Source organism: Mobula hypostoma, unplaced genomic scaffold (assembly GCF_963921235.1).
Source record: "Mobula hypostoma unplaced genomic scaffold, sMobHyp1.1 scaffold_104, whole genome shotgun sequence".
Lineage (NCBI taxonomy): Eukaryota > Metazoa > Chordata > Chondrichthyes > Myliobatiformes > Myliobatidae > Mobula > Mobula hypostoma.
Genome location: NW_026948216.1, coordinates 139,358 through 207,982, shown reverse-complemented (window position 1 = coordinate 207,982; position 68,625 = coordinate 139,358). Strand labels below are relative to the sequence as shown.

The window sequence follows — 68,625 nt, the reverse complement described above, 5'->3', positions numbered from 1 at the left end:
GACTGGGGAGAGAGAGAGACTGGGGGTGAGAGAGACTGGGGGAGAGAGAGAGACTGGGGGAGAGAGACTAGGGTGAGAGAGATGGGGGAGAGAGAGACTGGGGAGAGAGAGAGAGATTGGGGAGACAGACTGGGGGAGAGAGAGAGACTGGGGGAGAGAGACTAGGGTGAGAGAGACTGGGGAGAGAGAGACTGGGGGAGAGAGAGAGACTGGGGAGAGAGACTAGGGTGAGAGAGACTGGGGAGAGAGAGAGACTGGGGACAGAGAGAGACTGGGGAGAGAGACGGGAGAGAGAGAGACTGGGGAGAGAGAGAGACTGGGGAGAGAGACTGGGGAGAGAGAGACTGGGGAGAGAGAGACTGGGGAGAGAGAGAGACTGGGGGTGAGAGAGACTGGGGGAGAGAGAGAGACTGGGGGAGAGAGACTAGGGTGAGAGAGATGGGGGAGAGAGAGACTGGGGAGAGAGAGAGAGATTGGGGAGACAGACTGGGGGAGAGAGAGAGACTGGGGGAGAGAGACTAGGGTGAGAGAGACTGGGGAGAGAGAGACTGGGGGAGAGAGAGAGACTGGGGAGAGAGACTAGGGTGAGAGAGACTGGGGAGAGAGAGACTGGGGACAGAGAGAGACTGGGGAGAGAGACGGGAGAGAGAGAGACTGGGGAGAGAGACTGGGGAGAGAGACTGAGGGAGAGAGAGAGAGACTGGGGAGAGAGAGAGACTGGGGGAGAGAGACTAGGGTGAGAGAGATGGGGGAGAGAGAGACTGGGGGAGAGAGAGACTGGGGAGAGAGAGAGAGATTGGGGAGACAGACTGGGGGAGAGAGAGAGACTGGGGAGAGAGACTGAGGGAGAGAGAGAGACTGGGGGAGAGAGACTAGGGTGAGAGAGACTGGGGAGAGAGAGAGACTGGGGAGAGAGATGGGAGAGAGAGAGACTGGGGGAGAGAGAGAGAGATTGGGGAGACAGACTGGGGGAGAGAGAGAGACTGGGGAGAGAGACTGAGGGAGAGAGAGAGACTGGGGGAGAGAGACTAGGGTGAGAGAGACTGGGGAGAGAGAGAGACTGGGGAGAGAGACGGGAGAGAGAGAGACTGGGGAGAGAGAGAGACTGGGGACAGAGACTGAGGGAGAGAGAGAGACTGGGGAAAGAGAGACTGGGGGAGAGAGAGAGACTGGGGAGAGAGAGACTGGGGGAGAGAGAGAGACTGGGGAGAGAGAGACTGGGGGGACAGAGACTGGGGGAGAGAGACACTGGGGGAGAGAGACACTGGGGGAGAGAGAGACTGGGGGAGAGAGATACGGGGAGAGAGATACGGGGGAGACAGAGAGAGACGGGGAGAGGGGGAGAGAGATGGCAGAGAGACTGGGGAGAAAAAGACTGGGGGAGAGGCAGACTGGAGGGGAGGGAGAGAGAGAGAGACAGAGGAGAGGGGGCAGAAAGGGGGAGGGAGAAAAAGTGGGGAAGAGAGGAAGAGAGAGAACTAGCGGAGAGGGAGACTGGGAGAGAGGGAGACTGGAGGGGGAGCGAGAAACTAAGACTGGGAGAGACAGTGAGAGAGAGCGAGACACTGGGGAGAGAGAGAGACGGGAGAGAGAGTGAGTGGGAGAGACTGGAGGGAGAGGGAAAGAGACCGGAGGGAGAGAGATAGGGACTGGACGGAGAGAGAGAGACTGGGGGAGGGAGAGAGAGTGAGTGAGTGAGAGAGAGACTGGAGAGAAGGGAAGGGTTGTCACTCACGAGGCTCGTGTTGGAGGTGTTAATGATGTCAACCACCAGGGACCCTGACACGATGTACTGCAGGGAGGAAACAGGCGGTTATTAAAATGCAACTGGATCCATTATCCCTCCCTCCCTCCTTCGCCTCCTCCTCGCTCCACCTTTCCCGCTCTCACCTCCTCCTTCACTAACTCCCCCTCTGCCATCTCTCCCCTACCCTGCCTCACCTCACACCCTCTCCCCCAACCTCCTCCTCCCCCCATCTCCCCACACCCTGCCCTCCCACAGAATTAGGCCACTCAGCCCATCCAGTCTGGTCCCGCCATTCCATCGCGGCTGATTTACTATCCTTCTCAACCCCACTCTCCTGCCCTCTCCCCGTCACCTTTAACCCCCATGACCAGTCAAGAACCTGCCAGCCTCTGCCTTAAATAGACCCAACGACTTGGCCGTCTGTGGCAATGAATTCCACAGGTTCACCGCCCTCTGGCGAAATTCAAAGATTCAAAAAACTTTACTGTCATTCTAACCGTACGTCAGCTCTACAGGACAGAATGAGACAGTGTTTCCCAGGGGCAGTGCAATCATAACATAACCAACACAATGCTAAATAATAAACACAACAATAAATAGTAAAACACAACAGCCACGTGTCAGTTAAAATCAAGTTTTCAGTGTCCAGTGCAAGTTAAATGTGTCCAAAAGCAGAGTCGGGTAGAGCAGCTATTTAGCAGTCTGACTGTCTGTGGGAGGAACCTGTTTAGTCGCCTTGTGGTTTTAGTTTCGTTTGCCTGATGGCAGAAGAACAAACAGTTCATGGAGAGGGTGTGAGGGGTCTTTAACGATGTACCGTGTCTTCTGGAGGCATCGACTCTGAAAGAGGTCTTGGACAGAAGGTAGGGAGACCCCAATAACCTTCTCTGCTCCCCTAACCACCCTCTGCAAGGCTTTTTTGCCGACAGAACTGCAGCTGGAGTACCAGGTTGTGATGCAAAAGGTCAGCACACTCGCAACCACGCCTCTGTAGACTGTAGTTAAGATGTTAGTGGGGAGTGATGCTTGTTTAAGCTTCCTCAGAGAGTGCAATCTCTGCTGGGCCCGTTTCACCATCCCAGTGGTGTTCCTGGACCAGGTGAGATTATCTGAGATCTGCACCCCAAGGAACTTGATGTTTTCCGCTCTCTCCACTGTGGAGCCACTGATGCTGAGGGGTGTGTGCTCACGCTGAGACCGTCTGAAATCGACGATCATCTCCTTGGTTTTGGCGACATTAAACATCAAGTTTTTATCCCTGCACCAGCTCTCTGGGTGTTTGACCTCCTCCCTGTACATAGTTTCATCATTTTTGCTGACGAGCCCCACCACTGCGGTATCGTCTGCAGATTTAATGATCAGGTTCTCCTGGAATCTGGCTGTACAGTCGTGCGTTAGCAGTGTAAACAGCAATGGGCTAAGCACACAGCCTTGTGGGGATCCAGTGCTCAGTGTGATGGAGTCAGAGACGTTCCTGCCAACACGGACCGACGAACGTTTAAACAAAGGACTCTTCCGCAACCTTTTCAGCAAAGCCATCACTTCCAGCATCCGAGCCATTGACATATAATGTAAAAGGAATGGATCCAACATAAGACCCTGATGGAACACCACTAGTCACTGGGAGCCAGCCAGAAAAGGCTGCCTTCATGCCTACCAATCGGCCAAACTTCTACCCGTGCCAGAATCTTTCCCGTAATACCGTGGGCTCTTAACTTGTCGAAGGCCTTCTGAAAATCAGAGTACACAGCATCAATCTATTCTCCATTAACTAGGCTAGGTTGGGTAGCTTAACTTCATATTTTATCTCGTGGCTCTCCGCTGGCTTTTAAAAGTTTTCCAACCCTCTAACGTTGGAATTACTTTTGCGCTATTTTATGTCTTCTTTTTTACTTCTTCATCTTTGGGATGTATCTATAATATACCTTCCAACCCGCATCAGAAACCTGCCATCATCCCTGCTAGTGTCCCCTTGCAGTCAACTTTGGCCACCTCCTCTCTCACACCTCTGCAATTCCCTTTACTCCGCGGTAAAACCAATACACCTGACTTTAGCTTCTCCCTCTCAAAGTGCAGGGTGAATTCGATCACAGTATGATGACAGTCTCCTGAGAGTTCCTTTACCTTAAGCTCCTGAATCAAATTTGGTGAATCAGACAGCATCCATTCCTGGGTTACCGTTCCTTAGTGGGCTCAACCAGCGACCTGCTCTATAAAGCCACCTCGTAGGCATTTCTCATGGGAACCAGCACCCAACCTCACTCGTACATTGAAATCACCCAATGACAATTGTAACATTGCCCTCCATTCCCCCCTCTCTCAGTCCCCCCTCTCTTTCCGTCCCCTCACTCCCTCACGACTCTCTCTGCCACCGTGCCCCCTCTCCCTCTCACTGTCCCCTCCCTCCATACCACTCTCTCTGCCCCCTCTCGTGCCCGGAGGCCGAGGCCGAGAGTCGGGACACACACCCAGATACCACTCCACCAGGGGACGCCGATGAGGATAACGAAGATGTGAGTCTGATCGAAGTTGAGTGGAAGGCCCAGGGTGATCTGCACGATGCCCAGCAGGATCTCGGTGATCTGGGGTCGACGGAGAGAGAGAGAGAAAGTGTCAAGTGAGAGGGAGAGAGACACCCATCTCCGTCACCCCTCCCTCCCCTGCACCCCTCCCCGTCTCCGTCACCCCTCCCTCCCCTGCACCCCTCCCCGTCTCCGTCACCCCTCCCTCCCCTACACCCCTCCCCGTCTCCGTCACCCCCTCCCTCCCCTACACCCCTCCCCGTCTCCGTCCCCTCCTCCCTCCCCGTCTCCCTCACCCCCTCCCTCCCCTACACCCCTCCCCGTCCCCCTCACTCCCCTACACCCCTCCCTTCCCTACACCCCTCCCTGTCTCCGTCACCCCCTCCCTCCCCTACACCCCTCCCTGTCTCCGTCACCCCCTCCCTCCCCTACACCCCTCCCCTCTCTGTCACCCCCTCCCTCCCCTACACCCCTCCCCGTCTCCGTCAACCCCTCCCTCCCCCACACCCCTCCCCGTCTCCGTCACCCCTCCCTCCCCTGCACCCCTCCCCGTCTCCGTCACCCCCTCCCTCCCCTACACCCCTCCCCGTCTCCGTCCCCTCCTCCCTCCCCGTCTCCCTCACCCCTCCCTCCCCTACACCCCTCCCCGTCCCCCTCACTCCCCTACACCCCTCCCCGTCTCCCTCACCCCCTCCCTCCCCTACACCCCTCCCCGTCTCCGTCACCCCCTCCCTCCCCTACACCCCTCCCCGTCTCCGTCAACCCCTCCCTCCCCCACACTCCTCCCCGTCTCCATCACCCCTCCCTCCCCTGCACCCCTCCCCGTCTCCGTCAACCCCTCCCTCCCCTACACCCCTCCCCATCCCCCTCCCTCCCCTACACCCCTCCCCATCCCCCTCACTCCCCTACACCCCTCCCCGTCTCCGTCACCCCCTCCCTCCCCGTCTCCGTCACCCCCTTCCTCCCCTACATCCCTCCCCGTCTCCGTCAGCCCGTCCCTCCCCCACACTCGTCCCTGTCTCCGTCACCCCTCTGATTGCGGTGGCTGGGTAGTGAGGGAGGTGTTTCTCTGCTGCCCCTCACTCACCCCCAGCACCTTGAGCTCCCGGCGGACGCAGTAACTCAGTTTGTGCAGGCAGTTCCCCTGCTCGGCCACCGACTCGATGTACAGGGTAGACATGGCTGCTGAGAGGGAGAACAGTGGTAGTGAGGGGCGAGGGCTCTCATCTCCCTGTCCCTCCATCCTCAATCCCTCATCTCCCTGTCCTTCCATCGTTAAGCACTATATCCCCATCCCTCCATCCTCAATCCCTCATCTCCCTGTCCCTCTATTCTCAATCCCTCAAATCCCCATCCCTCCATCCTCAATCCCTCAAATTACCATCCCTCCATCCTCAATCTCTCATCCACCCATCCCTCGATCCTGAATCGTTCATCTCCCCATCCTCTACCCCTCATCCACCCATCCCTCCATCCTCAATCCCTCATTTCCCCATCCTCAATCCCTCTCCTCCTTCACTCTGAAACCCTCTCCATTCTCCACCCTCAATTCCGCTCCTCCCTCCACTCTCAATCTCTCTCCTCCCTCCACCCTCAATCCCGCTCCTCCCTCAAACCCTCTCCTCCCTCCACCCTCAATCCCTCTCCTCCCTCCATCCTCAATCCGTCTCCTCCCTCCACCCGCAAACCTTCTCCTCCCTCCATCCTCAAACCCACTCCTCCCTCCACCCACAATCCCTCTCCTCCCTCCACCCTCAATCCCTCTCCTCCCTCCACCCTCAATCCCTCTGTTCCCTCCACCTTCAATCCCTCTCCTCCCTCCACCCTCAATCCCTCTCCTCCCTCCACCCTCAATCGCTGTTCCCTCCACCTTCAATCCCTCTCCTCCCACCACCCTCAATCCCTCCCCTCCCTCCACCCTCAATAACTCCCCTCCCTCCACCCTCAATCCCTCCCCTCCCTCCTCCCTCAATCCCTCTCCTCCCTCCACCCTCAATCCCTCCCCTCCCTCCTCCCTCAATCCCTCTCCTCCCTGCTCCCTCAATCCTCCTCTTCCCTCCACCCTCAATCCCTCTCCTCTCTCCTCCCTCCACCCTCAATCCCTCCCCTCCCTCCTCCCTCAATCCCTCTCCTCCCTCCACCCTCAATCCCTCTCCTCCTACCACCCTCAATCCCTCCCCTCCCTCCTCCCTCAATCCCTCTCCTCCCTGCTCCCTCAATCCTCCTCTTCCCTCCACCCTCAATCCCTCTCCTCTCTCCTCCCTCCACCCTCAATCCCTACCCTCCCTCCTCCCTCAATCCCCCTTCTCCCTCCACCCTCAATCCCAACCCTCCCTCCACCCTCAATCCCTCTCCTCCCTCCTCCCTACACCCTCAATCCCTCCCCTCCCTCAATCCCTCTCCTCCCTGCTCCCTCAATCCCCCTCCTCCCTCCACCCTCAATCCCAACCCTTCCTCCCTCAATCCCCCTCCTCCCTCCAACCTCAATCCCCCTCCTCCCTCCACCCTCAATCCCCCTCCTCCTTCCACCCTCAATCCCACCCCTCCCTCCTCCCTCCAACCTCAATCCCCCTCCTCCCTCCACCCTCAATCCCTCTCCTCCCTCCACCCTCAATCCCTCTCCACCCACAATCCCTCCCCTCCCTCCAACCTCAATCCCCCTCCTCCCTCCACCCTCAATCCCTCTCCTCCCTCCACCCTTAATCCCTCTCCGCCCTCCTCCCTCAATCCCTCCCCTCCCACCTCCCTCAATCCTTCTCCTCCCTCCACCCTCAATCCCTCCTCCCTCCAATCCCTCAATCCCTCTCCTCCCTCCATCCCTCCCCTCCCTCCTCCCTCAATCCCTCTCCTCCCTCCTCCCTCAATCCCTCTCCTCCCTCCACCCTCAATCCCTCTGCTCCCTCCACCTTTAATCCCTCTCCTCCCTCCTCCCTCAATCCCTCCCCTCCTCCCTCAATCCTCCTCACTCCACCCTCAATTCCTCTCCTCCCTCCACCCTCAATCCCTCTCCTCCCTCAATCCCTCCCCTCCCTCCACCCTCAATCCCTCTCCTCCCTCCCCCTTCCCCTACCTCAACCCCTCTCCTCCCTCCTCCCTCAATCCCTCTCCTCCTCCCTCAATCCCTCCCCTCCCCTACCTCAATCCCTCTCCTCCCTCCCCTCCTTCAATCCCTCTCCTCCCTCCTCCATCAATCCCTCTTCTCCCTCCTCCCTCAATCTCTCCCCTCCCTCAATCCCTCTCCTCTCTCAATCCCTCTCCTCCCTCAATCCCTCCCTCTTCCCTCAATCCCTCTCCTCCCTCCTCCCTCAATCCCTCCCTCCTCCCTCAATCCCTCTCCTCCCTCCTCCCTCAATCCCTCTCCTCCCTCAATCCCTCCCCTCCCTCCTCTCCCTCAATCCCTCTCCTCCTCCCTCAATCCCTCCCTCTTCCCTCAATCCCTCCCTACTCCCTCAATCCCTCCCCTCCCACCTCCCTCAATCCTCCTCCCTCCACCCTCAATTCCTCTCCTCCCTCCACCCTCAATCCCTCTCCTCCCTCAATCCCTCTCCTCCCTCTTCCCTCAATCCCTCCCCTCCCTCCTCCCTCAATCCCTCTCCTCCCTCCACCCTCAATCCCTCTGCTCCCTCCACCTTTAATCCCCCTCCTCCCTCAATCCCTCCCCTCCTCCCTCAATCCTCCTCACTCCACCCTCAATTCCTCTCCTCCCTCCACCCTCAATCCTTCTCCTCCCTCAATCCCTCCCCTCCCTCCACCCTCAATCCCTCTCCTCCCTCCCCCTTCCCCTACCTCAATGCCTCTCCTCCCTCCCCTCCCTCAACCCCTCTCCTCCCTCCTCCCTCAATCCCTCTCCTCCTCCCTCAATCCCTCCCCTCCCCTACCTCAATCCCTCTCCTCCCTCCCCTCCCTCAATCCCTCTCCTCCCCCCTCCATCAATCCCTCTTCTCCCTCCTCCCTCAATCTCTCCCCTCCCTCAATCCCTCTCCTCTCTCAATCCCTCTCCTCCCTCAATCCCTCCCTCTTCCCTCAATCCCTCTCCTCCCTCAATCCCTCCCCTCCCTCAATCCCTCTCCTCCTCCCTCAATCCCTCCCCTTCCTCAATCCCGCCCTCTTCCCTCAATCCCTCCCTACTCCCTCAATCCCTCTCCTCCCTCCTCCCTCAATCCCTCCCCTCCCTCAATCCCTCCCTTCCCTCAATCCCTCCCCTTCCTCCTCCCTCAATCCCTCCCCTCCCTCAATCCCTCCCCTCCCTCAATCCCTCTCCTCCTCCCTCAATCCCTTTCCTCCCTCAATCCCTCCCCTTCCTCCTCCCTCAATCCCTCCCTCCTCCCTCAATCCCTCTCCTCCCTCCTCCCTCAATCCCTCTCCTCCCTCAATCCCTCCCCTCCCTCCTCCCTCAATCCCTCCCCTCTCTCCTCCCTCAATCCCTCCCTCGTCCCTCAATCCCTCCCTCCTCCCTCAATCCCTCTCCTCCCTCCCCTCCCTCAATCCCTCTCCTCCCTCCCCTCCCTCAATCCCTCCCCTCCCTCAATCCCTCCCTCCTCCCTCAATCCCTCTCCTCCCTCCCCTCCCTCAATCCCTCTCCTCCCTCAATCCCTCCCCTCCCTCAATCCCTCTCCTCCATCAATCCCTCTCCTCCCTCAATCCCTCTCCTCCCTCAATCCCTCCCCTCCCTCAATCCCTCTCCTCCCTCAATTCCTCTCCTCCCTCAATCCCTCTCCTCCCTCAATCCCTCTCCTCCCTCAATCTCTCCCCTCCCTCAATCCCTTCCCTCCCTCAATCCCTCCCCTCCCTCAATCCCTCCCTTCCCTCAATCCCTCCCCTTCCTCCTCCCTCAATCCCTCCCCTCCCTCAATCCCTCCCCTCCCTCAATCCCTCTCCTCCTCCCTCAATCCCTTTCCTCCCTCAATCCCTCCCCTTCCTCCTCCCTCAATCCCACCCTCCTCCCTCAATCCCTCTCCTCCCTCCTCCCTCAATCCCTCTCCTCCCTCAATCCCTCCCCTCCCTCCTCCCTCAATCCCTCCCCTCTCTCCTCCCTCAATCCCTCCCTCGTCCCTCAATCCCTCCCTCCTCCCTCAATCCCTCTCCTCCCTCAATCCCTCTCCTCCCTCCCCTCCCTCAATCCCTCCCCTCCCTCAATCCCTCTCCTCCCTCAATCCCTCCCTCCTACCTCAATCCCTCTCCTCCCTCCCCTCCCTCAATCCCTCTCCTCCCTCAATCCCTCCCCTCCCTCAATCCCTCTCCTCCATCAATCCCTCTCCTCCCTCAATCCCTCCCCTCCCTCAATCCCTCTCCTCCCTCAATCCCTCTCCTCCCTCAATCCCTTCCCTCCCTCAATCCCTCCCCTCCCTCAATCCCTCCCCTCCCTCAATCCCTCTCCTCCCTCAATCCCTCCCTCCTCCCTCAATCCCTCTCCTCCCTCCCCTCCCTCAATCCCTCCCCTCCCTCAATCCCTCTCCTCCCTCAATCCCTCCCCTCCCTCAATCCCTTCCCTCCCTCAATCCCTCCCCTCCCTCAATCCCTTCCCTCCCTCAATCCCTCCCCTCCCTCAATCCCTCTCCTCCCTCAATCCCTCCCTCCTCCCTCAATCCCTCTCCTCCCTCCCCTCCCTCAATCCCTCACCTCCCTAAATCCCTCTCCTCCCTCAATCCCTCCCCTCCCTCAATCCCTCCCCTCCCTCAATCCCTCCCCTCCCTAAATCCCTCTCCTCCCTCAATCCCTCCCCTCCCTCAATCCCTCCCCTCCCTCAATCCCTTCCCTCCCTCAATCCCTCCCCTCCCTCAATCCCTCTCCTCTCTCAATCCCTCCCTCCTCCCTCAATCCCTCTCCTCCCTCCCCTCCCTCAATCCCTCCCCTCCCTAAATCCCTCTCCTCCCTCAATCCCTCCCTCCTCCCTCAATCCCTCTCCTCCCTCCCCTCCCTCAATCCCTCCCCTCCCTAAATCCCTCTCCTCCCTCAATCCCTCCCCTCCCTCAATCCCTCCCCTCCCCCTCAATCCCTTCCTACTCTCTCTCCCTCAATCCCTCCCCTCCTCCCTCAATCCCTCTCCTCTCTCAATCCCTCCCTCCTCCCTCAATCCCTCTCCTCCCTCCCCTCCCTCAATCCCTCCCCTCCCTAAATCCCTCTCCTCCCTCAATCCCTCCCTCCTCCCTCAATCCCTCTCCTCCCTCCCCTCCCTCAATCCCTCCCCTCCCTAAATCCCTCTCCTCCCTCAATCCCTCCCCTCCCTCAATCCCTCTCCTCCCTCATCGCACCTCTCCCCGGAAGTCCCGCCCTCTCTTTTCAAACGCCCGCCTCGCGCAGCAGGCGCCGAACCGCCGCGTCGCATGCGCACTGCGCAGTCCGCCGGCCATCGGGACTGCGCCGACTCACTGCAGCGAAATGCGGTCGGCAGCGGGGCGCAACGCGCGTGCGTGCCGCCGTCGGCCGTCACGGGTGGGCGAAACGCGGGTGATAAAGGGGGGGGTAGAGGGAGATGTGCGCATGCGCACCGGACTGGGCTAACATCGACTTGTAGGGCCGACAGGCTGCAAAAAATCAGATTTGTTTGGCAATCGTTTCCTCAACGAGTTGTGCGAATCAAAACATCACAAAAAAACATTTCCCTCCATTCAACTGATGTGGTAATGATAGGGGAACCATCGATTTCGTAAAATTACATATTGAGGACACATACCATAAGATAGAGGAATAGAATCAGGCCGTTCGGCCCGTTATGTCTGCTCCACCATTCAACCATGTCTGTTATTATCCCTCTGAACCACATTCTCTCCACTTTTCCCCATAACTTTGACACTCACACAGATCAACGGCAGACCAACTTCTGCCTTAAATATACCCAACGACTTGGCATCCACAGCCGCCTGTGGCAACGAATTCCAGATTCACCAGCCTCTGGCAAAAGAAATTCCTACTCATCTCCGTTCCAAAATGACGCCCCTCTACTCTGAGGCTGTGTCCCCTGGTCCTAGACTCCCCCACTACAGGAAACATCCTCTCCACATCCACTCTATCTGTGTCCTCTGGTCCCAGACTCCCCCCACTACAGGAAACATCCTCTCCACATCCACTCTATCTGTGTCCTCTGGTCCTAGACTCCCCCACTACAGGAAACATCTCCTCCACATCCACTCTATCTGTGTCCTCTGGTCCTAGACTCCCCCACTACAGGAAACATCCTCTCCACATCTACTCTATCTGTGTCCTCTGGTCCTAGACTCCCTCCACTACAGGAAACATCCTCTCCACATCCACTCTATCTGTGTCCTCTGGTCCTAGACTCCCCCACTATGGGAAACATCCTCTCCACATCCACTCTATCTGTGTCCTCTGGTCCTAGACTCCCCCACTACAGGAAACATCCTCTCCACATCTACTCTATCTGTGTCCTCTGGTCCTAGACTCCCTCCACTACAGGAAACATCCTCTCCAGATCCACTCTATCTGTGTCCTCTGGTCCTAGACTCCCCCACTATGGGAAACATCCTCTGCACATCCACTCTATCTGTGTCCTCTGGTCCTAGACTCCCCCACTACAGGAAACATCCTCTCCACATCCACTCTATCTGTGTCCTCTGGTCCTAGACTCCCCCCACTACAGGAAACATCCTCTCCACATCCACTCTATCTGTGTCCTCTGGTCCCAGACTCCCCCCACTACAGGAAACATCCTCTCCACATCCACTCTATCTGTGTCCTCTGGTCCTAGACTCCCCCCACTACAGGAAACATCCTCTCCACATCCACTCTATCTGTGTCCTCTGGTCCGAGACTCCCCCCACTACAGGAAACATCCTCTCCACATCCACTCTATCTGTGTCCTCTGGTCCTAGACTCCCCCAGTATAGGAAACATCCTCTCCACATCCACTCTATCTGTGTCCTCTGGTCCTAGACTCCCCCACTATAGGAAACATCCTCTCCACATCCACTCTATCTGTGTCCTCTGGTCCTAGACTCCCCCAGTATAGGAAACATCCTCTCCACATCCACTCTATCTGTGTCCTCTGGTCCTAGATTCCCCCCACTACAGGAAACATTCTCTACACATCCACTCTATCTGTGTCCTCTGGTCCCAGACTCCCCCCACTACAGGAAACATCCTCTCCACATCCACTCTATCTGTGTCCTCTGGTCCCAGACTCCCCCATAATAGGAAACATCCTCTCCACATCCACTCTATCTGTGTCCTCTGGTCCGAGACTCCCCCAGTATAGGAAACATCCTCTCCACATCCACTCTATCTGTGTCCTCTGGTCCTAGACTCCCCCACCACAGGAAACATCCTCTCCACATCCACTCTATCTGTGTCCTCTGGTCCCAGACTCCCCCCACTACAGGAAACATCCTCTCCACATCCACTCTATCTGTGTCCTCTGGTCCTAGACTCCCCCAGTATAGGAAACATCCTCTCCACATCCACTCTATCTGTGTCCTCTGGTCCTAGACTCCCCCACTATAGGAAACATCCTCTCCACATCCACTCTATCTGTGTCCTCTGGTCCTAGACTCCCCCACTACAGGAAACATCCTCTCCACATCCACTCTATCTGTGTCCTCTGGTCCGAGACTCTCCCAGTATAGGAAACATCCTCTCCACATCCACTCTATCTGTGTCCTCTGGTCCGAGACTCCCCCAGTATAGGAAACATCCTCTCCACATTCACTCTATCTGTGTCCTCTGGTCCCAGACTCCCCCCACTACAGGAAACATCCTCTCCACATCCACTCTATCTGTGTCCTCTGGTCCGAGACTCCCCCACTATAGGAAACATCCTCTCCACATCCACTCTATCTGTGTCCTCTGGTCCTAGACTCCCCCACTACAGGAAACATCCTCTCCACATCCACTCTATCTGTGTCCTCTGGTCCTAGACTCCCCCCACTACAGGAAACATCCTCTCCACATCCACTCTATCTGTGTCCTCTGGTCCCAGACTCCCCCCACTACAGGAAACATCCTCTCCACATCCACTCTATCTGTGTCCTCTGGTCCTAGACTCCCCCCACTACAGGAAACATCCTCTCCACATCCACTCTATCTGTGTCCTCTGGTCCGAGACTCCCCCCACTACAGGAAACATCCTCTCCACATCCACTCTATCTGTGTCCTCTGGTCCTAGACTCCCCCAGTATAGGAAACATCCTCTCCACATCCACTCTATCTGTGTCCTCTGGTCCTAGACTCCCCCACTATAGGAAACATCCTCTCCACATCCACTCTATCTGTGTCCTCTGGTCCTAGACTCCCCCAGTATAGGAAACATCCTCTCCACATCCACTCTATCTGTGTCCTCTGGTCCTAGACTCCCCCCACTACAGGAAACATCCTCTCCACATCCACTCTATCTGTGTCCTCTGGTCCCAGACTCCCCCCACTACAGGAAACATCCTCTCCACATCCACTCTATCTGTGTCCTCTGGTCCTAGACTCCCCCCACTACAGGAAACATCCTCTCCACATCCACTCTATCTGTGTCCTCTGGTCCGAGACTCCCCCACTATAGGAAACATCCTCTCCACATTCACTCTATCTGTGTCCTCTGGTCCCAGACTCCCCCCACTACAGGAAACATCCTCTCCACATCCACTCTATCTGTGTCCTCTGGTCCGAGACTCCCCCACTATAGGAAACATCCTCTCCACATCCACTCTATCTGTGTCCTCTGGTCCTAGACTCCCCCACTACAGGAAACATCCTCTCCACATCCACTCTATCTGTGTCCTCTGGTCCTAGACTCCCCCCACTACAGGAAACATCCTCTCCACATCCACTCTATCTGTGTCCTCTGGTCCCAGACTCCCCCCACTACAGGAAACATCCTCTCCACATCCACTCTATCTGTGTCCTCTGGTCCTAGACTCCCCCCACTACAGGAAACATCCTCTCCACATCCACTCTATCTGTGTCCTCTGGTCCGAGACTCCCCCCACTACAGGAAACATCCTCTCCACATCCACTCTATCTGTGTCCTCTGGTCCTAGACTCCCCCAGTATAGGAAACATCCTCTCCACATCCACTCTATCTGTGTCCTCTGGTCCTAGACTCCCCCACTATAGGAAACATCCTCTCCACATCCACTCTATCTGTGTCCTCTGGTCCTAGACTCCCCCAGTATAGGAAACATCCTCTCCACATCCACTCTATCTGTGTCCTCTGGTCCTAGACTCCCCCCACTACAGGAAACATCCTCTCCACATCCACTCTATCTGTGTCCTCTGGTCCCAGACTCCCCCCACTACAGGAAACATCCTCTCCACATCCACTCTATCTGTGTCCTCTGGTCCCAGACTCCTCCCACTACAGGAAACATTCTCTCCACATCCACTCTATCTGTGTCCTCTGGTCCCAGACTCCCCCCACTACAGGAAACATCCTCTCCACATCCACTCTATCTGTGTCCTCTGGTCCTAGACTCCCCCAGTATAGGAAACATCCTCTCCACATCCACTCTATCTGTGTCCTCTGGTCCTAGACTCCCCCACTATAGGAAACATCCTCTCCACATCCACTCTATCTGTGTCCTCTGGTCCTAGACTCCCCCACTACAGGAAACATCCTCTCCACATCCACTCTATCTGTGTCCTCTGGTCCTAGACTCCCCCAGTATAGGAAACATCCCCTCCACATCCACTCTATCTGTGTCCTCTGGTCCGAGACTCCCCCACTATAGGAAACATCCTCTCCACATTCACTCTGTCTGTGTCCTCTGGTCCCAGACTCCCCCCACTACAGGAAACATCCTCTCCACATCCACTCTATCTGTGTCCTCTGGTCCGAGACTCCCCCACTATAGGAAACATCCTCTCCACATCCACTCTATCTGTGTCCTCTGGTCCTAGACTCCCCCACTACAGGAAACATCCTCTCCACATCCACTCTATCTGTGTCCTCTGTTCATATCTCACGCTGTTCAATCCCGGGATCATTTTCGTGAACCCCCTGGGGCAGTGAGCTGCCCAGATTCACCACCCGCTGGCTGGGGAAAATCCCTCCTCCGGTTCTGAATGTCGGACTCGATGAGGGCTCACTACCCCCCGTGTGGGTGTGTTTGGCCATCGGTCGGTGGCGCGGAAGAGATGGACGGGACGTAGAGAGAGAGAGGCCCAGCACCGAAGCCACCGCGTTCAGGGAGAGACAGACGAGCGATGGGATCATCTGAAAGGGGAGAGAGACAACCTGAGGGGTTGCTGGCAGGCGGAGGGACAGAGGGAGAGGGAGAGGCAGTTTCTGCCCTCGTACGCCGAGGTCCCCCCGTCCCTCGACACTTCCTACCGTTCACGGTGCGTGTCACACCCTCGTACGCCCATATCCCTCCAAACCTTTCCTATCCATGTCCCTATTCGAGGAGGGGAGGGGTGTAGGGTAGGGAGGGGGTGACGGAGATGGGGAAGGGTGTAGGGGAGGAAGGAGTGATGGTGACGGGGAGGGGTGTAGGGGAGGGAGGGTGTGATGGAGACGGGGAGGGGTGTAGGGGAGGGAGGAGTGACGGAGACGGGGAGGGAGGAGTGACGGTGACGGAGAGGGGTGTAGGGGAGGGAGGGGTGACGGAGACACGGAGGAGTGTAGGGGAGGGAGGGAGGGGGTGACGGAGACCAGAAAGAGTGTGGGGGTGTCTCTCTCACCCCACCACTCTCTGTCTGCCGTCAACGTGGACCAGCGGGAGGGGTCGGTGAGGGACAGGACTCTGGACTGACCCAGGATCCGCTCCACGACGGGGTTCCCAGACGACTTGCCGGGGAATCGCTGGATCCATAGATCGGGGGGATTGCGAAGGAGATCTGCAGCACCCTGGCAGCGAACTGTGTGTCCTGGGGGTCGGGGGTAGGGAAGGAGGGATGGAGGGAGGGGTAGAGGGCCAGAGAGAGGTAGTGATGGGGGTGGCGATGGGGAGGGGGGGAGGAGTGAGAGAGAGAGAGATAGTGGAGGGAGAGATAGGTGGAGGGAGATAGAGGGAGTGAGAGGGAGAGGGGAGATAGGGGAGGGACGGACAGAGAGAGATGGGGGAGAGAGAGAGGGCGAGAGGGAGAGGGGTGGGTAGGGAAGGGTGATAGAGAGGATAGGACGTTAACGGAAGTTAGAGAAGTCAACCCTCATGCCTCCAAACTGATGGCATGAACATTGACTTCTCTAACTTCCGCTAATGCCCCACCTCCCCCTTGTACCCCATCCGTTATTTATTTTTATACCCACATTCCTTTTCTCTCTCTCCTTTTTCTCCCTCTGTCCCTCTGACTATACCCCTTGCCCATCCTCTGGGTCCCCCCACCCTTGTCTTTCTCCCGGGACCTCCTGTCCCATGATCCTCTCGTATCCCTTTTGCCTATCACCTGTCCAGCTCTTGGCTCCATCCCTCCCCCTCCTGTCTTCTCCTATCATTTTGGATCTCCCCCTCCTTCTCCCACTTTCAAATCTCTTACTAACTCTTCCTTCAGTGAGTCCTGACGAAGGGTCTCGGCCTGAAACGTCGACTGTACCTCTTCCTACAGATGCTGCCTGGCCTGCTGCGTTCACCAGCAACTTTGATGTGTGTTGCTTGAATTTCCAGCATCGGGAATTTGAATTTCCAGAATGAGGTGGTGGTAGACCTGAGGAGAGCTAAGATACCGGTGACCCCTGTTTCCATCCAGGGGGTCAGTGTGGACATGGTGGAGGATTACAAATACCTGGGGATACGAATTGACAATAAACTGGACGGGTCAAAGAACACTGAGGCTGTCTACAAGAAGGGTCAGAGCCGTCTCTATTTCCTGAGGAGACTGAGGTCCTTTAACATCTGCCGGACGATGCTGAGGATGTTCTACAAGTCTGTGGTGGCCAGTGCGATCACGTTTGCTGTTGTGTGCTGGGGCAGCAGGCTGAGGGTAGCAGACACCAACAGAATCAACAAACTCATTCGTAAGGCCAGTGACGTTGTGGGGATGGAACTGGACTCTCTGACGGTGGTGTCTGAAAAGAGGATGCTGTCCAAGTTGCATGCCATCTTGGACAATGTCTCCCATCCACTACATAATGTACTGGGTGGGCACAGGAGTACATTCCGCCAGAGACTCATTCCACCGAGATGCAGCACAGAGCGTCATAGGAAGTCATTCCTCCCTGTGGCCATCAAACTTTACAACTCCTCCCTTGGAGGGTCAGACACCCTGAGCCAATAGGCTGGTCCTGGACTTATTTCATAATTTACTGGCATAATTTACATATTATTATTTAACTATTTATTGTTTTATTACTATTTATTATTTACGGTGCAACTGTAACGAAAACCAATTTCCCCCGGGATCAATAAAGTATGACTATGAATATCTGCAGAATTCCTGATGTCAGGATCTATATTGGGTACAATTCTCTGGCATTAAATGCCCCTTTTTGAAACCTTTGACCGTTCCCTAAACCTGATTCAGATTCTGAATTTGAAGCTCTTGACACCACCCGCGACGCCTCCCCACAGCCAACCAGACCCACGTCCTTTACAACCAGAGCCTTGATCTCCCGGAACAGGGAGCTCTCCGGCCGGCTGACGGGCGAGGCCAGGGCTGCCCGCGTCATCTCCGACCCCGACATCTCCCCCCTCCCACCGCCGCCCCCCCCCCCCAGAGCGGACCGGATCCTTGGGGAGAGAGACGAGGGGGAGGGAGAGACCCAGAGAGGGAAAGACGGAGGGAGAGAGAGACACACACACAGAGGAGGGAGAGGCAGACAGATAGAGAGAGGGGGACAGAGGGGGAGGGATGGAGAGAGAGAGATGTAGAGAAGGTGGAGAGACGGGGGGAGGAATAGAGGGAGAGGGACTGATAGAGATAGACAGAGAGAACAAAGAGACAGAGTGGGGTAGCGAGTTAGGGAGGGAGAGACGAGGGGAGAAGGGAGCTGGGGGACGGGCAGAGAGAGAAAGACAGGGAACGGGAGAGAGAGACAGTGTGAGAGTGATAGAGAGGGGAGAGAGAAAGGGGAGAACATGTGAGGGAAGAGGAGGGACACAAAGAGAGAGAGACACACACAGAGTCACAGAGAGAGGGACGGAGAGGGACAGTGGGGGAGAGAGAGACACACAAAGAAATTCAGAGGAAGCTGGAGAGTTGGCGGGGTAACGGGCGGAGACACGGAGCGGGAGAGATTCAGAGCGAGGGGGACAGAGGGCAAAGGAGAGGAGAAAGCGATAGGGATGGAAGAGAGAGAAAGAGAGAGATTGTGAGCTTACAGTTCAAATCCACCGGCCGCCACTTAGCAACATCCCCCCTCACACACACACACACACACACACACCCTGGGCACGTCGTTCCCACTCCCCAGCTGCCGACTGACGCCTGGGTGCAACTGCGATTGACTGCTGTGTGGAGTGAGAAAGACAAAAAAGAGGGAGAGAGATGGGGAGCCAAAAAGGAGGCCAGTCGGGGCCTGGACAACAGGCCTTCCCATGGCGGACAAGATGGCCACCAGCGGTGTTGAGTTACGGGCCGGCGGGCACTGGGCAGGGGTGGTGTGAAGGGGGGAAGACGGTGTCTGGCTGGACGGGACAGGCCCGTAGGAGTCGGGCTGGGCGCCGAGGATGGGAATGGGTGCCCGCGAGCCACTTTGAGAACTGAGAGGGCAGGCAGGCTGCCGTCGCAGACGTTCCTCCCTCCGAAAACTCATTTCGGGGAGGTAACACCACCAATTTGCTGGAGACCCCCGGAACTTCCGGGAGAGGTGGGATGTCTGCAATAGAGTAGCTCCTTAGCAGCTAGCCAGCTAGCTTAAATAACGTTAGCTATTGCTAATGAACGAACGACACCCGTTAAACTCACCTCAAAATGTTTTTTACAGTCATTTAACCCACCATGGGCAATCGATTTCCGGGATACTGCGTCTAATTTGCAGGCTTCAGGGAGCCGCTATCAATATGCAGGAGACTCCCGGAACCTCCGGGAGAGGTGGGACGTCTGCCGTTGGCGTGCGGTGAGGCGCCAATGGGCTGTGGGGCGGTGAGGGTGGGATTGGACGCCCACGAGCCACTTTGAGGACCGAGAGGGCGGCGAGGATGCCGTTGACTTGGGGGGGGGGGGTTGGCCGCCAATGGGCTGTGGGGCGGTGAGGGTGGGATTGGACGCCCACGAGCCACTTCGAGGACCAAGAGAGCGGGGAGGACGCAATTGGCATGGGGGGGAGTTGGCCGTCAATGGGCTGTGGGGCGGTGAGGGTGGGATTGGACGCCCACGAGCCACTTCGAGGACCGAGAGGGCGGCGAGGATGCCGTTGACTTGGGGGGGGGGTGGCCGCCAATGGGCTGTGGGGCGGTGAGGGTGGGATTGGACGCCCACGAGCCACTTCGAGGACCAAGAGGGCAGGGAGGACGCAATTGGCATGGGGGGGAGTTGGCCGTCAATGGGCTGTGGGGCAGTGAGGGTGGGATTGGACGCCCACGAGCCACTTTGAGGACCGAGAGGGCGGCGAGGACGCCGTTGACTTGGGGGGGGGGTGTTGGCCGTCAATGGGCTGTGGGGCGGTGAGGGTGGGATTGGACGCCCACGAGCCACTTTGAGGACCGAGAGGGCGGGGAGGACGCAATTGGCATGGAGGGGAGTTGGCCGTCAATGGGCTGTGGGGCGGTGAGGGTGGGATTGGACGCCCACGAGCCACTTTGAGGACCGAGAGGGCGGCGAGGACGCCGTTGACTTGGGGGGGGGGTGTTGGCCGTCAATGGGCTGTGGGGCGGTGAGGGTGGGATTGGACGCCCACGAGCCACTTTGAGGACCGAGAGGGCGGGGAGGACGCAATTGGCATGGAGGGGAGTTGGCCGTCAATGGGCTGTGGGGCGGTGAGGGTGGGATTGGACGCCCACGAGCCACTTCGAGGACCAAGAGGGCGGCGAGGACGCCGTTGACTTGGGGGGGGGTGTTGGCCGCCAATGGGCTGTGGGGTGGTGAGGGGCAGTTGGCTACCGTTGGCGTCAGGTTGGGCACCACTGGCGTGGGTGGGGGGGTTGTTGGCTGCCAATGGCCCCTTGGTGGGGGGGGTTGAGGGTACGATGGCAAGTTGGGGACCAAGATTGGTTCATCGGGGGGGGAGTCGCCTCCTTGACCACCCACTGGGGGCTACCTACCACCTTTCCCCCCCTTCCCTTTTAGCCATTGACCGGAGGGCCAATGGCGGTAGGGGGTTCAAGGGTCAAGGGTTAGGACTCCCCCCCTCCCCTCCGCGGCTGTTACCGTCCCCGGCGGAAACTGAGCATGCGCAGTCCTCCGCACCCTCCCCACGTAACACTCGGTCCGCCTTCAGACCGGTGCGCACGCGCAATACCGGCGCGGCAGTGGTGCCGGGCCCGGCTCCAGCCCGCATGCGCACCCCGGCCGCCAAGTGCCAATTGTGTCAAATCCCCAAGGCGACTGGTTATATGTATTTAAGCATTTAAATAGATATCCACTTAACCAGAAAAACGAAGCAATTGTACGTCCTGCCGAGGGCAGCAATACGCCTAGGTGCATCTAAACTGCCGGAAAGAGAAGAAGAAGAAGAATAACTAACCTCATCCCCCAGCTCACCCCCAAACTTATCGATTAACTCTGCAAGTATTCAACCAGCCTCCAGCAACAAAATGTTTCCCCCTGTCAGTTCCCTTTCTTAAGCCTGGCATGAACCGTGAAGTCAAACACGATTTCTTCCCAAAAGATTCGGCACGACGTCTAAAACTTTGACAAACTTCTGGAGATGTGCGGTGGAGAGGATATCGACCGGCCGCATCACAGCCTGAGGTGGGAACGCCAACGCCCTCGAACGGAAAACTCCTACAAAAAGTAGTGGATACGGCCCGGCCCATCACGGGTAAAGCCCTCCCCACCATGGAGCACGTCTGCACGGAGCGTTGTCGCAGGAAAGCAGCATCCATCATCAGGGACCCCCACCACCCAGGACGTGCTCTCTTCTCACTGCTGCCGTCAGGAAGGAGGTACAGGAGCCTCAGGACCCACACCACCAGGTTCAGGAACAGTTATTACTTCTCAACCATCAGGCAGGAGGTACAGGAGCCTCAGGACCCACACCACCAGGTTCAGGGACAGTTATCACCCCTCAACCATCAGGAAGCAGGTACAGGAGCCTCAGGACCCACACCACCAGGTTCAGGGACAGTTATCACCCCTCAACCATCAGGAAGGAGGTACAGGAGCCTCAGGACCCACACCACCAGGTTCAGGGACAGTTACCACCGCTCAACCATCAGGAAGGAGGTACAGGAGCCTCAGGACCCACACCACCAGGTTCAGGGACAGTTACCACCGCTCGACCATCGGGAAGGAGGTACAGGAGCCTCAGGACCCACACCACCAGGTTCAGGGACAGTTATCACCCCTCGACCATCAGGAAGGAGGTACAGGAGCCTCAGGACCCACACCACCAGGTTCAGGGACAGTTATTACCCCTCAACCATCAGGAAGGAGGTACAGGAGCCTCAGGACCCACACCACCAGGTTCAGGGACAGTTATCACCCCTCAACCATCGGGAAGGAGGTACAGGAGCCTCAGGATCCACACCACCAGGTTCAGGGACCGTTATTACCCCTCAACCATCAGGAAGGAGGTACAGGAGCCTCAGGACCCACACCACCAGGTTCAGGAACAGTTATCACCCCTCAACCATCAGGAAGGAGGTACAGGAGCCTCAGGACCCACACCACCAGGTTCAGGGACAGTTATCACCCCTCAACCATCAGGAAGGAGGTACAGGAGCCTCAGGACCCACACCACCAGGTTCAGGAACAGTTATCACCCCTCAACCATCAGGAAGGATGTACAGGAGCCTCAGGACCCACACTACCAGGTTCAGGAACAGTTATTACCTCTCAACCATCAGGCTCTTGAACCAGAGGGGATAACTTCACTCGCCCCATCACTGAAATGTTCCCACAACCTGTGGACTCACTTTCACAGACTCTATCTCATGTTCTCCATATTTATTTATTAATATAACATTTAATATAATTGCTGTCTTTCAGTTATTGGTAGTCTGTCTGTCCTGTTGGGTGCAGCCATTGATTGATTGTGTTTCTTGGACTAACTGCATCTGACCACAAGGAAGTGAGTTCAGGATTGTCTATCTACTCTGATTTTAAAAATTACTTTGAATATTGAACATTACCGCACAGTTTATATTCTCCGTATCCCACACTGGGAGTTTTACCACACACGGTTCCCCGTCTCCATAACCCACACCGGGAGTTTTACCACACACAGTTCCCGGTCTCCGTATCCCACACCGGGAGTTTTACCACACACGGTTCCCGGTCTCCGTATCCCACACCAGAAGTTTTACCGTACACGGTTCCCGGTCTCCGTGTCCCACACTGGGAGTTTTACAGCACACGGTTCCCCGTCTCCGTATCCCACACCGGGAGTTTTACCGCACACGGTTCCCCGTCTCCGTATCCCACACCGGGAGTTTTACCGCACACGGTTCCCCGTCTCCGTATCCCACACCGGGAGTTTTACCGCACACGGTTCCCCGTCTCCGTATCCCACACCGGGAGTTTTACCGCACACGGTTCCCAGTCTCCGTATCCCACACCGGGAGTTTTACCGCACACGGTTCCCAGTCTCCGTATCCCACACCGGGAGTTTTACCGTACACGGTTCCCCGTCTCCGTATCCCACACCGGGAGTTTTACCGCACACGGTTCCCGGTCTCCGTATCCCACACCGGGAGTTTTACCGCACACGGTTCCCAGTCTCCGTGTCCCACACCGGGAGTTTTACAGCACACGGTTCCCAGTCTCCGTATCCCACACCGGGAGTTTTACCTACACGGTTCCCGGTCTCCGTATCCCACACCGGGAGTTTTACTGCACACGGTTCCCTGTTTCCGTATCCCACACCAGGACTTTTACCGTACACGGTTCCCCGCCTCTGTATCCCACACCGGGAGTTTTACCGCACACGGTTCCCGGTTTGCGTGTCCCACACCGGGAGTTTTACTGCACACGGTTCCCGGTCTCTGTGTCCCACACCGGGCGCGTTACAGCAAACGGTTCCCAGTCTCCGTATCCCACACCGGGAGTTTTACCACACACGGTTCCCAGTCTCCGTATCCCACACCGGGAGTTTTACCGCACACGGTTCCCCGTCTCCGTATCCCACACCGGGAGTTTTACTGCACACGGTTCCCCGTCTCCGTATCCCACACCGGGAGTTTTACCCTACACGGTTCCCAGTCTCTGTATCCCACACCGGGAGTTTTACCCTACACGGTTCCCAGTCTCTGTGTCCCACACCGGGAGTTTTACAGCACACGGTTCCCAGTCTCCGTGTCCCACACCGGGAGTTTTACAGCACACGGTTCCCGGTCTCCGTATCCCACACCGGGAGTTTTACCGCACACGGTTCCCGGTCTCCGTATCCCACACCGGGAGTTTTACCGCACACGGTTCCCGGTCTCCGTATCCCACACCGGGAGTTTTACTGCACACGGTTCCCTGTTTCCGTATCCCACACCAGGAGTTTTACCGTACACGGTTCCCCGTCTCCGTATCCCACAACGGGAGTTTTACAGCACACAGTTCCCAGTCTCCAAATTTCACACTGGGAGATACGGGAAAGGAAGCAACATTGTTTTATTCTCACAGAAAGAACATTTAATATAGGATGTTTTGGAGAGAGAGAGCAAGAGAAGCCTCTGACCCCGGTGCACTGACTCCACTCTCCCGATTGACTGCATCCGCCGATGGTGCATAGAAGGCTCTTGTGCGGAGTGGCGGGCCAGCACCAAGGCTCTCCGCTCTCCCCCTCCAGGATCTCGAGAGCCTTAAGCTGGGCGAGGACGTTTGGCCCGAGAGCGATGGGGTGACTCCGAAATCTGTCCAAGGCTCCCATTACTATTCCGGGGAGAGGGAGGGAGAGAGAGAGACAGGGAGCTGTGGGTGAACGGTGTGTACAATGGGGGTGGTAGACGGGGTCCCAGTGGGTTTGCGGGGAATGGTAGACAATGTCCCGGTGGGTTTAAAGGGAGTGGTAGACTGGGTCCCCCGTGGGTTTAAAGGGAGCATGGAGTGGGTGACGATATCCTGGTAGGTTTACAGGGAAACAGGAAATTGGGTTAAAGGGACAGGGAGACGAAATGGCTGTGGGTTTAAAGGGAAACTGGAAACGAGGTCCTGCTGGGGTTGAAGGGAGAGGGAGACGAATTCCTGGTGGGTTGAAAGGGAGCTGGAAACAGGAATCTCTGTCGATGTTACCGGCAATGAGGTGGGCGATGGGAGGAGCTCCCTCCCCCTTTCTGCTTCATAGAGGGCAAACTGTTCATGTGATGGGGATAGACAGAGATAGAGAGGCAGGTAATTAGAGACAGAAATGGGGAGGGAAGGAGGGAGGCGGAGAGGGGGAGAGGCGGAGGTGCGGGAGAGAGTGAAGTGGGGAGAGTGTGAGGCATGGAGACAGTGTGGGGAGAGAGAGAGAGAGAGAGGGGGTGAGAGAGGGAGGAGAGGGGTGAGGGGGAGAGGGAGAGAGGGGGGAGAGGGGTGAGGGGGAGAGGGAGAGAGGGGGGTGAGGGGGAGAGGGAGAGAGGGGGGACAGAGAGGGCAGAGAGGGGTGGGGGGGAGAGAGGGGGGTGAGAGAGGGGGAGAGGGGTGAGGGGGAGAGGGAGAGAGGGGGGACAGAGAGGGGTGAGGGGGGTGGGGGGGAGAGAGGGGGGTGAGAAGAGAGAGGGGAGAGGGGAGAGGGGGGACAGAGAGGGGTGAGGGGGGTGGAGGGGGAGAGAGGGGGGTGAGAAGAGAGAGGGGAGAGAGGGGGAGAGGGGGGAGAGAGGGGAGGGAAAGGGGAGAGAGGGGTGAGGGGAGAGGGGGTGGAGGGGGAGAGAGGGGAGAGAGGGGGAGAGGGGGGAGAGAGGGTTGAGGGGGGAGAGAGGGGGAGAGAGGGAGGAGAGAGGGAGGAGAGGGGTGAGGGGGAGAGGGAGGTGGGGGGAGGGGGAGAGAGGTGGAGAGGGGGGAGAGAGAGGGGAGAGGGGGGAGAGAGGGGAGAGGGGGGAGAGAGAGGGGAGAGAGGGGTGGGGGGAGAGAGGGGGAGAGAGGGGGAGAGGGGGAGAGAGAGGGGAGAGAGGGGTGGGGGGAGAGAGGGGGAGAGAGGGGGGAGAGGGGGGAGAGAGGGGAGGGAAAGGGGAGAGAGGGGTGAGGGGAGAGGGGGAGAGAGGAGAGAGAGGGGAGAGGGGGAGAGAGGAGAGAGGGGGAGAGGGGGAGAGAGGGGGGAGAGGGGGGAGAGAGGGGGAGAGAGGGGGGAGAGAGGTGGAGAGGGGGGAGAGAGGGGTGAAAGGGGGAGAGAGAGGGGAGAGGGGGGAGAGAGAGGGGAGAGAAGGGTGGGGGGGAGAGAGGGGGGTGAGAAGAGAGAGGGGAGAGAGGGGGAGAGAGGGGAGGGAAAGGGGAGAGAGGGGTGAGGGGAGAGGGGGAGAGCGGGTGGAGGGGGAGAGAGGGGGAGAGGGGGGTGAGAGAAGGTTGAGGGGGGAGAGAGGAGAGAGGGGGAGAGGGGGGAGAGAGGGGGAGAGAGGGAGGAGAGAGAGAGAAGAGGGGTGAGGGGGAGAGGGAGGTGGGGGGAGGGGGAGAGAGGGAGGGGGAGGGGGAGAGAGGTGGAGAGGGGAGGAGAGAGGGGTGAGAGGGGGGAGAGAGAGGGGAGAGAGGGGTGGGGGAGAGAGAGGGGAGAGGGGGGAGAGAGAGGGGAGAGAGGGGTGGGGGGGAGAGGGGGGTGAGAAGAGAGAGGGGAGAGAGGGGGAGAGAGGGGTAGAGGGGGGAGAGAGGGGAGGGAAAGGGGAGAGAGGGGTGAGGGGAGAGGGGGAGAGGGGAGAGGGGGAGAGGGGAGAGGGGGGAGATAGGAGAGAGGGGGAGAGAGGGGGAGAGAGGGGGGAGAGAGGGGGAGAGAGGGGGAGAGAGGGGGGAGAGAGGGGGAGAGAGGGAGGAGAGAGAGAGAAGAGGGGTGAGGGGGAGAGGGAGGTGGGGGGAGGGGGAGAGAGGGAGGGGGAGGGGGAGAGAGGTGGAGAGGGGAGGAGAGAGGGGTGAGAGGGGGAGAGAGAGGGGAGAGAGGGGTGGGGGGGAGAGAGGGGAGAGGGGGGAGAGAGAGGGGAGAGAGGGGTGGGGGGGAGAGGGGGGTGAGAAGAGAGAGGGGAGAGAGGGGGAGAGAGGGGTAGAGGGGGGAGAGAGGGGAGGGAAAGGGGAGAGAGGGGTGAGGGGAGAGGGGGAGAGGGGAGAGGGGGAGAGGGGAGAGGGGGGAGATAGAGAGGGGGGAGAGAGGGGGAGAGAGGGGGGAGAGAGGGGGAGAGAGGGGGAGAGAGGGGGAGAGAGGGGGAGAGAGGGGGGAGAGAGGGGGAGAGAGGGGAGAGAGAGGGAGGTGGGGGGGAGGGGGAGAGAGGGGGGGAGAGGTGGAGGGGGGAGAGAGGGGGGAGAGAGAGGGGAGAGGGGGAGAGAGAGAGGGGAGAGGGGGGAGAGAGAGGGGGGAAAGAGGGGGGAAAGAGGGGGAGGGGGAGGGGAGAGAGGGAGGGGGAGGGGGAGAGAGGGGGGAGAGAGGGGAGGGAAAGGGGAGAGAGGGGTGAGGGGAGAGGGGGTGGAGGGGGAGAGAGGGGGAGAGGGGGGAGAGAGGGGTGAGAGAGGGGTGAGAGAAGGTTGAGGGGGGAGAGAGGAGAGAGGGGGAGAGGGGGGAGAGAGGGGGAGAGGGGGGAGAGAGGGGGAGAGAGGGGGAGGGAGGGAGGAGAGAGGGAGGAGAGGGGTGAGGGGGAGAGAGGGAGGGGGAGGGGGAGAGAGGTGGAGGGGGGGGAGAGAGGGGTGAGAGGGGGGAGAGAGAGAGAGAGGGGTGGGGGGGAGAGAGGGGAGAGGGGGAGAGAGAGGGGAGAGAGGGGTGGGGGGGAGAGGGGGGTGAGAAGAGAGAGGGGAGAGAGGGGGAGAGAGGGGTAGAGGGGGGAGAGAGGGGAGGGAAAGGGGAGAGAGGGGTGAGGGGAGAGGGGGAGAGGGGAGAGGGGGAGAGGGGAGAGGGGGGAGATAGGAGAGAGGGGGAGAGAGGGGGAGAGAGGGGGAGAGAGGGGGAGAGAGGGGGAGAGAGGGGGAGAGAGGGGGAGAGAGGGGGAGAGAGGGGGAGAGAGGGGGAGAGAGGGGGGAGAGAGGGGGAGAGAGGGGGAGAGGGAGGTGGGGGGAGGGGGAGAGAGGGGGGAGAGAGGTGGAGGGGGGAGAGAGGGGGAGACAGAGGGGAGAGGGGGGAGAGAGAGGGGAGAGAGGGGTGGGGGGAGAGAGGGGGGTGAGAAGAGAGAGGGGAGAGAGGGGGAGAGAGGGGGAAGGGGGGGAGAGAGGTGAGGGGGAGAGGGAGGTGGGGGAGGGGGAGAGAGGGAGGGGGAGGCGGAGAGAGGTGAAGAGGGGGGAGAGAGAGGGGAGAGGGGGGAGAGAGAGTGGAGAGAGGGGTGGGGGGAGAGAGAGGGGAGAGGGGGAGAGAGAGTGGAGAGAGGGGTGGGGGGAGAGGGGGGCGAGGGGGGGAGAGGGGGGAGGGGGGGAGGGGGGAGAGAGAGGGGAGAGAGGGGTGGGGGGGAGACAGGGGGAGAGAGGGGGAGAGAGGGGGAGAGAGGGGGAGAGAGGGGAGGGAAAGGGGAGAGAGGGGAGGGAAAGGGGAGAGAGGGGTGAGGGGAGAGGGAGAGAGAGGAGAGAGGGGGAGAGGGGGAGAGAGGGGGGAGAGGGGGGAGAGAGGGGGGAGAGGGGGAGAGGGGGGAGAGGGGGAGAGGGGGGAGAGGGGGAGAGGGGTGAGGGGGAGAGGGAGAGAGGGGGGACAGAGAGGGCAGAGAGGGGTGGGGGGGAGAGAGGGGGGTGAGAAGAGAGAGGGGAGAGAGGGGGAGAGGGGGAGAGAGGGGAGGGAAAGGGGAGAGAGGGGTGAGGGGAGAGGGGGTGGAGGGGGAGAGAGGGGAGAGAGGGGGGAGAGGGGGGAGAGAGGGTTGAGGGGGGAGAGAGGGGGGAGAGAGGGAGGAGAGAGGGAGGAGAGGGGTGAGGGGGAGAGGGAGGTGGGGGGAGGGGGAGAGAGGTGGAGAGGGGGGAGAGAGAGGGGAGAGGGGGAGAGAGAGGGGAGAGAGGGGTGGGGGGAGAGAGGGGTGAGGGGAGAGGGGGAGAGAGGAGAGAGAGGGGAGAGGGGGAGAGAGGAGAGAGGGGGAGAGGGGGAGAGAGGGGGAGAGAGGTGGAGAGGGGGGAGAGAGGGGTGAAAGGGGGAGAGAGAGGGGAGAGGGGGAGAGAGAGGGGAGAGAAGGGTGGGGGGGAGAGAGGGGGGTGAGAAGAGAGAGGGGAGAGAGGGGGAGAGAGGGGAGGGAAAGGGGAGAGAGGGGTGAGGGGAGAGGGGGAGAGCGGGTGGAGGGGGAGAGAGGGGGAGAGGGGGGTGAGAGAAGGTTGAGGGGGGAGAGAGGAGAGAGGGGGAGAGGGGGGAGAGAGGGGGAGAGAGGGAGGAGAGAGAGAGAAGAGGGGTGAGGGGGAGAGGGAGGTGGGGGGAGGGGGAGAGAGGGAGGGGGAGGGGGAGAGAGGTGGAGAGGGGAGGAGAGAGGGGTGAGAGGGGGAGAGAGAGGGGAGAGAGGGGTGGGGGGGAGAGAGGGGAGAGGGGGAGAGAGAGGGGAGAGAGGGGTGGGGGGGAGAGGGGAGAGAGGGGGAGAGAGGGGTAGAGGGGGGAGAGAGGGGAGGGAAAGGGGAGAGAGGGGTGAGGGGAGAGGGGGAGAGGGGAGAGGGGGGAGAGGGGAGAGGGGGGAGATAGGAGAGAGGGGGAGAGAGGGGGAGAGAGGGGGAGAGAGGGGGAGAGAGGGGGAGAGAGGGGGAGAGAGGGGGAGAGAGGGGTGGGGGGGAGAGAGGGGGGTGAGAAGAGAGAGGGGAGAGAGGGGGAGAGAGGGGAGGGAAAGGGGAGAGAGGGGTGAGGGGAGAGGGGGAGAGCGGGTGGAGGGGGAGAGAGGGGGAGAGGGGGGTGAGAGAAGGTTGAGGGGGGAGAGAGGAGAGAGGGGGAGAGGGGGGAGAGAGGGGGAGAGAGGGAGGAGAGAGAGAGAAGAGGGGTGAGGGGGAGAGGGAGGTGGGGGGAGGGGGAGAGAGGGAGGGGGAGGGGGAGAGAGGTGGAGAGGGGAGGAGAGAGGGGTGAGAGGGGGAGAGAGAGGGGAGAGAGGGGTGGGGGGGAGAGAGGGGAGAGGGGGAGAGAGAGGGGAGAGAGGGGTGGGGGGGAGAGGGGAGAGAGGGGGAGAGGGGGGAGAGGGGGGGAGAGGGGGAGAGGGGGGAGAGGGGGAGAGGGGTGAGGGGGAGAGGGAGAGAGGGGGGACAGAGAGGGCAGAGAGGGGTGGGGGGGAGAGAGGGGGGTGAGAAGAGAGAGGGGAGAGAGGGGGAGAGGGGGGAGAGAGGGGAGGGAAAGGGGAGAGAGGGGTGAGGGGAGAGGGGGTGGAGGGGGAGAGAGGGGAGAGAGGGGGGAGAGGGGGAGAGAGGGTTGAGGGGGGAGAGAGGGGGAGAGAGGGAGGAGAGAGGGAGGAGAGGGGTGAGGGGGAGAGGGAGGTGGGGGGAGGGGGAGAGAGGTGGAGAGGGGGGAGAGAGAGGGGAGAGGGGGGAGAGAGAGGGGAGAGAGGGGTGGGGGGAGAGAGGGGTGAGGGGAGAGGGGGAGAGAGGAGAGAGAGGGGAGAGGGGGAGAGAGGAGAGAGGGGGGAGAGGGGGGAGAGAGGGGGAGAGAGGTGGAGAGGGGGGAGAGAGGGGTGAAAGGGGGAGAGAGAGGGGAGAGGGGGGGAGAGAGAGGGGAGAGAAGGGTGGGGGGGAGAGAGGGGGGTGAGAAGAGAGAGGGGAGAGAGGGGGAGAGAGGGGAGGGAAAGGGGAGAGAGGGGTGAGGGGAGAGGGGGAGAGCGGGTGGAGGGGGAGAGAGGGGGAGAGGGGGGTGAGAGAAGGTTGAGGGGGGAGAGAGGAGAGAGGGGGAGAGGGGGGAGAGAGGGGGAGAGAGGGAGGAGAGAGAGAGAAGAGGGGTGAGGGGGAGAGGGAGGTGGGGGGAGGGGGAGAGAGGGAGGGGGAGGGGGAGAGAGGTGGAGAGGGGAGGAGAGAGGGGTGAGAGGGGGAGAGAGAGGGGAGAGAGGGGTGGGGGGGAGAGAGGGGAGAGGGGGAGAGAGAGGGGAGAGAGGGGTGGGGGGGAGAGGGGAGAGAGGGGGAGAGAGGGGTAGAGGGGGGAGAGAGGGGAGGGAAAGGGGAGAGAGGGGTGAGGGGAGAGGGGGAGAGGGGAGAGGGGGAGAGGGGAGAGGGGGGAGATAGGAGAGAGGGGGGAGAGAGGGGGAGAGAGGGGGGAGAGAGGGGGAGAGAGGGGGAGAGAGGGGGAGAGAGGGGGAGAGAGGGGGAGAGAGGGGGAGAGAGGGGGAGAGGGAGGTGGGGGGAGGGGGAGAGAGGGGGAGAGAGGTGGAGGGGGGAGAGAGGGGGGAGACAGAGGGGAGAGGGGGAGAGAGAGGGGAGAGAGGGGTGGGGGGAGAGAGGGGGGTGAGAAGAGAGAGGGGAGAGAGGGGGAAGGGGGGGAGAGAGGTGAGGGGGAGAGGGAGGTGGGGGAGGGGGAGAGAGGGAGGGGGAGGCGGAGAGAGGTGAAGAGGGGGGAGAGAGAGGGGAGAGGGGGGAGAGAGAGTGGAGAGAGGGGTGGGGGAGAGAGAGGGGAGAGGGGGGAGAGAGAGTGGAGAGAGGGGTGGGGGGAGAGGGGGGAGAGGGGGGGGAGAGGGGGGCGAGGGGGGGAGAGGGGGAGGGGGGAGGGGGGAGAGAGAGGGGAGAGAGGGGTGGGGGGGAGACAGGGGGAGAGAGGGGGAGAGAGGGGGAGAGAGGGGGAGAGAGGGGGAGAGAGGGGAGGGAAAGGGGAGAGAGGGGTGAGGGGAGAGGGGGAGAGGGGAGGGGGGAGAGGGGAGGGAAAGGGGAGAGAGGGGAGGGAAAGGGGAGAGAGGGGTGAGGGGAGAGGGAGAGAGAGGAGAGAGGGGGAGAGGGGGGAGAGAGGGGGGAGAGGGTAGGGAGAGGGGGGCGAGGGGGGGAGAGGGGGGAGGGGGGAGAGGGGGGAGAGAGAGGGGAGAGAGGGGTGGGGGGGAGAGAGGGGGAGAGAGGGGGAGAGAGGGGGAGAGAGGGGAGGGAAAGGGGAGAGAGGGGTGAGGGGAGAGGGGGAGAGGGGAGGGGGGGAGAGGGGAGGGGGAGAGGGAGGTGGGGGGGAGGGGGAGAGAGGGAGGGGGAGGGGGAGAGAGGTGGAGAGGGGGAGAGAGGGGTGAGAGGGGGGAGAGAGAGGGGAGAGAGAGGGGAGAGGGGGGTGGGGGGAGAGAGGGGGGTGAGAAGAGAGAGGGGAGAGAGGGGGAGAGAGGGGGAAGAGGGGGGAGAGAGGGGAGGGAAAGGGGAGAGAGGGGTGAGGGGAGAGGGGGAGAGGGGAGAGGGGGAGGGGGAGAGGGGGGAGAGAGGGGTGAGGGGGAGAGGGGGGGAGAGAGGGGGAGAGAGGGGGAAGGGGGGAGAGAGGTGAGGGGGAGAGGGAGGTGGGGAGAGGGGTAGAGAGGGAGGGGGAGGCGGAGAGAGGTGAAGAGGGGGGAGAGAGAGGGGAGAGGGGGAGAGAGAGTGGAGAGAGGGGTGGGGGGAGAGAGAGGGGAGGGGGGAGAGAGAGTGGAGAGAGGGGTGGGGGGAGAGAGGGGGAGGCGGGAGAGAGGGGAGGGAAAGGGGAGAGAGGGGAGGGAAAGGGGAGAGGGGGAGAGAGGAGAGAGGGGGGAGAGAGGGGGAGAGAGGGGGGAGAGAGGGGGGAGAGAGGGGGAGAGAGGGGGAGAGAGGGGGGAGAGGGGGGGAGGGGGGGGAGGGTGGGAGAGGGGGGAGAGAGAGGGGAGAGAGGGGTGGGGGGGAGAGAGGGGGAGAGAGGGGGGAGAGAGGGGAGGGAAAGGGGAGAGAGGTGGGGAGGGGGAGAGAGGGGTGAGAGGGGGGAGAGAGAGGGGGGGAGAGAGGGGAGAGGGGTGAGGGGGAGAGGGAGGTGGGGGGGGGAGAGAGGTGGAGAGGGGGAGAGAGGGGGAGAGAGGGGGAGAGAGGGGAAAGGGGGAGAGAGGGGGAGAGAGGGGGAGAGAGGGGGAGAGAGGGGGAGAGAGGGGGAGAGAGGGGGAGAGAGGGGGAAGAGGGGGTAGAGAGGGGAGGGAAAGGGGAGAGAGGGGTGAGGGGAGAGGGGGAGAGGGGGAGAGAGGGGGAGAGAGGGGGAAGGGGGGAGAGAGGTGAGGGGAGAGGGAGGTGGGGGGGAGAGGGAGGTGGGGGGAGGGGAGAGAGGGAGGGGGAGGGGGAGAGAGATGGAGAGGGGGAGAGAGGGGTGAGAGGGGGGAGAGAGAGGGGAGAGAGAGGGGAGAGGGGGAGAGGGGGAGAGAGGGGGTGAGAAGAGAGAGGGGAGAGAGGGGGAGAGAGGGGGGAGAGGGGGAAGAGAGGGGAGGGAAAGGGGAGAGAGGGGAGAGGGGAGGGAAAGGGGAGAGAGGGATGAGGGGAGAGGGGAGAGGGGGGAGAGAGGGGGGAGAGGGGTGAGGGGGAGAGGGAGGTGGGGTGGAGAGGGAGAGAGGGAGGGTGAGGGGGAGAGAGGTGGAGGGGGGAGAGAGGGGTGAGAGGGGGGAGAGGGGGGAGGGAAAGGGGAGAGAGGGGTGAGAGGGGGGAGAGGGGGGAGGGAAAGGGGAGAGAGGGGTGAGGGGAGAGGGGGAGATGGGAGAGGGGGGGAGAGAGGGGTGAGAGGGGTGAGAGGGGGAGAGAGAGGGCAGAGGGGGGAGAGAGAGGGCAGAGGGGGGAAAGAGAGGGGAGAGAGGGGAGAGGGGGGAGAGAGGGGTGAGGGGAGAGGGGGGAGAGAGGAGAGAGGGGTGAGGGGGAGAGAGGAGAGAGGGGTGAGGGGGAGAGGTGGAGAGGAGGAGAGAGGGGTGAGAGAGAGGGGAGAGAGGGGTGGGGGGGAGAGAGGGGGGTGAGAAGAAAGAGGGGAGAGAGGGGTGAGAGGGGGAGAGAGAGGGGAGAGGGGAAAGAGAGAGGGGAGAGAGGGGTGGGGGGGAGAGAGGGGTGGGGGGAGAGAGGGGTGGGGGGAGAGAGGGGGGTGAGAAGAGAGAGGGGAGAGAGGGGAAAGAGAGAGGGAGAGAGGGGTGAGGGGGAGAGAGGGGTGGGGGGAGAGAGGGGTGGGGGGGAGAGAGGGGGGTGAGAAGAGAGAGGGGAGAGAGGGGGAGAGGGGGGAGAGAGGGGGGAGAGGGGAGAGAGGGGGGAGAGAGGGGGAGAGAGGGGAGAGAGGGGGAGAGAGGGGGAGAGAGGGAGAGAGGGGGGAGAGGGGGAGAGGGGGAGAGAGAGGGGAGAGAGGGGGAGAGGGGGAGAGAGGGGAGAGAGGGGAGAGATGGGGGAGAGATGGGGAGAGATGGGGAGAGAGGGGGAGAGATGGGGAGAGAGGGGGAGAGAGGGGGAGAGAGGGGGAGAGAGGGGGAGAGAGGGGGAGAGAGGGGGAGAGAGGGGGAGAGGGGGGAGAGGGTAGAGGGGTGAGAGGGGGAGAGGGGGAGAGGGGGAGAGAGGGGGAGAGAGGGGGAGAGAGGGGGAGAGAGGGGGAGAGAGGGGGAGAGAGGGGGGAGAGGGGGAGAGGGGGGAGAGAGGGGTGAGAGGGGGAGAGGGGGAGAGAGGGGTGAGAGGGGTGAGAGGGGTGAGAGAGGGGGAGAGAGGGGGGAGAGAGGGGGAGAGAGGGGGGAGAGGGGGAGAGAGGGGTGAGAGGGGGAGAGGGGGAGAGAGGGGGGAGAGAGGGGTGAGAGAGGGGGAGAGAGGGGAGAGAGGGGGAGAGGGGAGAGAGGGGGAGAGAGGGGGAGAGAGGGGAGAGAGGGTGAGAGAGGGGGAGAGGGGGAGAGAGGGGGGAGAAAGGGGGGAGGGGGAGAGAGGGGGAGAGAGAGGAGGAGAGAGGGGGAGAGGGGGAGAGAGGGGGAGAGGGGAGAGAGGGGGAGAGAGGGGGAGAGGGAGGGGGAGAGAGGGGGAGAGAGGGGGAGAGAGGGGGAGAGAGGGGGAGAGAGGGGGAGAGAGGGGGAGAGAGGGGGAGAGGGGGAGAGGGGTGAGAGGGGGTGAGAGGGGGAGAGAGGGGGAGAGAGGGGGAGAGAGGGGGAGAGAGGGGGAGAGAGGGGGAGAGAGGGGGAGAGAGGGGTGAGAGGGGTGAGAGGGGGAGAGAGGGGTGAGAGGGGTGAGAGAGGGGGAGAGAGGGGGAGAGAGGGGGAGAGAGGGGGAGAGGGGGGAGAGAGGGGGGAGAGAGGGGGAGAGAGGGGTGAGAGAGGGGTGAGAGAGGGGTGAGAGAGGGGGAGAGAGGGGGAGAGAGGGGGAGAGAGGGGGAGAGGGGGAGAGATGGGGAGAGAGGGGGAGAGAGGGGGAGAGAGGGGGAGAGAGGGGGAGAGAGGGGGAGAGGGGGAGAGAGGGGGAGAGAGGGGGAGAGAGGGGGAGAGGGGGAGAGAGGGGTGAGAGGGGTGAGAGGGGGAGAGGGGGAGAGAGGGGGAGAGAGGGGGGTGAGAAGAGAGAGGGGAGAGAGGGGGAGAGGGGGGAGAGAGGGGGGAGAGGGGAGAGAGGGGGGTGAGAAGAGAGAGGGGAGAGAGGGGGAGAGGGGGAGAGAGGGGGAGAGGGGAGAGAGGGGGAGAGAGGGGGAGAGAGGGGGAGAGAGGGGGAGAGAGGGGGAGAGAGGGGGAGAGAGGGGGAGAGGGGGGAGAGAGGGGTGAGAGGGGTGAGAGGGGGAGAGGGGGAGAGGGGGAGAGAGGGAGAGAGGGGGGTGAGAAGAGAGAGGGGAGAGAGGGGGAGAGGGGAGAGAGGGGGGAGAGGGGAGAGAGGGGGGTGAGAAGAGAGAGGGGAGAGAGGGGGAGAGGGGGAGAGAGGGGGGAGAGGGGAGAGAGGGGGAGAGAGGGGGAGAGAGGGGGAGAGAGGGGGAGAGAGGGGGGAGGGGGGAGAGAGGGGTGAGAGGGGGGAGAGGGGGAGAGGGGGAGAGAGGGGGAGAGAGGGGGAGAGAGGGGGAGAGAGGGGGAGAGGGGGAGAGGGGGAGAGGGGGGGGAGAGAGGGGTGAGAGGGGTGAGAGGGGTGAGAGGGAGGGGAGAGTGGGAGAGAGAGAGGGGAGAGAGGGGTGGGGGGAGAGAGGGGGAGAGGGGTGAGAGAGGGGGAGAGAGGGGGAGAGAGGGGGAGAGAGGGGGAGAGGGGGAGAGAGGGGTGAGAGGGGGAGAGGGGGAGAGAGGGGGAGAGAGGGGTGAGAGAGGGGTGAGAGAGGGGTGAGAGAGGGGGAGAGAGGGGGAGAGAGGGGGGAGAGGGGGAGAGAGGGGGAGAGAGGGGGAGAGAGGGGGAGAGAGGGTGGAGAGAGGGGGAGAGAGGGGGAGAGAGGGGGGAGAGGGGGAGAGAGGGGGAGAGAGGGGGAGAGGGGGAGAGAGGGGTGAGAGGGGGAGAGGGGGAGAGAGGGGGAGAGAGGGGGGTGAGAAGAGAGAGGGGAGAGAGGGGGAGAGGGGGAGAGAGGGGGAGAGGGGAGAGAGGGGGGTGAGAAGAGAGAGGGGAGAGAGGGGGAGAGGGGGGAGAGAGGGGGGAGAGGGGAGAGAGGGGGGAGAGAGGGGGAGAGAGGGGGGAGAGAGGGGGAGAGAGGGGGGAGAGGGGGGAGAGAGGGGTGAGAGGGGGGAGAGGGGGGAGAGGGGGGAGAGAGGGGGGAGAGAGGGGGGAGAGAGGGGGAGAGAGGGGGAGAGAGGGGTGAGAGGGGTGAGAGGGGTGAGAGGGGGGAGAGGGAGGGGAGAGTGGGAGAGAGAGAGGGGAGAGAGGGGTGGGGGGAGAGAGGGGGGAGAGGGGGGAGAGAGGGGGAGAGGGGGGAGAGAGGGGAGAGAGAGAGGTGTGGAGAGAGACATAGAGGTGAAGAGAGAGATAGAGTGATGAATAGGGAGGTGGAGAGAGAACGAGGACTGCTGAGGGAGAGAGAGAGGAAGAGGAAGTGTGTTTGTGTGTGTGAGCCAGAGAGACAGAAGGAGAGCTCCCCGTCCTTTCGTGTGCCTTGAGGACAGAGGGAAGGCAATGCAGCAGAACGCAGACCCACTCCCTCCCTCCACCCGGGACCCGCGGAAGCGTCCCCTCCCCCTCGGGCTGGAGATCGGCGAGCACCTGCCTCCCAACACCGCCACCAGCCCCAGGGCTCCCCCAGCCCGGTCCCGGGGGCGGACTCACCATCTTGAAGAGGACGATGGTGACGACAAGGGCGAAGACGAACTCGACGATGGAGTAGAGGAAGAGCATCACGAGGAGCAGGTGAGGCACTTGCTGGAGTGGGTCAGAGAGAGAGGGGGGGAATCAGTGGAGACGGAGGAGGAAACGACGGCGGACCGGCTCAGGTCGAAGGTGAGGGTGTGTGCGTCCCGCAGGCCAGGTTAGGAGCGAGAGAGAGAGAGTGAGAGTGAGAGTGAGAGTGAGAGTGAGAGTGAGAGTGAGAGAGAGAGAGAGAGAGAGAGAGAGAGAGTGAGAGAGAGAGAGAGTGAGAGAGAGAGTGAGAGAGAGTGAGAGAGAGAGTGAGAGAGAGAGAGAGAGAGAGAGAGAGAGTGAGAGAGAGAGAGAGAGAGCGAGAGAGAGAGAGAGAGTGAGAGAGTGAGAGAAAGAGAGAGAGTGAGAGAGTGAGAGAGTGAGAGAGAGAGAGAGAGAGTGAGAGAGTGAGAGTGAGAGAGAGAGAAAGAGAGAGAGTGAGAGAGTGAGAGAGAGAGAGAGAGAGAGAGAGAGAGAGAGAGAGAGAGAGAGAGAGAGAGAGAGAGAGAGAGAGAGTGAGAGAGAGAGAGTGAGAGAGTGAGAGAGAGAGAGAGAGAGAGAGAGAGAGAGAGAGAGTGAGAGAGTGAGTCACTGATCGGAGGAGCCGGATTGTGGGTTCCCGCACTGACTGCAGGGCCACGGTAGGAAACTTTGTCACACGGTGTGAGCAGAATTATCTGCAGCTTAATGTGAAAAAGACTAAGGAGCTGGTGGTAGACCTGAGGAGAGCTAAGGTACCGGTGACCCCTGTTTCCATCCAGGGGGTCAGTGTGGACATGGTGGAGGATTACAAATACCTGGGGATACGAATTGACAATAAACTGGACTGGTCTAAGAACACTGAGGCTGTCTACAAGAAGGGTCAGAGCCGTCTCTATTTCCTGAGGAGACTGAGTTCCTTTAACATCTGCCGGACGATGCTGAGGATGTTCTACGAGTCTGTGGTGGCCAGTGCGATCACGTTTGCTGTTGTGTGCTGGGGCAGCAGGCTGAGGGTAGCAGACACCAGCAGAATCGACAAACTCATTCGTAAGGCCAGTGACGTTGTGGGGATGGAACTGGACTCTCTGACGGTGGTGTCTGAAAAGAGGATGCTGTCCAAGTTGCATGCCATCTTGGACAATGTCTCCCATCCACTACATAATGTACTGGGTGGGCACAGGAGTACATTCAGCCAGAGACTCATTCCACCGAGATGCAGCACAGAGCGTCATAGGAAGTCATTCCTCCCTGTGGCCATCAAACTTTACAACTCCTCCCTTGGAGGGTCAGACACCCTGAGTCGATAGGCTGGTCCTGGACTTAGTTCCTGGCATAATTTACATATTACTATTTAACTATTTATGGTTTTATTACTATTTATTATTTATGATGCAACTGTAACGAAAACCAATTTCCCCCGGGGTCAATAAAGTATGACTGTGACTAACTAAAGCTGTATTTGCGTTGAGGAGGGGAGACAGTGAGGAGGCGGGCAGAGAGAGGGAGCGGATATCAGGACGGTCACCCTCACGTGCAGGGTGAGCCGGACGGACGGCTAGGGAGGAGGAGGAAAGAGGGAGGGTGGAGGGAGCGGATATCAGGACGGTACTCACCGTCACGTGCAGGGAGCGTCCGTGCTTGTCGATCAAGGTGGATAGGACGTAGATGACAGCGGCGAAGACGGCCACCGCGGCGCTGATGGCGTTCGAGCAGCTGGCCAGCGTTCTCTGCGACAGTCCGAGAGGGAGGAGGGTGAGACTCCGAGGCTGACGGGTGAGGGGTGGGCACACCCGGGGGAGAGCGGGGGAGACAGCAGCCGGTCGGCCCAATTCTGCTCGTGCGAGGCAGAGACGGGACGGCGGGGTGGGGCGGACAGTGACGGAGTTTGCGGGGACAGGGGTGACACGAGCTGTCCCGAGCTCCCTCCCTCCACCCCCTCAGTTCCACCCCGACACTCACCACGCGAGGGCCCGGTGCGTCCACCCTCAGCATCGTCAGCGACCCGGAGATGACATACTGTGACGGGAGGACAGAGAGGCGCCTGTCAGCAGGGTGCGTTGTGTGGGGGGTGCGGGGGGGGGGAGTTGTTCCAGGGAACGAGGGACTCGCTCCAAGAGGCTGCAAAGGGCGGATATGGATAGCATGGGTGAAAGGCTGGAAAATCTCCTCCTGCACTCGAACTCCTCACCATTCCCTCTCACTCTCCAGTCCGTCTCTTTCTCCCCCAACCCCATTTACCCTTCCCACTCCCCAAGTTTCTCTCTGTCCCCAGTCTTGCCCATCACTCCCCCTCTCGTTCTCTCTCCATCCTCTTTAATCTCCCTCCTTGTTTATCTCCGTCTCCTTGCCCCTTTAGCTACCCCGTCTCTCTTGTTCTCCTTCTACCCCCTTTCCTTCTTTCTGCCACCTTCTCTCTCCTCTGCTTCCTGAACCTGCCTCCTCTCCCCCCTCTCTGCTTCCTGTTCTCACTCTCTGTACCACCCAAACCTCTCTGTATCTCCTATTCTCTCCCTGCCCCCTGATCTCTCCTTCTTCGTGTCCCTGCTGTCTCTCCCTCTGTGTCCCTGGCTCTCTCACTCTCACTGCCCCAGCTCTCTCTCTGTGCCCCTGCTCTCTGCTTTCTCTCTGTACCCCTGCTATCTCTCTCTCTGCCCCCGGTTTCTCACTCACTGCCCCTGCTCTTTCTCACTCACTTCCCCCTGCTCTTTCTCACTCACTGTCCCTGCTCTTTCTCACTCACTGCCCCCTGCTCTTTCTCACTCACTGCCCCCTGCTTTGTCACTCACTGCCCCCTGCTCTTTCTCACTCACTGCCCCCTGCTTTCTCACTCACTGTCCCTGCTCTTTCTCACTCACTGCCCCTGCTCTTTCTCACTCACTGCCCCCTGCTCTTTCTCACTCACTGCCCCCTGCTCTTTCTCACTCACTGCCCCCTGCTTTCTCATTCACTGTCCCTGCTCTTTCTCACTCACTACCCCCTGCTTTCTCATTCACTGCCCCCTGCTTTCTCACTCACTGCCCCCTGCTTTCTCACTCACTGTCCCTGCTCTTTCTCACTCACTGCCCCTGCTCTTTCTCACTCACTGTCCCTGCTTTCTCACTCACTGCCCCTGCTTTCTCACTCACTGTCCCTGCTCTTTCTCACTCACTGCCCCCTGCTCTTTCTCACTCACTGCCCCCTGCTCTGTCTCACTCACTGCCCCTGCTCTTTCTCACTCACTGCCACCTGCTCTTTCTCACTCACTGCCACCTGCTCTTTCTCACTCACTGCCCCCTGCTCTTTCTCACTCACTGCCCCTGCTCTTTCTCACTCACTGCCCCCTGCTCTTTCTCACTCACTGCCCCTGCTTTCTCACTCACTGTCCCTGCTCTTTCTCACTCACTGCCACCTGCTCTTTCTCACTCACTGCCCCTGCTCTTTCTCACTCACTGCCCCCTGCTCTTTCTCACTCACTGCCCCTGCTCTTTCTCACTCACTGCCCCTGCTCTTTCTCACTCACTGCCCCCTGCTCTTTCTCACTCACTGCCCCTGCTTTCTCACTCACTGCCCCCTGCTCTTTCTCACTGCCACCTGCTCTTTCTCACTCCCTGCCCCTGCTTTCTCACTCACTGCCCCTGCTTTCTCACTCACTGCCCCTGCTCTTTCTCACTCACTGTCCCTGCTTTCTCACTCACTGCCCCTGCTCTTTCTCACTCACTGTCCCTGCTCTTTCTCACTCACTGCCCCCTGCTCTTTCTCACTCACTGTCCCTGCTCTTTCTCACTCACTGCCCCTGCTCTTTCTCACTCACTGCCCCTGCTTTCTCACTCACTGTCCCTGCTCTTTCTCACTCACTGCCACCTGCTCTTTCTCACTCACTGCCCCCTGCTCTTTCTCACTCACTGCCCCTGCTCTTTCTCACTCACTGCCCCCTGCTCTGTCTCACTCACTGCCCCTGCTCTTTCTCACTCACTGCCCCTGCTTTCTCACTCACTGTCCCTGCTCTTTCTCACTCACTGCCACCTGCTCTCTCACTCACTGCCCCTGCTCTTTCTCACTCACTGCCCCTGCTCTTTCTCACTCACTGCCCCTGCTTTCTCACTCACTGCCCCTGCTCTTTCTCACTCACTGCCCCTGCTCTTTCTCACTCACTGCCCCCTGCTCTTTCTCACTCACTGCCCCTGCTTTCTCACTCACTGTCCCTGCTCTTTCTCACTCACTGCCCCTGCTCTTTCTCACTCACTGCCCCCTGCTTTTTCTCACTCACTGCCCCCTGCTCTGTCTCACTCACTGCCCCTGCTCTTTCTCACTCACTGCCACCTGCTCTTTCTCACTCACTGCCACTTGCTCTTTCTCACTCACTGCCCCCTGCTCTTTCTCACTCACTGCCCCTGCTCTTTCTCACTCACTGCCCCCTGCTCTTTCTCACTCACTGCCCCTGCTTTCTCACTCACTGTCCCTGCTCTTTCTCACTCACTGCCACCTGCTCTTTCTCACTCACTGCCCCTGCTCTTTCTCACTCACTGCCCCCTGCTCTTTCTCACTCACTGCCCCTGCTCTTTCTCACTCACTGCCCCCTGCTCTTTCTCACTCACTGCCCCTGCTTTCTCACTCACTGCCCCCTGCTCTTTCTCACTGCCACCTGCTCTTTCTCACTCCCTGCCCCTGCTTTCTCACTCACTGCCCCTGCTTTCTCACTCACTGCCCCTGCTCTTTCTCACTCACTGTCCCTGCTTTCTCACTCACTGCCCCTGCTCTTTCTCACTCACTGTCCCTGCTCTTTCTCACTCACTGCCCCCTGCTCTTTCTCACTCACTGTCCCTGCTCTTTCTCACTCACTGCCCCTGCTCTTTCTCACTCACTGCCCCTGCTTTCTCACTCACTGTCCCTGCTCTTTCTCACTCACTGCCACCTGCTCTTTCTCACTCACTGCCCCCTGCTCTTTCTCACTCACTGCCCCTGCTCTTTCTCACTCACTGCCCCCTGCTCTTTCTCACTCACTGCCCCCTGCTCTGTCTCACTCACTGCCCCTGCTCTTTCTCACTCACTGCCCCTGCTTTCTCACTCACTGTCCCTGCTCTTTCTCACTCACTGCCACCTGCTCTTTCTCACTCACTGCCCCTGCTCTTTCTCACTCACTGCCCCTGCTCTTTCTCACTCACTGCCCCTGCTTTCTCACTCACTGCCCCTGCTCTTTCTCACTCACTGCCCCTGCTCTTTCTCACTCACTGCCCCCTGCTCTTTCTCACTCACTGCCCCTGCTTTCTCACTCACTGTCCCTGCTCTTTCTCACTCACTGCCCCTGCTCTTTCTCACTCACTGCCCCCTGCTTTTTCTCACTCACTGCCCCCTGCTTTCTCACTCACTGCCCCACTCTTTCTCACTCACTGCCCCCTGCTTTCTCACTCACTGTCCCTACTCTATCTCACTCACTGCCCCACTCTTTCTCACTCACTGTCCCTACTCTATCTCACTCACTGCCTCCTACTCTTTCTTTTTCTGCTCCAGCTCTCTCTCTCTCTGGTAAGGGGAATAGAGAGGAACCTCTGTGGCCGCAAATGGGACTCGCGTATGGTGTGTTGCCTCCCAGGTACAAAGGTCAGGGATGTCTCGGAGGGGCTGCAGGGCATTCTGAAAGGGGAGGGTGAGCAGCCGGCCGTCGTGGTGCACGTAGGTACCAACGATATAGGAAGAGAGCGGGATGAGGTCCTACAAGCTGGATTTAGGGAGCCAGGAGATAAATTAAAGAGTAGGGCCTCAAAGGTAATCATTTCAGGATTATTACTGGTGCCACGTGCCGGCCAGAGTTGGAATAGCAGGATAGCTGGAATGAATATGTGGCTTGAGCAATGGGGCAGGAGGGAGGGTTTCAGATTTTCGGGCATTGGAGCCGCTTCTGGGAGAGGTGGGACCAGTACCGTCCGGACGGTCTACGTCCAGGCAGGGCCGGGATCAATGTCCTAGGGAGATTGTTTGCTCGTGCTGTTGGGGAGGCTTTAAACTAATACGGCAGGGAGACGGGAACCAACACAGAAAGGAAGAGGGAAGTGATGCAGAGACCAAAGCTAGAGTTAGCAAAGAAAAAAGTAAGTTTAGAGTACATAAAAGTAAAAAGCAAATATTGCATAGGTCACTAAAAGGACAGTGAGTTTAAGGGCGCTTTATCTAAATGCCCGTAGTATTAGAAACAAGGTTAGTGAACTTGTGGCACAGATCAGTACCAAGGCATATGATTTAGTGGCCATTACAGAAACCTGGCTGCAAGGTGGAGATGACTGGGAATTAAATATCCAAGAGTATCAGGTAACACGGAAAGATAGGCAAGAAGGCAGAGGAGGTGGGGTGGTGCTCTTGATTAGGGATGAGATCAGGCCGATTGTGAGAGATGATATAAGATGTACGGAGCAGAACGTTGCGTCCATCTGGGCAGAGATTAAGAATAGTAAAGGGATAAAATCACTGGTGGGTGTTGTCTATCGGCCACCTTATAAAAACATTGCAGTGGCAGAGGCGATTAACCAAGAAATAACTGAGGCTTGTAAGAACGGAACGGCAGTTGTCATGGGGGATTTTAACTTCCACATACGTTGGGTGAATCCGGATCGTGAAGGAAGTCTTGAGGAGGACTTCATAGAATGCATCCCTGTTGGTTTCCTAGAGCAACATGGCAGTGACCCTACAAGGGAAAATGCTATCTTAGACCTAGTCCTGTGCAATGAGACGGGTAAGATTAACCATCTTGTAGTCAGGGATCCTCTTGCAAAGAGTGACCGTAGTATGATTGAATTTCGCATACAGATGGAGGATGAAATAGTTGGCTCTAAAACTAGTATATTATGCTTGAACAAGGGAGACGACAACGGGATGAGGGAGGAGTTGGCTAATGTGGATTGGGAGCACAGGCTATTTGGTAGGACAGTTGAGGAACAGTGGAATACTTTCAAAGAGATTTTTCACAGCGCTCAACAAAAGTACATTCCAGTCGAAAGTAAGGACAGTAAGTGTGGGGAGAGCCAGCCTTGGGTAACCAAGAAAATAAAACACAGCGTCAAATTAAAAGCTCGTGTGTACAAAGTGGCAAAGAGTAGTGGGAGACCGGAGGATTGGGAAGACTTTGAAAAGCAACCAAGAACAAGTAAAGGAAAAATAAGGAAAAGGAAGATAGAGTATGAAAGTAAATTAGCATAAAATATAAAAACAGACAGCAAAAGTTTTTATAAATATATAAAGCGGAAGAGGGTGGCTAAAGTCAACGTAGGTCCCTTGGGGAAATTGATATTGGGTGATAAGGAAATGGCTGAGGCATTGAACGACTATTTTGTGTCGGTCTTCACGGTGAAGGATACATCTAATATGCCAAAGGAGGATGTTATGGACGAAATGGGAGGTGAGGACCTCGATAAAAATCACAGTCACTAAAGAGATAGTGATGAGCAAACTAGAGGGCCTGAAGGTAGATAAGTCCCCCGGTCCTGATGGGATGCACCCCAGGGTGCTGAGGGAATTGGCGGAGGTTATAGCAGACACGTTGGTAATCATGTACCAAAATTCTCTAGACTCTGGGCAGGTCCCAGCAGATTGGAGGACAGCAAATGTCACGCCAAAGAACGTAGGCAAAAGACGGGCAACTATAGGCCAGTTAGCTTAACATCTGTAGTCGGGAAAAAGCTTGAGACTGTCATTAAGGAAGAAATAGCAAAACATTCAGAAAGGAGTGGTTCCATTAGACAGACACAGCATGGATTCAGAAAGGACAGGTCCTGTTTGACAAACATACTGGAGTTCTTTGAGGACATAATGAGTGCAGTGGATAGAGGGGAACAGGTGGATGTCGTATACTTGGATTTCCAGAAGGCGTTCGATAAGGTGCCGCACAAGAGACTTATAAATAAGATACGGATGCATGGAGTCGGAGGAAGTGTATTGGCGTGGATAGCGGATTGGTGAACCGATAGAGTTGGTACAAATGGGTGTTTCTCCGGTTGGCAGTCAGTGGTGAGTGGGGTGCCGCAGGGGTTGGTACTGGGCCTGCAGCTGTTTACCATTTACATTGATGATTTGGAAGAGGGGACTGAGTGTAGCGTAGCAAAATTTGCTGATGACACTAAACTGAGTGGAAAAGCAAATTGTACAGAGAATGTGGAGAGTCTGCAGAGGGATATAGACAGGCTAAGTGAGTGGGTCAAGGTCTGGCAGATGGAATACAACGTTGGTCAATGTGACATCATCCGTCTTGCAGGGAATAATAGAAGAGCAGATTATTATTTAAATGGTGAAAGATTGCAGCATGCTGTCGTGCAGAGGGACTTGGGACTGCTTGTTCATGAATCGCAAAAAGTTGGCTTGCAGTGCAACAGGTTATTAAGAAGGCAAACGGAACGTTGGCCTTCATTGCTAGAGGGATTGAATTCAAGAGCAGGGAGGTCATGCTGCAACTGTACAGGGTACTGGTGAGGCTACACCTGGAGTACTGTGTGCAGGTCTGGTCTCCATACTTGAGGAAGGATATACTGGCTTTGGAGGCAGTGCAAAGGAGGTTCACCAGGTTGATTCCAGAGATGAAGGGGTTAACCTACGAGGAGAGATCGAGTCGCCTCTCTGGAATTCAGAAGAATGAGAGGGGGGAATTTTATAGAAACATACAGAGTTTTGAAAGGGATAGATAAGATAGAACTAGGAAAGTTGTTCCCATCGGTAGGTGAGACTAGAACTAGGGGACATTGCCTCGAGATTCAGGGGAGAAGATTTAGGACGGAGATGAGGAGGAACTGTTTTTCCCAAAGAGTGGTGAATCTGTGGAATTCTCTGCCCAGGGAAGCAGTTGAGGCTTCCTCACTAAGTGTATTTCAGAAACAGTTAAGAGAGGTTTTTACATAGTAAGGGGATTAAGGGTTATGGGGAAAAGGCGGGTAGATGGAGCTGAGTTTACGGACAGATCAGCTATGATCTTATTGAATGGTGGGGCAGGCCTACTCCTGCTCCTATTTCTTATGCTCCCTGCTCCCGCTCTCTCTCCACTACTCTCGCTCTCTCTTGCCCCCAATCTTTCTGACCCGCTGTCCTCTACGTTCTCTCTCTGCCCCTTCTCCACGTCACGGCCCAGGATCAGCTTTATCAACCGCGAGGTGAAGATGCGGTGCAGGGGAATAGACAGGAGAGCATAACTATGTGTGAATTTTAAAGACACATCCACGGTGCGAAACGAGGAACAGTGAGGTGGAGTTCATGTGTTCGAAACCCATTCAGAGACCGGGCGGCGGAGGGGAAGAAGCTGTTCCTGAACCGTTGAGTGTGTGCCTTCAAAGGCTCCTGTACCTCCTCCCTGATGGTAGCAGTGAGAAGAGGGCGCATCCCAGGATGGTGAAGGTATCACCAGGCCCGACGTCTTCCCCTTCACCTCTTTTCCCACTTCCCACAACTGACCGCTTTCTCTCTCTCCTTTCTCTCTCCCCTCCAACTCCTTTCAATCTCCCCACCGATCGCTCCATCTCTCCCATATAACCATATAACAATCACAGCACAAAGGCCATCTCGGCCCATCTAGTCCGTGCCGAACTCTTACTCTCGCCTAGTCCCACCAACCCGCGCTCAGCCCGTAACCGTCCATTCCTTTCCTGTCCATGTATCCATCCAATTTAACTTTAAACGACAACATCGAACCTGCCTCGACCACTTCTCGTTCCACACAGCTACCACTCTCTGAGTAAAGAAGTTCCCCCTCGTGTCACCCCTAAACTTTTGTCCTTTAACTCTCAACTCATGTCCTCTTGTTTGAATCAATGGAAAAAGCCTATCCACGTCAACTCTATCTATCCCCCTCATAATTTTAAACACCTCTATCAAGTCCCCCCTCAACCTTCTACGCTCCAAAGAATAAAGACCCAACTTGTTCAACCTTTCTCTGTAACTTAGGAGATGAAATCCAGGCAACATTTTAGTAAATCTTCTCTGTACTCTCTCAATTTTGTTGACATCTTTCCTACAATTCAGTGACCAGAACTGTACACAATACTCCAAATTTGGCCTTACCAATGCCTTGAACAATTTCAACATTACATCCCAACTCCTATACTCAATGCTCTGATTTATAAAGGCCAGCAAACCAAAAGCTTTCTTCACCATCCTATCCACATGAGATTCCACCTTCAGGGAACGATGCACCATTATTCCTAGATCCCCCTGTTCTACTGCATTCTTCAATGCCCTACCATTTACCATGTATGTCCTATTTTGATTAGTCCTACCAAAATGTAGCACCTCACATTTATCAGCATTAAACTCCATCTGCCATCTTTCAGCCCACTCTTCCAACCGGCCTAAATCTCTCTGCAAGCTTTGAAAACCTACTTCATTATCCACAACGCCACCTATCTTAGTATCATCTGCATACTTACTCATCCAATTTACCACCCCATCATCCAGATCATTAATAAATATGACAAACAACATTGGACCCAGTACAGATCCCTGAGGGACACCGCTAGACCCTGGCCTCCAATCTGACACACAGTTATCCACCACCACTCTCTGGCGTCTCCCATCCAGCCACTGCTGAATCCATTTTACTACTTCGATATTAATGCCTAACGATTGAACCTTCCTAACTAACCTTCCATGTGGGACCTTGTCAAAGGCCTTACTGAAGTCCATATACACAACATCCACCGCTTTACCTTCGTCAACTTTCCTAGTAACCTCTTCAAAAAATTCAGTCAGATTTGTCAAACATGACCTTCCACGCACTAGCTGGTACCTTGATGTATTGCTGCAAAAAACTATCCTGCACACATTTGACAAACTCCAAACCATTCAGCCCTTTTACAGAATGGGCTTCCCGGTCTATGTGTGGAAAATTAAAATCTCTCAGTCACAACCTCCTGCTTACTACAAATATCTGCTATCTCCTGACAAACTTGCTCCTGCCATTCTCACTCCCCATTTGGTGGTCTATAATCGGAGGGGTATACTCCCCACCCCTCCTCTCTCCCCGTCCTTTCCCCGGGGTCGGAGGTGGGGAGACGGGAGGACGCTGGGTTTCCAGAGGCCGAGGGAGGGAAGAGGGGTGACGGAGACCAGGCGTTGCGGGGAGGGGGCTGAGGCGAAAGTCCCTCGGAGAAACACACAAGCAGCCCTGCCCACCAGGGCACCCAGAAGTCGAGGGCGAGGAGCCGGGAGGTCGAGTGGTACAGCGGTACCCCGAAGCCGAGGTTGATGAGGCCGATCATGATCTGCACCACCTGAGGGGTTGGGGGGGGGAGAAAACACAGGGGTTAGTGGGGGCAGTTCACCAAATCGCTCCCGGAAACACAGCCTCCCCTTCTCACGCTGTGCTCCCCCCCACCCCCCCCGGCCGAGGGGGCCCCTCGTTCCTCTTACACTGAAATTCCGGAGCCGTTGCGAGTCACCGCGTAGGACGTTGGACGGAGCACAGAAGTCAAAGAGGGACGCCATCCTCTGTTGGGGGGGGGAGGTCCTTCAGGGTAGAGTTACAGTGGACAAACACCCTCCACCCCAGAAAAAAAAACCTTCCCCTTCAATTCGACACCTTCCTGAAACCCCTCACCTACACCCACCCGAGACAACAGAGAAACCCCTCACCTACACCCCACCCATCACCCAAACCCCTCACCTGCGGCCCACCCTTCACAAAAACCCCTCAACTACCCCCACCCACCCTTGAACGAAGCCGCTCTCCAAATCTAGACCCTTCGCCCGCAACCTGCGCTTATTTCCTGCCCTGACGCTCGTCTTCCCGACCCATTCCTCCTTCACACGGCCCCGTATTGTTGCCAACTTCCACCCTGCTCATGGTCCGTCCTCCCTCCCCTCCTCCTGCGCCCCCACCCCCTTCCCCCCTCAACCCGTCCTTTCCGTCCCCATCTCTCCATCTCCTGTCACCCTCTCCAACCCCTCGCCATTCCCTTTCCCCCCTCCCTTGACCCCTTCCTCCACTCTCCAGCCGCCACCTGCCTCCCATCTTTGCTACCCGACCCCCTTCACTCCACCTGTGCCAACCCCTCGTCCCAGCGATTACCCCATCCACTCCTGCCCGCCCTTCTTCCCCCACCTACCCGTCGCCCCAACCTCCCCTGCTCCCTCACTGTCCTCCCCAAACACTCTGCCCACTATCGAACTCCTCCTCCCTCCCCTCCGCCTCTTACCCCAACCTCCTCACCTCCTTCTTTCCCCTCCCTCATACACCACTCCACCCCTCTACCCCCCTCCTTTCTTCACTCTCCCTCCACACTCCCTTCCCCTCGTCCACCCCTGGCCAATTGTTTCCCTCTCCCTCCCTCCTCTCTACACCCTTCCTCCCCACCTCCATCCTTCCCCTCCCTCATCCACCCCGCCGCTTCTACACCCTCCCTCCTTCTCCACTCTCCCCTTTCCCTCCACCCCCCTCCTCCCATCCCCATTCCTCCGTCCTCCTCCCCTCCCGCCCTCTCCTCTCCCTCACTCCAGCCCCCTCCTCCCATCCCCATTCCTCCCTCCTCCTCCTCCACCTTCCACCCCCCTCCTCCTCCCCTCTCCCTCCCTCCATCCACCCTTCGCCCTCCCTCCATCCCCCTCCTCCCGTCCCCATTCCTCCCTCCTCCTGCTCCGCCTTCCACCCCTCCTCCTTCCCTCCCGACCTTTCCTCTCCCTCCCTCCCCCTCCTCCCATACCCATTCCTCCGTCCTCCTCCCCTCCTGCCCTCTCCTCTCCCTCACTCCAGCCCTCTCCTCCGATCCCCATTCCTCCCTCGTCCTCCTCCACCTTCCACCCCGCTCCTCCTCCCCTCCCGACCTTTCCTCTCCCTCCCACCATCACCCCCTTCCATCCCCATTCCTCCGTCCTCCTCCCCTCCCGCCCTCTCCTCTCCCTCACTCCATCCCCCCTTCACCCTCCCTCCATCCCCCTCCCTCCCTCACTAGCCCATACCCTCCCTCTCCCCTACCCTCCATCAACCCCACCATTCCTAACCCCCTCCCTATCCCTCACCCCTCCAACTCCCCCTATCCATCCCCCTCCTCACAATCCCGTCTCCCTCCATCCCCATCCCCTCCCTCTCCCCATCCCTATCCCCCTCCCTAACCCTCTCCCCACATTCACTCCTCCCTATCCATCCCCTCCCTCTCTCGTCATTCACTCCTCCCTATCCATCCCCTCCCTCTACCCTCATTCACTCCCCCTATCCATCCCCCTCCTCACACTCCCCTCTCCCTCCATCCCCATCCCCGCGCTCACCCTCCATCCCCTCTTCCTCCCTCACCCTCCATCCCCTCCTCACACTCCCCGTTCCCTCCATTCCCATCCCCTCCCTCTGCCTCCATCCCCTCCTCACACTCCATCCCCTCCCTCACCCTCCATCCCCTCCTCACACTCCATCCCCTCCCTCACACTCCATCCCCTCCTCACACTCCATCCCCTCCCTCACCCTCCTTCCACTCCTCACACTCCCCTCTCCCTCCATTCCCATCCCCTCCCTCACCCTCCATCCCCTCCTCACACTCCATCCCCTCCCTCACCCTCCATCCCCTCCTCACACTCCATCCCCTCCCTCACCCTCCATCCCCTCCTCACACTCCATCCCCTCCCTCACCCTCCATCCCCTCCTCACACTCCATCCCCTCCCTCACCCTCCATCCCCTCCCTCACCCTCCATCCCCTCCTCACACTCCATCCCCTCCCTCACCCTCCATCCCCTCCTCACACTCCATCTCCTCCCTCACCCTCCATCCCCTCCCTCACCCTCCATCCCCTCCTCACACTCCATCCCCTCCCTCACCCTCCGCCTCTGATTTGAACTGCCCGCGCGCGCCCCGCCTTCTCAACCGCCACGGTGACGTCACGGGGGGGGCAGAGCCCGCGCCTGCGCGATACCATTCAGTCGTCTGGTTCAGGAGAAACAAACTTCCGCCATCGCTGCTTCCGGGATCGGCCGCTCGCCAACGTCACCTGTGCACAGCAAGATCCCGGAAAAGGGGAGTGGGGGGAGGGGTGTAGGGGAGGGAGGGGGTGACGGAGACGGGGAGGGGTGTAGGGGAGGGAGGGGGTGACGGAGACGGGGAGGGGTGTGGGGGAGGGAGGGGGTGACGGAGACGGGGAGGGGTGTAGGGTAGGGAGGGGGTGACGGAGACGGGGAGGGGTGTAGGGGAGGGAGGGGGTGACGGAGACGGGGAGGGGTGTAGGGGAGGGAGGGGGTGACGGAGACGGGGAGGGGTGTAGGGGAGGGAGGGGGTGACGGAGACGGGGAGGGGTGTAGGGGAGGGAGGGGGTGACGGAGACGGGGAAGGGTGTAGGGGAGGGAGGGGGTGACTGAGACGGGGAGGGGTGTAGGGGAGGGAGGGGTGACGGAGACGGGGAGGGGTGTAGGGGAGGGAGGGGGTGACGGAGACGGGGAGGGCTGTAGGGGAGGGAGGGGTGACGGACACGGGGAGGGCTGTAGCGGAGGGAGGGGGTGACGGAGACTGGGAGGGGTGTAAGGGAGGGGGTGACGGAGACGGGGAGGGCTGTAGGGGAGGGAGGGGGTGACGGAGACGGGGAGGGTGTGGGGGAGGGAGGAGGTGACGGAGACGGGGAGGGGTGTAGGGGAGGGAGGGGTGACGGAGACGGAGAGGGCTGTAGGGGAGGGAGGGGTGACGGAGACGGAGAGGGGTGTAGGGGAGGGAGGGGGGGACGGAGACGGGGAGGGGTGTGGGGGAGGGAGGGTGTGAGGGAGACGGGGAGGGGTGTAGGGGAGGGAGGGGATGACGGAGACGGGGAGGGGTGTAGGGGAGGGAGGGGGTGACGGAGACGGGGAGGGGTGTAGGGGAGGGAGGGGGTGACGGAGACGGGGAGGGGTGTAGGGGAGGGAGGAGATGACGGAGACGGGGAGGGGTGTAGGGGAGGGAGGGGGTGACGGAGACGGGGAGGGGTGTTGGGGAGGGAGGGGGTGACGGAGACGGGGAGGGGTGTAGGGGAGGGAGGGGTGACGGAGACGGAGAGGGGTGTAGGGGAGGGAGGGGTGACGGACACGGGGAGGGCTGTAGCGGAGGGAGGGGGTGACGGAGACTGGGAGGGGTGTAAGGGAGGGGGTGACGGAGACGGGGAGGGCTGTAGGGGAGGGAGGGGGTGACGGAGACGGGGAGGGTGTGGGGGAGGGAGGGGGTGACGGAGACGGGGAGGGGTGTAGGGGAGGGAGGGGTGACGGAGACGGAGAGGGCTGTAGGGGAGGGAGGGGTGACGGAGACGGAGAGGGGTGTAGGGGAGGGAGGGGGGACGGAGACGGGGAGGGGTGTGGGGGAGGGAGGGTGTGAGGGAGACGGGGAGGGGTGTAGGGGAGGGAGGGGATGACGGAGACGGGGAGGGGTGTAGGGGAGGGAGGGGGTGACGGAGACGGGGAGGGGTGTAGGGGAGGGAGGGGGTGACGGAGACGGGGAGGGGTGTAGGGGAGGGAGGAGATGACGGAGACGGGGAGGGGTGTAGGGGAGGGAGGGGGTGACGGAGACGGGGAGGGGTGTTGGGGAGGGAGGGGGTGACGGAGACGGGGAGGGGTGTAGGGGAGGGAGGGGGTGACTGAGACGGGGAGGGGTGTAGGGGAGGGAGGGAGGTGACGGAGACGGGGAGGGGTTTAGGGGAGGGAGGGGGTGACGGAGACGGGGAGGGGTGTAGGGTAGGGAGGGGGTGACGGAGACGGGGAGGGGTGTAGGGGAGGGAGGGGGTGATGGAGACTGGGAGGGGCGTAGGGGAGGGAGGGGGTGACGGACACGGGGAGGGCTGTAGCGGAGGGAGGGGGTGACGGAGACGGGGAGGGGTGTAGGGGAGGGAGGGGGTGACGGAGACGGGGAGGGGTGTGGGGGAGGGAGGGGGTGACGGAGGCGGGGAGGGGTGTAGGGGAGGGAGGGGGTGACGGAGACGGGGAGGGGTGTAGGGGAGGGAGGGGGTGACGGAGACGGGGAGGGGTGTAGGGGAGGGAGGGGGTGACGGAGACGGGGAGGGGTGTAGGGGAGGGAGGGGGTGACGGAGACGGGGAGGGGTGTCGGGGAGGGAGGGGGTGACGGAGACGGGGAGGGGTGTCGGGGAGGGAGACGGGGAGGGGTGTGGGGGAGGGAGGGGTGACGGAGACGGGGAGGGGTGTAGGGGAGGGAGGGGGTGACGGAGAAGGGGAGGGATGTAGGGGAGGGAGGGGGTGACGGAGACGGGGAGGGATGTAGGGGAGGGAGGGGGTGACGGAGACGGGGAGGGGTGTAGGGGATGGAGGGGGTGACGGGGACGGGGAGGGGTGTTGGGGAGGGAGGGGGTGACGGGGACGGGAGGGGTGTAGGGGAGGGAGGGGGTGACGGAGACGGGGAGGGGTGAGTGAGGGAGGGGGTGACGGAGACGGGGAGGGGTGTTGGGGAGGGAGGGGGTGACGGAGACGGGGAGGGGTGTAGGGGAGGGAGGGGGTGATGGAGACGGGGAGGGGTGTAGGGGAGGGAGGGGGTGACGGAGACGGGGAGGGGTGTAGGGGAGGGAGGGGGTGACGGAGACGGGGAGGGGTGTCGGGGAGGGATGTGGTGACGGAGACGGGGAGGGGTGTGGGGGAGGGAGGGGTGACGGAGACGGGGAGGGGTGTTGGGGAGGGAGGGGGTGACGGAGACGGGGAGGGAGGGGGTGACGGAGACGGGGAGGGGTGTAGGGGAGGGAGGGGGTGACGGAGACGGGGAGGGGTGTAGGGGAGGGAGGGGGTGACGGAGAGGGGGAGGGGTGTAGGAGAGGGAAGGGGGTGACGGAGACAGGGAGGGGTGTAGGGGAGGGAGGGGGTGACGGAGACGGGGAGGGGTGTAGGGCAGGGAGGGGGTGACGGAGACGGGGAGGGGTGTAGGGGAGGGAGGGGGTGACGGAGATGGGGAGAGGAGTAGGGTAGGGAGGGGGTGACGGAGACGGGGAGAGGAGTAGGGGAGGGACGGGGTGACGGAGACGGGGAGGGGTGTAGGGGACGGAGGGGTGACGGAGACGGGGAGGGGTGTGGGGGAGGGAGGGGGTGACGGAGACGGGGAGGGGTGTGGGGGAGGGAGGGGGTGACGGAGACGGGGAGGGGTGTAGGGGACGGAGGGGTGACGGAGACGGGGAAGGGAGTAGGGGAGGGAGGGGGTGACGGAGACGGGGAGGGGTGTAGCGGAGGGAGGGGGTGACGGAGAAGGGGAGGGATGTAGGGGAGGGAGGGGGTGACGGAGACGGGGAGGGATGTAGGGGAGGGAGGGGGTGACGGAGACGGGGAGGGGTGTAGGGGATGGAGGGGGTGACGGGGACGGGGAGGGGTGTTGGGGAGGGAGGGGGTGACGGGGACGGGAGGGGTGTAGGGGAGGGAGGGGGTGACGGAGACGGGGAGGGGTGAGTGAGAGAGGGGGTGACGGAGACGGGGAGGGGTGTTGGGGAGGGAGGGGGTGACGGAGACGGGGAGGGGTGTAGGGGAGGGAGGGGGTGACGGAGACGGGGAGGGGTGTAGGGGAGGGAGGGGGTGACGGAGACGGGGAGGGGTGTCGGGGAGGGAGGGGGTGACGGAGACGGGGAGGGGTGTCGGGGAGGGAGGGGGTGACGGAGACGGGGAGGGGTGTCGGGGAGGGAGGGGGTGACGGAGACGGGGAGGGGTGTAGGGGAGGGAGGGGGTGACGGAGACGGGGAGGGGTGTAGGGGAGGGAGGGGGTGACGGAGAGGGGGAGGGGTGTAGGAGAGGGAAGGGGGTGACGGAGACAGGGAGGGGTGTAGGGGAGGGAGGGGGTGACGGAGACGGGGAGGGGTGTAGGGGAGGGAGGGGGTGATGGAGACGGGGAGGGGGGTAGGGGAGGGAGGGAGTGACGGAGACGGGGAGGGGTGTAGGGGAGGGAGGGGGTGACGGAGACGGGGAGGGGTGTAGGGGAGGGAGGGGGTGACGGAGACGGGGAGGGGTGTAGGGGAGGGAGGGTGTGACGGAGACGGGGAGGGCTGTAGGGGAGGGAGGGGGTGAAGGAGTCGGGGAGGGGTGTAGGGGAGGGAGAGGGTGATGGAGACGGGGAGGGGTGTGGGGGAGGGAGGGGGTGACGGAGACGGGGAGGGGTGTGGGGGAGGTAGGGGGTGACGGAGACGGGGAGGGGTGTAGGGGAGGGAGGGAGGGGGTGACGGAGACGGGGAGGGGAGGGGTGTAGGGGAGGGAGGGAGGGGGTGACGGAGACGGGGAGGGGTGTCGGGGAGGGAGGGGGTGACGGAGACGGGGAGGGGTGTAGGGGAGGGAGGGGGTGACGGAGACGGGGAGGGGTGTAGGGGAGGGAGGGGGTGACGGAGACGGGGAGGGGTGTGGGGGAGGGAGGGGGTGACGGAGACGGGGAGGGGTGTAGGGGAGGGAGGGGGTGACGGAGACGGGGAGGGGAGGGGTGTAGGGGAGGGAGGGGGTGACGGAGACGGGGAGGGGAGGGGTGTAGGGGAGGGAGGGGGTGACGGAGACGGGGAGGGTTGTAGGGGAGGGAGGGGGTGACGGTGACGGGGAGGGGTGTAGGGGAGGGAGGGGGTGAGGGAGACGGGGAGGGGTGTAGGGGAGGGAGGGGGTGACGGAGACGGGGAGGGGTGTGGGGGAGGGAGGGGGTGATGGAGACGGGGAGGGGTGTAGGGGAGGGAGGGGGTGACGGAGACGGGGAGGGGTGTCGGGGAGGGAGGGGGTGACGGAGACGGGGAGGGGTGTCGGGGAGGGAGGGGGTGACGGAGACGGGGAGGGGTGTCGGGGAGGGAGGGGGTGACGGAGACGGGGAGGGGTGTAGGGGAGGGAGGGGGTGACGGAGACGGGGAGGGGTGTAGGGGAGGGAGGGGTGTAGGAGAGGGAAGGGGGTGACGGAGACAGGGAGGGGTGTAGGGGAGGGAGGGGGTGACGGAGACGGGGAGGGGTGTAGGGGAGGGAGGGGGTGATGGAGACGGGGAGGGGGGTAGGGGAGGGAGGGAGTGACGGAGACGGGGAGGGGTGTAGGGGAGGGAGGGGGTGACGGAGACGGGGAGGGGTGTAGGGGAGGGAGGGGGTGACGGAGACGGGGAGGGGTGTAGGGGAGGGAGGGTGTGACGGAGACGGGGAGGGCTGTAGGGGAGGGAGGGGGTGATGGAGTCGGGGAGGGGTGTAGGGGAGGGAGAGGGTGATGGAGACGGGGAGGGGTGTAAGGGAGGGAGGGGGTGACGGAGACGGGGAGGGGTGTGGGGGAGGGAGGGGGTGACGGAGACGGGGAGGGGTGTGGGGGAGGTAGGGGGTGACGGAGACGGGGAGGGGTGTAGGGGAGGGAGGGAGGGGGTGACGGAGACGGGGAGGGGAGGGGTGTAGGGGAGGGAGGGAGGGGGTGACGGAGACGGGGAGGGGTGTCGGGGAGGGAGGGGGTGACGGAGACGGGGAGGGGTGTAGGGGAGGGAGGGGGTGACGGAGACGGGGAGGGGTGTAGGGGAGGGAGGGGGTGACGGAGACGGGGAGGGGTGTGGGGGAGGGAGGGGGTGACGGAGACGGGGAGGGGTGTAGGGGAGGGAGGGGGTGACGGAGACGGGGAGGGGAGGGGTGTAGGGGAGGGAGGGGGTGACGGAGACGGGGAGGGTTGTAGGGGAGGGAGGGGGTGACGGTGACGGGGAGGGGTGTAGGGGAGGGAGGGGGTGAGGGAGACGGGGAGGGGTGTAGGGGAGGGAGGGGGTGACGGAGACGGGGAGGGGTGTGGGGGAGGGAGGGGGTGACGGAGACGGGGAGGGGTGTAGGGGAGGGAGGGGGTGACGGAGACGGGGAGGGGTGTAGGGGAGGGAGAGGGTGACGGAGACGGGGAGGGGTGCAGGGGAGGGAGGGGGTGACGGAGACGGGGAGGGGTGTAGGGGAGGGAGGGGGTGACGGAGACGGGGAGGGGTGTAGGGGAGGGAGGGGGTGACGGAGACGGGGAGGGGTGTAGGGGAGGGAGGGGGTGATGGAGACGGGGAGGGGTGTTGGGGAGGGAGGGGGTGACGGAGACGGGGAGGGGTGTTGGGGAGGGAGGGGGTGACGGAGACGGGGAGGGGTGTGGGGGAGGTAGGGGGTGACGGAGACGGGGAGGGGTGTAGGGGAGGGAGGGAGGGGGTGACGGAGACGGGGAGGGGAGGGGTGTAGGGGAGGGAGGGAGGGGGTGACGGAGACGGGGAGGGGTGTAGGGGAGGGAGGGGGTGACGGAGACGGGGAGGGGTGTAGGGGAGGGAGGGGGTGACGGAGACGGGGAGGGGTGTGGGGGATTGAGGGGGTGACGGAGACGGGGAGGGGTGTAGGGGAGGGAGGGGGTGACGGAGACGGGGAGGGGAGGGGTGTAGGGGAGGGAGGGGGTGACGTAGACGGGGAGGGGAGGGGTGTAGGGGAGGGAGGGGGTGACGGAGACGGGGAGGGTTGTAGGGGAGGGAGGGGGTGACGGTGACGGGGAGGGGTGTAGGGGAGGGAGGGGGTGAGGGAGACGGGGAGGGGTGTAGGGGAGGGAGGGGGTGACGGAGACGGGGAGGGGTGTGGGGGAGGGAGGGGGTGATGGAGACGGGGAGGGGTGTAGGGGAGGGAGGGGGTGACGGAGACGGGGAGGGGTGTCGGGGAGGGAGGGGGTGACGGAGACGGGGAGGGGTGTCGGGGAGGGAGGGGGTGACGGAGACGGGGAGGGGTGTCGGGGAGGGAGGGGGTGACGGAGACGGGGAGGGGTGTAGGGGAGGGAGGGGGTGACGGAGACGGGGAGGGGTGTAGGGGAGGGAGGGGGTGACGGAGACGGGGAGGGGTGTAGGGGAGGGAGGGGGTGACGGAGACGGGGAGGGGTGTAGGGGAGGGAGGGGGTGACGGAGACGGGGAGGGGGGTAGGGGAGGGAGGGAGTGACGGAGACGGGGAGGGGTGTAGGGGAGGGAGGGGGTGACGGAGACGGGGAGGGGTGTAGGGGAGGGAGGGGGTGACGGAGACGGGGAGGGGTGTAGGGGAGGGAGGGTGTGACGGAGACGGGGAGGGCTGTAGGGGAGGGAGGGGGTGATGGAGTCGGGGAGGGGTGTAGGGGATGGACGGGGTGAGGGAGACGGAGAGGGGTGTAGGGGAGGGAGGGGGTGACGGAGACGTGGAGGGGTGTAAGGGAGGGAGGGGGTGACGGAGACGGGGAGGGGTGTGGGGGAGGGAGGGGGTGACGGAGACGGGGAGGGGTGTAGGGGAGGGAGGGAGGGGGTGACGGAGACGGGGAGGGGAGGGGTGTAGGGGAGGGAGGGAGGGGGTGACGGAGACGGGGAGGGGTGTCGGGGAGGGAGGGGGTGACGGAGACGGGGAGGGGTGTAGGGGAGGGAGGGAGGGGGTGACGGAGACGGGGAGGGGAGGGGTGTAGGGGATGGGAGGGAGGGGGTGACGGAGACGGGGAGGGGTGTCGGGGAGGGAGGGGGTGACGGAGACGGGGAGGGGTGTAGGGGAGGGAGGGGGTGACGGAGACGGGGAGGGGTGTAGGGGAGGGAGGGGGTGACGGAGACGGGGAGGGGAGGGGTGTAGGGGAGGGAGGGGGTGACGGTGACGGGGAGGGGTGTGGGGGAGGGAGGGGGTGACGGAGACGGGGAGGGGTGTGGGGGAGGGAGGGGGTGACGGAGACGGGGAGGGGTGTGGGGGAGGGAGAGGGTGACGGAGACGGGGAGGGGTGCAGGGGAGGGAGGGGGTGACGGAGACGGGGAGGGGTGTAGGGGAGGGAGGGGGTGACGGAGACGGGGAGGGGTGTAGGGGAGGGAGGGGGTGACGGAGACGGGGAGGGAGGGGGTGACGGAGACGGGGAGGCGGAGACGGGGAGGGGTGTTGGGGAGGGAGGGGGTGACGGAGACGGGGAGGGGTGTTGGGGAGGGAGGGGGTGACGGAGACGGGGAGGGGTGTTGGGGAGGGAGGGGTGACGGAGACGGGGAGGGGTGTAGGGGAGGGAGGGAGTGACGGAGACGGGGAGGGGTGTTGGGGAGGGAGGGGTGACGGAGACGGGGAGGGGTGTAGGGGAGGGAGGGGGTGACGGAGACGGGGAGGGGTGTAGGGGAGGGAGGGGGTGACGGAGACGGGGAGGGATGTAGGGGAGGGAGGGGGTGACGGAGACGGGGAGGGGTGTAGGGGAGGGAGGTGGTGACGGAGACGGGGAGGGAGGGGGTGACGGAGACAGGGAGGGGTGTGGGGGAGGGAGGGGGTGACGGAGACGGGGAGGGGTGTGGGGGAGGGAGGGGTTGACGGAGACGGGGAGGGGTGTTGGGGAGGGAAGGGTGACGGAGACGGGGAGGGGTGTAGGGGAGGGAGGGGGTGACGGAGACGGGGAGGGGTGTAGGGGAGGGAGGGGGTGACGGAGACGGGGAGGGGTGTAGGGGAGAGAGGGGGTGACGGAGACGGGGAGGGGAGGGGTGTAGGGGAGGGAGGGGGTGACGGAGACGGGGAGGGGTGTAGGCGAGGGAGGGGGTGACGGAGACGGGGAGGGGAGGGGTGTAGGGGAGGGAGGGGGTGACGGAGACGGGGAGGGTTGTAGGGGAGGGAGGGGGTGACGGTGACGGGGAGGGGTGTAGGGGAGGGAGGGGGTGAGGGAGACGGGGAGGGGTGTAGGGGAGGGAGGGGGTGACGGAGACGGGGAGGGGTGTGGGGGAGGGAGGGGGTGACGGAGACGGGGAGGGGTGTAGGGGAGGGAGGGGGTGACGGAGACGGGGAGGGGTGTAGGGGAGGGAGAGGGTGACGGAGACGGGGAGGGGTGTGGGGGAGGGAGGGGGTGACGGAGACGGGGAGGGGTGTAGGGGAGGGAGGGGGTGACGGAGACGGGGAGGGGAGGGGTGTGGGGGAGGGAGGGGGTGACGGAGACGGGGAGGGTTGTAGGGGAGGGAGGGGGTGACGGTGACGGGGAGGGGTGTAGGGGAGGGAGGGGGTGAGGGAGACGGGGAGGGGTGTAGGGGAGGGAGGGGGTGACGGAGACGGGGAGGGGTGTGGGGGAGGGAGGGGGTGACGGAGACGGGGAGGGGTGTAGGGGAGGGAGGGGGTGACGGAGACGGGGAGGGGTGTAGGGGAGGGAGAGGGTGACGGAGACGGGGAGGGGTGCAGGGGAGGGAGGGGGTGACGGAGACGGGGAGGGGTGTAGGGGAGGGAGGGGGTGACGGAGACGGGGAGGGGTGTAGGGGAGGGAGGGGGTGACGGAGACGGGGAGGGGTGTAGGGGAGGGAGGGGGTGACGGAGACGGGGAGGGGTGAAGGGGAGGGAGGGGGTGACGGAGACGGGGAGGGAGGGGGTGACGGAGACGGGGAGGGGTGTAGGGGAGGGAGGGGGTGACGGAGACGGGGAGGGGTGTTGGGGAGGGAGGGGGTGACGGAGACGGGGAGGGGTGTTGGGGAGGGAGGGGTGACGGAGACGGGGAGGGGTGTAGGGGAGGGAGGGAGTGATGGAGACGGGGAGGGGTGTTGGGGAGGGAGGGGTGACGGAGACGGGGAGGGGTGTAGGGGAGGGAGGGGGTGATGGAGACGGGGAGGGGTGTAGGGGAGGGAGGGGGTGACGGAGACGGGGAGGGATGTAGGGGAGGGAGGGGGTGACGGAGACGGGGAGGGGTGTAGGGGAGGGAGGTGGTGACGGAGACGGGGAGGGAGGGGGTGACGGAGACAGGGAGGGGTGTGGGGGAGGGCGGGGGTGACGGAGACGGGGAGGGGTGTGGGGGAGGGAGGGGTTGACGGAGACGGGGAGGGGTGTTGGGGAGGGAAGGGTGACGGAGACGGGGAGGGGTGTAGGGGAGGGAGGGGGTGACGGAGACGGGGAGGGGTGTAGGGGAGGGAGGGGGTGACGGAGACGGGGAGGGGTGTAGGGGAGAGAGGGGGTGACGGAGACGGGGAGGGGAGGGGTGTAGGGGAGGGAGGGGGTGACGGAGACGGGGAGGGCTGTAGGGGAGGGAGGGGGTGACGGAGACGGGGAGGGGTGTAGGCGAGGGAGGGGGTGACGGAGACTGGGAGGGATGTAGGGGAGGGAGGGGGTGACGGAGACGGGGAGGGGTGTAGCGGAGGGAGGGGGTGACGGAGACGGGGAGGGGTGTAGGGGAGGGAGGGGGTGACGGAGACGGGGAGGGGTGTAGGGGAGGGAGGGGGTGACGGAGACGGGGAGGGGTGTAGGGGAGGGAGGAGGTGACGGAGACGGGGAGGGGTGTAGGGGAGGGAGGGGGTGACGGAGACGGGGAGGGGTGTAGGGGAGGGAGGGGGTGACGGAGACGGGGAGGGGTGTAGGGGAGGGAGGGGGTGAGGGAGACGGGGAGGGGTGTAGGGGACGGAGGGGTGACGGAGACGGGGAGGGGTGTAGGGGAGGGAGGGGGTGACGGAGACGGGGAGGGGTGTAGGGGAGGGAGAGGGTGACGGAGACGGGGAGGGGTGTAGGGGAGGGAGGGGGTGACGGAGACGGGGAAGGGAGTAGGGGAGGGAGGGGGTGATGGAGACAGGGGGGGTGTAGGGGACGGAGGGGGTGATGGGGAGGGGTGAGTGAGGGAGGGGATGACGGAGACGGGGAGGGGTGTAGGGGAGGGAGGGGGTGACGGAGACGGGGAGGGGTATAGGGGAGGGAGGGGGTGACGGAGACGGGGAGGGATGTAGGGGAGGGGCGTAGGGGAGGGAGGGGTGATGGAGACGGGGAGGGGCGTAGGGGAGGGAGGGGGTGACGGAGACGGGGAGGGGTGTAGGGGAGGGAGGGGGTGACGGAGACGGGGAGGGGTGTAGGGGAGGGAGGGGGTGACGGAGACGGGGAGGGATGTAGGGGAGGGAGGGGGTGACGGAGACGGGGATGGATGTAGGGGAGGGAGAGGGTGACGGAGACGGGGATTGGTGTAGGGGAGGGAGGGGGTGAGGGAGACGGGGAGGGAGAGGGTGACGGAGACGGGGAGGGGTGCAGGGGAGGGAGAGGGTGACGGAGACGGGGAGGGATATGGGAAGGGAGGGGGTGACGGAGACGAGGAGGGGTGTAGGGGAGGGAGGGGGTGACGGAGACGGGGAGGGGTGTAGGGGAGGGAGGGGGTGACGGAGACGGGGAGGGGTGTAGGGGAGGGAGGGGTGATGGAGACGGGGAGGGGTGTAGCGGAGGGAGGGGGTGACGGAGACGGGGAGGGGTGTAGGGGAGGGAGGGGGTGACGGAGACGGGGAGGGGTGTAGGGGAGGGAGGGGGTGACGGAGACGGGGAGGGGTGTAGGGGAGGGAGGGGGTGATGGAGACAGGGGGGGTGTAGGGGACGGAGGGGGTGACGGAGACGGGGAGGGGTGTAGGGGAGGGAGGGGTGACGGAGACGGGGAGGGGTGTAGGGGAGGGAGGGGGTGAGGGAGACGGGGAGGGGTGTAGGGGAGGGAGGGGGTGACGGAGACGGGGAGGGGTGTGGGGGAGGGAGGGGTGACGGAGACGGGGAGGGAGGGGTGACGGAGACGGGGAGGGGTGTAGGGGAGGGAGCGGGTGACGGAGACGGGGAGGGGTGTAGGGGAGGGAGGGGGTGACGGAGATGGGGAAGGGAGTAGGGGAGGGAGGGGGTGATGGAGACAGGGGGGTGTAGGGGACGGAGGGGGTGACGGAGACGGGGAGGGTTGAGTGAGGGAGGGGATGACGGAGGCGGGGAGGGGTGTAGGGGAGGGAGGGGGTGAGGGAGACGGGGAGGGGTGTAGGGGACGGAGGGGTGACGGAGACGGGGAGGGGTGTGGGGGAGGGAGGGGTGACGGAGACGGGGAGGGGTGTAGGGGACGGAGGGGTGACGGAGACGGGGAGGGGTGTAGGGGAGGGAGCGTGTGACGGAGACGGGCAGGGGTGTGGGGGAGGGAGGGGTGACGGAGACGGGGAGGGGTGTAGGGGAGGGAGTGGGTGACGGAGACGGGGAGGGGTGTAGGGGAGGGAGGGGGTGACGGAGACGGGGAAGGGAGTAGGGGAGGGAGGGGGTGTAGGGGACGGAGGGGGTGACGGAGACGGGGAGGGGTGTAGGGGAGGGAGGGGGTGACGGAGACGGGGAGGGGTATAGGGGAGGGAGGGGGTGACGGAGACGGGGAGGGATGTAGGGGAGGGAGGGGGTGACGGAGACGGGGAGGGGTGTAGGGGAGGGAGGGGGTGACTGAGACGGGGAGGGGTGTAGGGGAGGGAGGGGGTGACGGAGACGGGGAGGGATGTAGGGGAGGGAGGGGGTGACGGAGACGGGGATGGATGTAGGGGAGGGAGGGGTGACGGAGACGGGGAGGGGTGTAGGGGAGGGAGGGGGTGACGGAGACGGGGAGGGGTGTAGGCCAGGGAGGGGGTGCGGAGACGGGGGGTGTGTAGGGGAGGGAGGGGGTGACGGAGACGGGGAGGGGTGTAGGGGAGGGAGGGGGTGACGGAGACGGGGAGGGGCGTAGGGGAGGGAGGGTGTGACGGAGACGGGGAGGGGTGTAGGGGAGGGAGGGGTGATGGAGACGGGGAGGGGTGTAGGGGAGGGAGGGTGTGACGGAGACGGGGAGGGGTGTAGGGGAGGGAGGGGTGATGGAGACGGGGAGGGGTGTAGGGGAGGGAGGGGGTGACGGAGACGGGGAGGGGTGTAGGGGAGGGAGGGGTGACGGAGACGGGAAGGGGTGCAGGGGAGGGAGGGGGTGACAGAGACGGGAGGGGTGTGGGGGAGAGAGGGGGTGACGGAGACGGGGAGGGGTGTAGGGGACGGAGGGGGTGACGGAGACAGGGAGGGGTGTGGGGGAGGGAGGGGGTGACGGAGACGGGGAGGGGTGTAGGGGAGGGAGGGGGTGACGGAGATGGGGAGGGGTGTGGAGGAGGGAGGGGGTGACGGAGACGGGGAGGGGTGTGGGGGAGGGAGGGGGTGACGGAGACGGGTAGCGGTGTATGGGAGGGAGGGTGTGACGGAGACAGGGAGGGAGGGGGTGACGGAGACGGGGAGTAGTATAGTGGAGGGAGGGGTGAGAGAGACGGGGAGGGAGGGGGCGAGTGGGACGGGGAGGGGTGATGGAGACGGGGAGGGGTGTAGGGAATGGAGGGGTTGACGGAGACGTAGAGTGGTGTATGGGAGGGAGGGTGTGACGGAGACAGGGAGGAGTGTAGGGGAGGTAAGGGATGACGCAGACAGGGTGGAGTGTATGGGAGGGAGGGGTGATGGAGTTGGGGAGTGGTGCAGGGGAGGGAGGGGGTGACGGAGACGGGGAGGGAGGGGTGATGGAGTTGGGGAGTGGTGCAGGGGAGGGAGGGGGTGACGGAGACGGGGAGGGGTGTAGGGGAGGGAGGGGGTGACGGAGACAGGGAGGAGTGTAGGGGAGGTAAGGGATGACGCAGACAGGGTGGGGTGTATGGGAGGGAGGGGTGACAGAGTTGTGGAGTGGTGCAGGGGAGGCAGTGGGTGATGCAGACGGCGAGGGGTGTAGTGGAGGTGATGGAGACAGGTCGTGGTAGGAGGGGTTTACTGAGATTGGGAGGGGTGTAATGGAGGGAGAGGGTGACGGAGATGGGGGTGGTGGTGGTGATCGACATCGGGAGGGAGGTGGTGATCGACATGGTGAGAGGTGTTGTGGAGTGTTCACGAATAATTTAGTTATTCCATTTGTCTTGACAGAACTTTAATCTTAAAGAAATTACAAGCATTCCCCTGTAATACCCCCCAGTGTTCCCCCTTCTCCTACCCCTCTCCTCCCTTCCCCTCCCCTCCAACCCAGAACAACAGCAACTCTGTGTTACTGCCCTGCCGGTTTTGTCTGCTGGCCTCTGCAGAGCGGCGTGCTTCACGAAGTCAAGCGTCGATTCTTCTCTCCCCTTCGCCAAAGTTTCCCCCCCCCCGCCCCACTCCAGACTCGTCCGGGGTTTCCTGCGGTCTCACTGCGGCTGTGGAGGAACATGGGTGGGCAAAAGATTGGTCAGATCTCAACACTATACAACCCGCAGCACAGAGGCAATGTCTTTGAGCTGTACCCAAAACTAATACTCTGTGGGCCACTAGCCTGGGAAAATGCAGAGAGACACAGACACAGCAGAGAAGTCAGTCAAACTCTTGGAGCGAAAGGAAGACTTTTGTCGTCCCAATTACAAAAGGACTGTTCTGCAGGGATCTGTACTGGGACCTCTCCTCTTTGTGATCTTCATAAATGACCCAGATGAGGAAGTAGAAGGGTGGGTTACTAAGTTTGTTGATGACCTAAAAGTTGGGGGTGTTGTGGATTGTCTGGAGGGCTGTCAGAGGTTACAGCGGGACGTCGGTAGGATGCGGAACTGGGCTGAGAAGTGGCAGATGGACTTCAGCCCAGGTAAGTGTGAAGTGGTTCATTTTGGTCGCTCCAATTTGAAAACGGAATATAATATAAATTGCAAGACTCTTGGCAGTGTGGAGGATCTGACGGATCTTGGGGTCCATGTGGAGAGGACACTCTGAGCTGCTGCGCAGGTTAACAGTGTTGTTAAGAAGGCGTGTGGTGTGTTGGCATTCATCAACCGTGGATTGAGTTCAAGAGCCGTGAAGTATTGTTGCAGCTTTACAAGACCCTGGTCAGACCCCACTTGGAGTCCCGTGCTCAGTTCTGGTCACCTGACTACGGGAAGGATGTGGAAACCATAGAAAGGGTGCAGAGGAGATTTCCAAGGATGTTGCCTGGATTGGGGAATACGTCTTATGAGAATAGGTTGAGTGAAATCAGCCTTTTCTCCTTGGAGCGACAGAGACAATAGACAATAGGTGCAGAAGTCGACCATTCGGCCCTTCGAGCCTGCACTGCCATTCTGAGATCATGGCTGATCATCTACTATCAATACTCGGTTCCTGCCTTGTCCCCATAACCCTTGATTCCCCTATCCATAAGATACCTATCTGGCTCCTTCTTGAAAGCATCCAGAGAATTGGCCTCCACTGCCTTCTGAGGCAGCACGTTCCACACCTCCACAACTCTCTGGGAGAAGTTCCTCCTCAACTCTGTCCTAAATGACCTACCCCTTATTCTTAAACCATGCCCTCTGGTACTGGACTCTCCCAGCATCTGGAACATATTTCCTGCCTCTATCTTGTCCAATCCCTTAATAATCTTATACGTCTCAATCAGATCCCCCCTCAATCTCCTTAATTCCAGCGTGTACAAGCTCAGTCTCTCTAACCTCTCTGCATAAGACAGTCCGGACGTCCCAGGAATTAACCTAGTGAACCTACGCTGCACCTCCTCCACAGCCAGGGTGTCCTTCCTTAACCCTGGAGACCATAACTGCACACAATACTCCAGGTGTGGTCTCACCAGGGCCCTGTACCAATGCAAAAGGACAGAGGATGAGCGGTGACCTGATAGAGGTGTGTAAGATAGTGAGAGGCATTGATCGTGTGGATAGCCAGGGGCTTTTTCCCAGGGCTGAAATGGCTGCCACAAGAGAGGGCACAGTTTTAAGGTGCTTGAAAGTAGGAACAAGGGGTATGTCAGAGGTAAGTTTTTCCACACAGAGAGTGGTGAGTGTGTGGAATGCACTGCTGGTGACAGTGGTGGAGGCGGATACAATAGGGTCTTTTAAGAGACTCTTAGATAGCACATGGAGCTTAGAAATATAGAGGGCTATGCGGTCGGGAAATTCTAGACAGCTTCTGGAGTAGGTTACGTGGTCGGCACAACATTGTGGGCCGAAGGGCCTGTAATGTGCTGTAGATTTCTACATTCTGTGTTCTAAATAAATAAGACAGTAAATAAACAAACGGGAAAGTGGAGTAAATATTCGCAGGACCTCCGTCTACTCGCCGAATAAAGTCTCCCGAGACGTTTGGTTTCTCTAAACCTTGGGGTGGGGCTCTGAGAGATTTAGGATTGCAGGCAATCTCACTCAGGCCTCAGAAGGGCATCAAGTGAATCGTGTGCCCTGCCCGACAACTGTGCACGTGGATAATGTGAGCGACGAGCTAACTGGAGGCAGGACTGCTGTCGGGCGACTGGACCCCAAATTGCCAGCGAGGGCCTCATTCGCCGGCAAATCTCAAGACTCGAGAGTGCTTACCTCGGTCAGGCGGAGCGAGAAGGTTTGTCAGCGCCAGGCAGAACCCGGGCACCAAAACGATGCCCCGGGCAGAGGCAGAAGCCGCACAAAAAGACGAGTACAAACAAAGATGCGGGCAGGAAGGAGGAGGCGGCTGTAGAGCTCCGCTCAAACAGACGGGCGAAGCCAGGAGCAGGTCAAATGTCCAGCCTCCAGCAAAAGGAGTGGAATTCCACCAGCGCAATAGTCGGCCATCATAGGAAGCCGGCGTCACTCAAAGACAGCTCTTCAGGAGGTCGGAGAAGACCGTGATTCAGACGAAGGGTGGGCTCTCGATTCGAACGGGCGAGGCCGGCGAACTACGGCTCGGCTGCAAAATGCATCGACGACTTTCAAAAAAATAGACACTGGGGCAAATGTCACAGCCACACTACCCCCCCGAAAGTCCGACCAGAAAACCGGTGAAGCAATCGCCAAACCCAACGCAGGACACCAAAGCCCAGGGCGAAAAGAATCTTTACCAGTTCCGTCTGTGAAAGTGGAGAAACAGTTGAAAGAGGACGCCGGTGCTGGTCGGCGCCTCTTCTCGCCACGACCGGGAGGGACATGCCCTCGGGAAGCTGGACCTCCTCGCAAGGCTGGGTTCGCTAAACAATGTTTTAGGATTATGAAGACACGCAGTCCTCTTTTATTCTCATTTAGTAATGCATGCATTAAGAAATGATACAATATTTCCTCCGGTGTGATATCACAAAACACAGGACAGACCAAGACTGAAAAGGCTGACAAAACCACATAATTATAACATCTAGTTACAACAGTGTAACAATACAATAACTTGATGAAGAAGTCCATGAGCACAGTACAAGTTCAAAGTCTCTCAAATGTCCCACATCTCACGCAGACGGGAGAAGGAAGAAAAACTCTCCCTGCCATGCCCGACCACAATCCGACTCTGAGTCGTCCGAAAACTTCGAGCCTCCGACACCGAGTACTGAGCGCCATCTCTGTCCGAGCGATTCGATCTCCTTCTCGGTCGCCGAAAGCAGGCAAGGCCGGGGATTTTGAGGCCTACCCTCCGGAAGATTCCCGACCGCTCAGTAACGACAGCGGCGGACGGGCGTTTCAGAAATTTCCCCAGATGTTCCTCTGTGCTTTCACGTCCGTTCTCCATCAAATCAGAATTGTCCACGGCCTCTTCCCAATCGTTCCTCTTCCCAAGCCAGGATCTGTGCCGATCTATCAAAGTTGAACAGTGCAGTGGGGTGGAAGAAGTTTATCCTGTCCTCTACGAGACACATACTGGGTACGCTAGGCGGAAGCAAAGTCCCTCACCGGACTGAGTGCAAACTCGGGGTTCTGGCAGCTCCCAAATTTTATCACACCATATGGACGGTTATGCCTTCAGGAGGCTCCCTTTGGGAATCTCCTCAGCCCCCGAACGCTTTCAAGATGAGGGCGAACCAGATCTCGGGAGGGACTGGAAGGAGTAGTCTGCCACTTGGACGGCTCGTCTTCATCGGTTCAAGAGTGGAGGCTGCCTTGGAGGAAGTGAAACGGGCCGGAATTGCCCTGAACAAAAAGAAATGTGAGTTAGTAAAGTTGGAGGTAAAGTTCTTAGGCCGCCAGAGGGATTCCGACAGACTGGCAGGAGTTCGGAACAGGTTTCTACCTGTGATCCACGGCTTCCTTGGCATGGTAGACCAGCTGGGAGAGCTGACTCCAGATCCGGCAGGGACAGCAAAGCCAGTACGTGACCTCCTCTCTCAAGAGAGCTATCTGGACCTGGGGACACGCCCCAGGAGGAGTCATTCTCGGCGCTCAAAGCAGAGCTGATCTCTCCACCGGCATTGGCGTTCTTCGGCCCGAGCAAATTTAGATTAGATTATGAGGACACTCAGTCCTCGTTTAATGTCATTTAGAAAAGCATGCATTAAAAAATGATACAACGTTCCTCCAGAAGGATATCACAAGAAAAGCACAAGACTAAAATTGACAAAGCCACATAATTGCAACATATAGTTACAACAGTGTAAAGCAATACCGTAATTTGATAAAGAGCAGACCATGGGCACGGTAAAAAAAAAAGTCTCAAAGTCCCGATAGACTCATCATCCCACGCAGGCGGCAGAAGGGAGGAACTCTCCCCACCATGAACCTCCAACCTGCAGCACCATTGGAAGCACCCGACCGCAGCGGACTCTGAGGCCGTCCGAAAACTTCGAGCCTCCGCCGAGCACTTCGACCCTGCCCCGGCCGCCGAGCAACAAGCAAAGCCGAGGACTCGGGGCCTTCCCCTCCGGAGATTCTGGACCGCACAGTAGCAGCGGCAGCAAAACAGGCATTTCAGAAGTTTCACCAGGTGT

The 68,625-nt window shown here is 61.1% G+C and overlaps 2 protein-coding genes across 2 annotated transcripts in view; both read right to left on the bottom strand.

Moving 5' to 3' along the window:
- ms4a17a.17 (membrane-spanning 4-domains, subfamily A, member 17A.17) overlaps nt 1-10,542 on the bottom strand; it is a 25,454-nt gene extending 14,912 nt beyond the window's left edge. Inside the window, exons 1-4 of the mRNA XM_063039841.1 lie at nt 10,521-10,542; nt 5,357-5,451; nt 4,216-4,329; nt 1,736-1,792 (exon numbers count right to left, since the gene is read on the bottom strand). Of these exons, the coding sequence (XP_062895911.1) occupies nt 1,736-1,792; nt 4,216-4,329; nt 5,357-5,449 (264 nt within the window). The 5' untranslated portion in view covers nt 5,450-5,451; nt 10,521-10,542. The remainder of the gene's footprint in view (nt 1-1,735; nt 1,793-4,215; nt 4,330-5,356; nt 5,452-10,520) is intronic.
- Nucleotides 10,543-23,958: 13,416 nt separating this feature from the next.
- Nucleotides 23,959-50,314, bottom strand: LOC134341901 (membrane-spanning 4-domains subfamily A member 15-like). Its single transcript, XM_063039834.1, has 6 exons — nt 50,263-50,314; nt 47,523-47,636; nt 38,380-38,436; nt 38,034-38,147; nt 36,370-36,462; nt 23,959-24,108 (listed from the first exon to the last, which is right to left on the bottom strand). Exons 1-6 carry the CDS (start codon nt 50,263-50,265, stop codon nt 24,106-24,108), a joined length of 384 nt encoding a protein of 127 aa, XP_062895904.1. The 5' UTR covers nt 50,266-50,314; the 3' UTR covers nt 23,959-24,105.
- Nucleotides 50,315-68,625: the final 18,311 nt, after the last annotated feature.

What these genes read in the sequence shown, in the direction of transcription:
- LOC134341901 (XM_063039834.1), bottom strand. An exon ending in ACGCACCGGGCCCTCGCGTG is followed by an intron (nt 38,148 to 38,379) that starts GTGAGTGTCGGG and finishes GGACTGTCGCAG; the next exon opens with AGAACGCTGGCCAGCTGCTC. An exon ending in GACGCTCCCTGCACGTGACG is followed by an intron (nt 36,463 to 38,033) that starts GTGAGTACCGTC and finishes GACCCACTCCAG; the next exon opens with CAAGTGCCTCACCTGCTCCT.